At 38.2% G+C, this 58,380-nt stretch overlaps 1 protein-coding gene and 1 long non-coding RNA gene across 3 annotated transcripts; both read right to left on the bottom strand.

Annotated features, from left to right (window-relative positions):
• Positions 1-18,344: 18,344 nt before the first annotated feature.
• Positions 18,345-23,687, bottom strand: LOC130462121 (uncharacterized). Its single transcript, XR_008922263.1, has 4 exons — positions 23,420-23,687; positions 20,745-20,929; positions 19,041-19,226; positions 18,345-18,828 (listed from the first exon to the last, which is right to left on the bottom strand). It is a non-coding gene; the product is annotated as an uncharacterized lncRNA (long non-coding RNA).
• A 24,277-nt stretch (positions 23,688-47,964) lies between these two features.
• LOC110776446 (uncharacterized) lies at positions 47,965-53,614 on the bottom strand. 2 transcript variants are annotated; one of them, XM_021981007.2, is made up of 6 exons: positions 53,402-53,614; positions 52,474-53,090; positions 51,689-52,039; positions 50,412-50,819; positions 49,278-49,489; positions 47,965-48,510 (listed from the first exon to the last, which is right to left on the bottom strand). In XM_021981007.2, exons 1-6 carry the CDS (start codon positions 53,527-53,529, stop codon positions 48,265-48,267), a joined length of 1,962 nt encoding a protein of 653 aa, XP_021836699.1. In that variant the 5' UTR covers positions 53,530-53,614; the 3' UTR covers positions 47,965-48,264. The 2 variants fall into 2 exon arrangements, with proteins under 2 accessions (XP_021836699.1, XP_021836698.1); XM_021981006.2 differs by having other exon boundaries at positions 52,474-53,093; positions 53,402-53,599.
• Between the last annotated feature and the right edge of the window lie 4,766 nt (positions 53,615-58,380).

The raw sequence follows: 58,380 nt of genomic DNA on the forward strand, positions 1-58,380 counted from the left end.
TTGTTTTTTCTTTTTGTTCTTCTTCCTTTAGGCATCCTACTCCTTACTGGCGCAGAGCTCATTCGGACTTTATGCAAATGTTGTTGTTGATTATCGTGCATGTCTTGTTGCACGAAAGATGTGCGAGTGCGCATGACAAGCTTCTACGCTCGTTGGTTGGTTATTTACTAACCAATCGCTTTGCGGGAGACACATAAGAGTTGGAGCCGGAGGGGTTCAATGAAGATTGGGACCCTCTATCTCCACTCCTTCAAGCACTGAGGACATTGTTGAGTTTGGCTTGGGGGAGGTATGTGTTATTGATTTCTAGAGTAGTTTATCGCTTTTGAAAAAAAAAACAAAAAAGAACAAAAATACGTTCCGATGAATACAAAATCATGCTTCCTTGTGCCCCTTGATTGAAATGTTTTGATTCTTGGTTTTTGATGACGAGCATTGTTGATATGTTGACCATGATTTAATATTCGACTATTTTGGTGCCTTTGCATGAGTCAACTTTGACCAACTATTTGTGAACTTGGTGCTTGGCTAGTTGACTTGGTTAGGAATGTGTGATAGTTTCCTGGTGTGTCGTTGATTTTGAGTATTGGTTTGCAACTATTAGTAATGTTTTATGACTCATATACATGCACATTGAGGAGGACGAAGGCATTTTTCTATTTAGGTAGCCTTCAGATGAAATTAGATACATTTGTTCCCTCTTTTTTGCCCATGTTGTTGCTTGTGCCCCTTTATTCGTTGACTAGCCATATTACAAGCCCATGAAAGCCCCATTGGTTACTAGTCCCAAGCCTAGTTTGGGGGAGCTAATAGTAGTGATGCGAGGGAGTTGTAGTGTGCTACATTTTGAGCACAAAGTGAGTATTATAAAAGGGAGTTCTTCTTATCATGTTTATTGTTTGAAAAGGAAAAAAATAATGAAGAGTGAAAGAGATGAGAAGAATAGAAAATATGAAGGCTTCCAAAAGAAAAAAAAAAAGGAGATCGAGCCAAAAAGAGAAAAAATTCATTACTCTCAGAAAAATTCAAAGCATTGTTTCACTCAAGTATTGTAATTTCTTATCTTTATGAGTGATTGATTTTAATTGTGAAAGAAAGGCAAGAAAGTATAGTGTGGTTTGTTTGTTGTTTCATCATGTGTTGAGTGGGAGAGTTGTGGTCCTCATTTGTGGTTGATCATGGTTTTGCTAGGATTTATGCTCCCAAAGCCAAGGCTTTAAGCTCACATTTTACCCAAATTTACCGCACCCCTACCTAAGCCTATCATTACAAGCTTTGAAGACCTTCTGACCTTTGTGCATAGAGTCATATTAATGTGAAAGTAGTTGTTTATCAATGCAAGTTATGACATGGCATATTCCGAGTCGACTATTAGGTTGAGTGCATGTTCTTTTAAACACACGAGTGTTGTGAGTTTGGGGGGGCATTGTTCACATACATATTGGGAGGAGAGCGAACATGTACATCTTTTACCCGCCACATAAATGAGTGAAGAGTGTGTGAGCACTAGTCTTGAATTCCATTGTGCACTTGTGGTTCGCTCTGCGTGACAATTGTTAGGGAGGATTTTTGGCTGAATGGATTTGATTGGTTGGCATTGATGCATGCTTGTTGAATTTTACCTTGAATCATATCCATTGTTTTAAGATGTGTTTGGGGTGAAGTTGATTTATGTATTCATCGATGATCTCTTTGCTTAGGGACAAGCAAAGATCTAGCTTGGGGGAGTTTGATATTTTCATATTTTATAGTGTTTTTACCCCCGTCCCTTAGTACTTTTTGATCTCAAATGAGCTCTTCGGACCGATTTTTAGTACTAATGTGCTCCTTGTAGTGTGTTTGTAGTTTCAGGTTCATCATTGTAGAAATTAGCATGTTTTTGTGAATTTCCTACTCATTTGGATCAATACAAGAGATTGTGTACTTTCGAGAGCACACACACTGAGTTGGAAGAGTTTTCGAGCAAAGCGGATAGTGAAAGAACTAGAAAACCGACACTCGTCTACTCTTTTGATCATAACTTACGTTCTACAACTCCAAATGAAGTGATTCCAATTGGGTTGGATTTTAGAATTCAATAGATTTCCAACGAGTGGTCACTCGCCTAATTCCGATGAATAACGAAGGAGATATGGAGTTTTAAAGATAGAGGATTGTGCAGTTTGTACGCGCGCCCGGCGGGCGAATGGCTGCCCGACGGGCGGGAGCTGCCCGACCGGGCGCGTGCCGATGATTTCCAGAATTTCTCCCTCCGCCCGGCGGGCAGACCTGCGCCCGACGGGCGGGTTACGAGCTGGTCGCCCGACGGGCGGAAGGCTGCCCGACCGGGCGACGACAACCCAGGAGCCTTTTAGCGCGCGGTTTACTTTAGTATTTCCGGTTTTTGTTGGCCTTTTTGGGCAAAACTATAAATATAGCCCTTAGTTAATTTAGTTGGAGATCTTATTATCTTATTTTCTAGTATTAGCCCCTTAGTTTATTTCTCTTACCTTTGTTTTCTCTCTAAATTAGTTCAAAACACTTAGTTTCAAATTCAATAAAAATTCAAGCTTTCTATTGCCATTGTTTTTCAATTAGGTATTGTTCTTTATTTCAATCCTTTGTTTTGCTATAATCATGTTTCCAATCATGTTAATTGCTTTGTTTATTGTTAATATGCTTGAGTAATTTAATTTCTAGGGTTTGGGGATCCATGAATAATATGAAAGGATATTGAATAATTGTGATTGTTGGCATTGTAATTAATTCCTATTGATTGGTTTATTTCACGATACAATTAGATTTGCGCAGGTTTAATTGTGGTAGTTATGCAATATCAAGTTAAGATTCGAGAGATGCAATTTGATGTTTAGGCTTGTGTCAATAGGTGGAATTAGAGTTAATACGTAGCGAGAGCCCGTTAATTCTAAGTCTATGATTAGTATCGATTCGAGAGAGCATGCTAGTCTAATTAATTACTTTGTTGATTATCGTGATTGTTTATTATCCTGGATTGTTATCTGTTGGTGAACCTATGCCCTAGATTCCTTAATATATTGATTCCTAGTTGTTTAATTATCGCCGTAGTTTTAGCAAACCATCAAACCAACTCTTGTTCCCAATAGTCTAGTCTAATTGATTAATAGTAGAAAGAACATTGTTTCCCTGTGGATTCGATCCTGACTTCCCTTGCTACCTAGATAGTGGACTTAGGTTATTTTTGATTAGGTGATACGACTTTAGCCTGTCAAATATGCAGCGATTGCTAACATTATCCGAATAGACTTTAGTATTGCAACTGGTGAAAAGGTTTCATCGTAATCCACACCGTGGACTTGCCTGTAACCTTTTGCAACCAATCTAGCTTTGAAAACTTCTAGTTTCCCATCCTTGTCCTTTTTCAGTTTGAAAACCCATTTGCTTCCAATTAATGGCTTGGTAGCCATCTGGCAAATCGACCAAATCCCAAACTTGGTTTTCAGACATGGAGTCTAACTCAGATTGCATGGCTTCTTGCCATTGCTTGGAGCTAGGACTCGTTATAGCTTGTTTGTAAGTCGCAGGTTCATCACTTTCAAGTAATAGAACATCATAGCTCTCGTTCGTCAAAATACCTAAGTACCTTTCCGGTTGAGATCTATATCTCTGCGGTCTACGCGGGGTTACATCTCTAGATTGTCCATGATTCTCACCAGAAACTTCTAAAGATCTCTGAGTTTCATCCTTAATGTCATCTTGAGCATTCTCTAGAGTTTGTTGTTCGACTCGAATTTCTTCGAGGTCTACTTTTCTCCCACTTGTCATTTTGGAAATGTGATTCTTTTCCAAAAAGATACCATCTCGAGCAACAAACACCTTGTTCTCAGATGTATTGTAGAAGTAATACCCCTTTGTTTCCTTTGGATAGCCCACAAGGATACATTTGTCAGATTTTGGATGAAGTTTGTCTGAAATTAATCGTTTGACGTATACTTCACATCCCCAAATCTTAAGAAAAGACACTTTTAGAGGCTTTCCAAACCATAACTCATATGGAGTCTTTTCAACAGCTTTAGACGGAGCTCTATTTATAGTGAGTGCGGTTGTATTTAGTGCATGTCCCCAAAATTCTATTGGAAGTTCGGCCTGACCCATCATTGATCTAACCATGTCTAGCAAGGTTCTGTTCCTCCGTTCCGACACACTGTTCCATTGTGGTGTTCCAGGAGGAGTCAATTCTGATAGAATTCCACATTCTTTCAGATGGTCATCAAATTCATAGCTCATATATTCACCGCCTCTATCAGACCGCAGTGCCTTAATCTTCTTGCCTAATTGATTCTCTACTTCACTCTGAAATTCCTTGAATTTGTCAAAGGATTCAGACTTATGCTTCATTAGGTAGACATAACCATATCTACTGAAGTCATCAGTGAAAGTGATAAAGTAGCTGAAACCACCCCTAGCATTTGTACTCATTGGTCCACATACATCTGTATGGATTAAATCCAATAGTTCAGTTGCTCTTTCTCCAACTTTAGAGAAAGGTTGCTTTGTCATTTTGCCAAGTAAACATGATTCGCACTTACCATAATGCTCTAAGTCAAATGGTTCTAGAATTCCTTTATTTTGAAGTCTTTCCATGCGTTTCAAGTTAATATGGCCTAATCGACAATGCCACAGGTAGGTGAGATCTGAATCATCCTTTTTGGCCTTTTTGGTATTTATGTTATAAACTTGTTTGTCGTGATCTAATAAATAAAGCCCATTGACTAATCTAGCAGATCCATAAAACATCTCTTTAAAATAAAACGAACAACTATTGTCTTTTAATAAAAAGGAAAATCCCTTAGCATCTAAGCAAGAAACAGAAATGATGTTTTTAGTAAGACTTGGAACATGGAAACACTTTTCCAGTTCCAAAACTAGCCCAGAGGGCAACGGCAAATAATAAGTTCCTACAGCTAATGCAGCAATCCGTGCTCCATTTCCCACTCGTAGGTCGACTTCACCCTTGCTTAACTTTCTACTTCTTCTTAGTCCCTGTGAATTGGAACATAAGTGCGAGCCACAACCTGTATCTAATACCCAAGAAGTTGAATTAGCAAGTATACAGTCTATAACGAAAATACCTGAAGATGGAACGATTGTTCCGTTCTTCTGATCTTCCTTTAGCTTCAAGCAATCTCTCTTCCAATGCCCCTTCATCTTGCAGTAGAAGCATTCGGATTCTGGAGTGGGTTGACTGACCTTCCTCTTTTCAGATTTGGCGCTAGTTTGCTTAGTTGGGCTAGCCTTGTTGCCACCTTTCTTAGCATTCCTCTTCTTTCCAGATTTCTTGAACTTGCCCCCACGCACCATAAGCACATCTTGCTTATCACTTTTGAGCGTCTTTTCAGCGGTCTTCAGCATACCGTGAAGCTCAGTGAGCGTTTTGTCCAGACTATTCATACTGTAGTTCAGCTTGAACTGATCATACCCGTTGTGAAGAGAATGGAGGATGGTGTCTACAGCATTTCCTGAGAGAACTGCTGATCCAGCCGACTCATATTCTCAATGAGTCCAATCATTTTGAGAACAAGTGGACTTACGGGCTCGCCTTTCTTAAGCTTGGTCTCAAGAATCTGCCTATGAGTCTCGAATCTTTCGACTCGAGCCAGATCTTGGAACATGTTCTTTAACTCACTGATGATCGTGAAAGCATCTGAGTTGATGAACATTTTCTGTAGATCTGCACTCATGGTTGCAAACATTAGACATTTCACATCCTTGTTGGCATCAATCCAACGATTGAGGGCTGCCTGAGTGACCCCTTCGCCTGCGGCTTCGGGCATCGCCTCTTCCAAGACATAATCCTTTTCTTCCTGCATAAAAACTATTTGCAAGTTCCTTTGCCAGTCAAGGAAGTTTTTCCCGCTCAACTTCTCCTTTTCGAGAATTGATCGAATGTTGAATGAATTGTTGTTTGCCATAATTAAAACTACAATTGAAAAAGAATAAACAAATAATAATCATTCACAGTTTCTCTGAATAAACTTAAATTCTAGCATACATGCATAATTCAATGTTCATTAAGCATTTTATTCAAGTTATGTGTTCCGGTAGGTGTGAATAAAATGATTCCAAGATCCTAAAACCCATTGAAGAATTAAGCACATTATGTATTTAGACTCAATTCTAAAATATTTTAGTTAAGCAAAAGCCTTTTGCTAATAGTCTAGAAACTACTCTTGGTTGATAGGTACGTCGAAGAACTTATTAGGTAAATCTATCGATTTTTCCACGACATAAAAGGACTCCTTACTTATATCGTTGAGTTTCACCAAAACTAACATGTACTCACAATTATTTGTGTACCTTACCCCTTTAGTATCGATAAGTAACACCTCGCTATGGCGGAAAACTATTACTAAGATCGATGTAAAGGATATCCAAGTAAGTGTTATTTTGGCATGGCACCTTTTAACTTAATTTTTAAGTTTGGAACTTAAGGCTCTTACTATGTTGGTTAGATTTTAAGTGAACTAAAATCCTTAATCATGCAACATAATCAAGCTTTGATCTCATGCATATTTAAGACATATTTAATAGCAATAAATAACTTAAAGCATGCATAAGATAAATGTGATCTAGTATGGCCCGACTTCATCTTGAAGCTTCAACTTCAAAGTCCGTCTTGAAAATGGATTGGAAACTCCGTCTTGAATTTCACCGTGGGATGCGCCATTTTCTTCAAGTAGGATAAGCTATAATTAAACTAATTACAACTATTTGATGGTACGCAGACCATATTTGAATTGAAAAACAAATTTGGTGCTTTAGACCAATTACATTCAAATTAATGGTACGCAGACCATATTTTTTTATCCTATTTGGGCCATACTAGTCACTTCATAACCTGCAAAACAGTACATATACAATATATATATATATATATATACCATTCATCCATTCATTATCATGAATGGCCCACATAATTGGTTAGTTAAAACACATTGTATGCATCAGATAAATATTTGCAGCAATTAATTAAGGGCACCAATAATCTACCAATTATCCAGTCCTTATTAATTTTAATCAAGTTGTTTAACCTTAAAGGATTTTTAGACCTAATCAAGAGTTTATGACTAAAATTGCTCCCACTTAAACCAATAAATTCATATGCTTTACTAATTTTAAACATAAAAATGTATTTCTAGTCTAACCGGAAACATACATATTTAATTAAAATTTAAAGCTCATATAAATTTATAATTGAATCCACTTATTTAATTTATTTCAGTTGAATATAACGAATTTAAATTAATTCAAGGTTTAATTTTAGTAAAATAATTAGTATAAATTAAAATTTATAATAATTATAATAATGAAAATTAAATCCCGAGAAAACAATTTAAATTATTAATTTTAAAATTAATTAAAATTACTCGAACTGAAAATCTCAAATTAAAATTTAAAACGCGACAATCGTAACACGACGAGCACTTGGGCTTGCGCCCAAGCCTCGTCGAGTGTTCGTGTAGCAATACGCAAGCAGGCCCACACGCAACGCAGCAGTGCAGGCCACGCTGCGCGCGCCCGCTCGCTCGTCGCGCCTGCTTGCCTCGCGTCTACTTGCTTGCTGGGCGTGGTAGCGGGCGCTGTGGCGCAGCACGTTTGCTGCCCACACGCGTCTGCCCGATGGCTTGCGCCTTGGCCCTTCGCCCTTGCCCACTCGCCCATATGCGCACATCACTCGACACAGGGCAGCATGCTGCCTTGTGCTCGTGTGCCATGGCTCTTGCTCGTTGCATCGTACCGCATGGGCGACGAGCTCCCTTGCTCGTCGTCGCATGCCCGCACTATACAACACCCCTTAAGGGTAACACGTAGCGTCCATTGCTTTGTGCGTGCAAATTTTATGAGCGAATTGCATAAAAATTAAAACTTTTATTTCCAAAATTAATGACAAATTAATAAATCATATTAATTTCATAATTTTAGGGCGAAAAATCGAAAATTTATTAATCAATTAATTTCCGATTAACATGGATTCAAATCTAGGTCATAAAAATTAAAAAATTTAACATAAATTAACAGTTTTTATGGTGGATTTTAATCATTGGTACCTAATTAAATTATTAATTAATCATGAAAATCAAATCAATTCTAAATTATTCGAATTTCAACAAATTAATCATAATTACAAATTAGGTTGTATAATTAACAAGTCTAGGCATTCATAATTGTTAAACATATACAGTAGGTCAATCAAAAACTCAAGATTTATCAACAAGAATCGCAAATACTTAATTTAACATCTTAAATTTACAAACTTTTGCGTTCGAAAAACTAAAACCTCCGAAAAGTCATAGTTAGGCTTCGAATTTGGGAATTCTGGGTTCGGCCGAAAAACACTTTTTTGTCAAAATTTTAGAATGCCTTTTACATGCGGAATTGATACAAAAATCACTCGATTTGGATGAGTAACGAAGAAACTGCCGAAAAACTGCGTACATATAATTAAATAAACGCAATTTGCAATTAATTACGAAAATTAATCACCCCTTTAATTCTTTGCAAATTTGTAAAATTTAACCATGTTCATGCAATTTAGATTATGAAAATAATAAGAGGCTTGTGATACCATTGTTAGGTTATGATACATATGAATAAACATAAATCATGCAGAAAAACCATAAAGCCATGAAACATATTATTTACACATAATCATTTAGCATAATTCAGATGCATACACTTTGTAGCGTGCCCTCCCTAGCTGCGCCCGAACCGAACAAGAACAAGTCTTTAGGACTCCAAGAGTCGTCCCTCCGTAGATAGTCCACAGCACGTCCGAATCCGCCTTAAGTTTGATCAACTAGAATCGCCCTTAAGGTTAATAGGATTTTCGGCTATGTGGGTTGCAAGTGTTTGGCTGATTTTTGCTTGAAAATCTTACCTTTTGAATACTTCAAATCTCGATGTAAATATGTGACCCTAGGCACCTATTTATAGAGTTTATGGAAAGGAATTATAATCCTACTAGGATATGGATTTATTAATTAGAATCCTATTAGAACTCTAAATAATAAATTTAATCTTTTAGGATTAGGATTTAATCAATGCACAAATTCCGATAGGATTGGGATTCGTTACGAACACGAGCACACGCACACGCATGCACACCCGCACGCAGGCCTTGCGGCCCACGCCGAGCGCACAACGCATGCGGCCTCGCAGCCCATGGGCTTCGTGCGCGCCCGCCATTGCTTGGCTGGGCCTGGCCTTGCGCTGGGCCTGGTCGAGCACTTGGCGTGCGGCTTGCTGGGCGTTGGCCTGGCCTCGTGCTGGGCCTTCGTCTAACAAGCCTCGTCCGATGCTAATTCGTACGATACGCTTTCCGATTAAATTCTCGATTCCGGAATTCATTTCCGATACGAACTATATTTAATATTTCCGATTCCGGAATTAATTTCCGTTTCGAACAAATATTTAATATTTCCGTTTCCGGAATTATTTTCCGATTCCAATAATATTTCCGATTCTGACAATATTTCCGTTTCCGGCAATATTTCCGATTCCGGCAATATTTCCATTTCCGATAATATTTTCCGATACGTACCATGTTTCCGTTACGGCAACATCTACGACTTGGATAATATTTATATTTCCGATACGATCCATATTTCCGTTTCCGGCAATATCATCGTTTCCGGAGTATTCATTTCTTGCTTGTGACGATCTCAGCTCCCACTGAAACCAAGATCCGTCGATTCCGAATATCCATAGATGGAGTATTTAATGCCATTAAATACTTGATCCGTTTACGTACTATTTGTGTGACCCTACGGGTTCAGTCAAGAGTAAGTTGTGGATTAATATAATTAATTCCACTTGAACTGAAGCAGCCTCTAGCTAGGCATTCAGCTCACTTGATCTCACTGAACTATTAACTTGTTAATTAATACTGAACCGCATTTATTAGACTTAATATTATATGCATACTTGGACCAAGGGCATTATTTCCTTCAAAAGGTAACTATAGTGGTTAAAAAATGCCAAGACCTTGAGTTAGGAAATATAATAATAACAACTTTTTTTTTTTTGCAAAAGTACAAAACTAATTAATTATTTGTTATTCTTACTCCTTCAATTTCCCCCTGTCCAACCTACTACGGCCCAACCATGACACGCTCACCCATTCCAAAAAATCATAAACTAGCATTAACTGACCGTAATTGGAATACGACGATGTATGATGATTATTGTGCTCTAATTAATACTGGGACATGGGATTTGGTGTTATACCCGAACTTTCAGGTATTTCTCCAATAAAAAGTTTTGGTAATTTAAATTGATTTGCTAAATTTAAGTAAATGTTTTATAGTTTTAATTACATAAACTAATAAAGTTATTTTCAAAAATTAAATTATTTTAATTAACCCTAATCATACATAGGTATAAATAGTCCCTTAAAACTATTGTTGTCGTTTTACCACATTGTATCCCCAAGAAAACCACATTGGCTCCTCTTCATCGGTCATCATTCTCATTCATCACCAAAACTCCAATCCCATCTACCTTAGTAAGACTACTTCTAAATATTATTCGTTTATTATTGCTTTTGTAAACATTAATATAAATTTGTGACTAAACTTTGTTAACTTTGGACTTTAATACCATCGGAACTAACTTGTTTTGTAAAAACCTTTTGGATGATTTAGCTTGTTGTAAAATAGAATAAAAAGCTAACCTTGATTTCTAAGTAGTGGAATTTTGTCAAGGGTTTTGAATCATGACGAACCTTGTTACTACTTATTTCGATGAGTTAGAATTAGTCAGAGGACTTAGTTAATTACTATCCTATTACAGTTATTGTAGACGGAGGATTTCGTATGTCAACGGATTTGAGAAGTGTTACTTGTTCAAATTTACTTAGGTTTAAGGTAATTTTTAATGTCTATCGTCTTTAGGTCCCGCTAGGTAAAATATTTTGGTTAAATTAATGTGTTATTATGCGCTAGGGAGATTAAGTGTTTTCGATATGAGTTATATAATTGTGTATAAGGTATGTATAATATTGGTATCATATTTAATTGTTATACGGAGTAGTTGTTTTAAGAAAAAAACTGATTGAGGAGATTAATGTTTTGGATTCTTTATTAATGCTGGACGCAAGCTTAGAATATTTTAATGGAGATTGTTAATTGGGTGACCATATTATTGACCCCCCTTAAGAACATATTGTTAGTGCGTCGAAACTCATGAACATACTATATGTTGGTAGGGGTAACAAGAGAGAGAATGACTGAAAATACTCTGAAGGAAAACTCCATCCCTCAAGTCCAAGATCAAATTGTGAGATCCAACAAGAAGCCAAAGCGCAAAAATTACAGATTGGATTTCCTCTAGAGAAAACCATGATGGAGAGAAGGCACTAATGGAGGTTGACAACCAAACTACAATACCAATTCAGGGTACGGTTGTACCGGAGACCCAAAATCCCTCTGCTATTAATAGAGGGCCAAACCAGAATATGAATAATGGAGTAGCTACTTCATTTCGGGATATTCTCAGGAGAGATCCATCCCAAGATTATACACAGAATGGGTTCCCTGAAGACGAAGATGAGGAAATATCGGACGATGATGAACCACCTACGGACTTGGAAGAAAGTGAACGGTGCCCGATAATTCTGCTAAGCAAGGAGGACAAACAACGTATGCGTAAACCATGGAAGAACACTCTCATTATTAGAATGTTTGATGGTAAATTGGGATACATGGGTTTGATGAAGAGATTAAAGAAGGTCTGGCAATTGAGAGGAGAAGTGGCCTTAACAGATATTGGAAACAAATACTTCATTGCTAGGTTTATTTGCCCAGATGATTACAACTTCGTGCTAGCACATGGTCCATGGCTAATTGATGATAGTTACCTTACTATTAGGAAATGGATACCAAATTTTATCCCGGACGATGCTCCCATTAGAGTCATTATAGCTTGGATCCGTATTCCAAATCTCTCAGTCGAGTATTTTGATAGAGACTTCCTGTTAAAAATAGGCTCAAAGATTGGTAAGGTAGTACGTGTAGACAAAACTACAGCCTATGCTGAAAGAGGTCAGTTCACAAGAATAGTCGTGGAGATAAACCGCTACTATCAAAGTTCAGTCAGTCCAACTGTTATTTTCCAAGCCTCAAAAGTTTCAGAAAAGCAGAGAGAAGCACTAAAAGACATAACTAATATACCTAGTAGCCATGGAGAATCAAGGGTGGAACGACAGTATGTTCCCCCCATCAATGAACGTGATCAAGTTGCTGATCCCAACCGAGAAAACAATATTTGTGGGCCAGGAGATGGAGGTCCCCTACCTATGCACGGCAGACCCCCTGACTCATATACTGGAGGTGAGGTTCGAGACGTGGCGAGCCGCAGCCGGAACCACCGGAGTTGGTGGTGAATGTGTTACTTCCCAATGAAGTCAACAGACTGTATCGAATTATTTCAGACGCTTTTGTTTCGTCACTACCCTCTAGACCTGTTTTAATGATAGATAGATCTCCTAATCTAGCTCCGAACTTACTACCTGTTTCATTCCTGGTATGGAATGTAAGAGGTGCTGGAAGCCAAGCATTTATAGCTGCGCTAAAAGAGGTTATCCGAACAAATAATCCAAGTGTCTTTGCCTTAGTAGAGACTCACATGAGTGGAACTCAAGCCACGAGAATAGCTAATATACTGAATTACACAGGACATACAAGAATGGATGCCCAAGGGTTTAGTGGAGGCATATGGGTGTATTGGAAGCCGGACTTGGTCTCGGTAGACCCTATTATCAAACACAACCAATACATCACATTGAACATCAAGAGAGTGGGAGAGGAACCATGGTACTTCACTGCTGTTTACGCAAGTCCATACCCAACTAAGAGACAAGATTTATGGAGATCGAGAACTAAAAGACTTTGCTTCATCCAATAACAAACCTTGGATGCTTGCGGGGGACTTTAATGAGACTCGCTATAATTGGGAACGTAGTAGTAGCTGCTCGGAAACTACAAGAAGGAGTCGCAGATTCAATGAGTGGGTTGAAGAAATTGGGCTGCTTGAAGTGGAGTTCTCAGGAGCCTCGCACACATGGTCTAGAGGTAATTCAGTTTCAACTTGGAACAGTGCTAGGCTCGACAGAACTCTATGCAACGGAGAATGGAGCCTGAAATGTCCCAAGGCTAGTGTTAAGCACCTACCGGCTATTCAATCAGACCATTGCCCCCTATTGATTGCACCAAATGGATTTGTACCTACGAATTCAATAAATAAACCTTTCAAATTTCAGGCTGCTTGGATGACTCATGAGAAGTTCCAAGACTTTATTGAAGCGAAATGGTGTAAAACTGCTCCTTAATTTAGTTCCACACCTTAACTACATGGCGAATGAGTTACAAGAGTGGAACAAAAGGGAGTTTCATAATATATTCAAGGAAAAAAGGACACTCATGGCCCGTATAGTTGGTGTCCAACGTTGCCTTGCTGAAAATCGTACCAGAAAACACATTATTCTTGAAGCAAAATTGCGTAAGGAGTTGGATGAGGTACTTCACCAGGAGGAATTACTTTGGTATCAAAAGTCGAGAGTTGATTGGATAAGGGATGGGGACCGAAATACCACGTTCTTCCACCTTAGTACAATAGCAAGAAGATGGAGGAACAAAATCAGTGCAATCAAGAATAATGCAGGAGTATGGGTAACGGACAAAAATGAGGTAAAGGCTTCCATTGTTAGCTTTTTCTCATCATTGTTTACAGAAGAACACATTGAAGATAATGATGGGAATAATGACCTCCCTAGGGACATTTTTCCAGAATTCTCTTTACCTGATTGGGAGGCTCTTATGAGGCCTTATTCTCGTACTGAAATTGAGACAGTAGTGAAAAATATGGGAGCTCTAAAAGCTCCTGGACCTGATGGTTTTCAAGCACTCTTTTTTCAGAAAAATTGGGACATGGTGTCAGATAATGTTTATCAGTTAGCCTCTAATGTCCTAGAAGGGAAAGGGATGCCCGAAAGTCTTAACGTTACTCACATTGTCCTTATTCCTAAGGTAGACAATCCAGAATTTGCTAATCAATTTAGGCCAATAAGCCTATGCAATGTGGCATATAAAATTGTGACAAAAACTATTGTGAACCGGATCAAGCCTATGATGCCTAATTTAACAGCTTGTACACAATCGAGCTTTGTTCCAGGAAGGCAAATTACTGACAATATTGTTATTGTACAAGAAGTGATCCATACCATGAGAAACAAACAAGGGTCGAAAGGTTTTATGGCTATTAAAATTGACTTTGAAAAGGCCTACGATAGACTAAGATGGAGCTTTATACAAGATACTCTACTGGAAATTTAATTGATTTCCGACTAGACTCATCCAAGTCATCATGGAGTGCGTCACTACCTCATCCATGAAGATACTATGGAATGGAGAACCCACAGAGACTTTTAAACCTTCGAGAGGTATACGTCAAGGTGATCGACTTTCTCCGTACCTATTTGTGTTGTGTATGGAACGACTTAACCAGGTAATCGAAGAGTCTATCATTGAAGGTGCTTGGGCCCCGATTCGTACGAGTCATAATGGTCCTAACCTTTCTAATTTATTTTTTGCTGATGACATTATGTTATTTTCGGAGGCCAATCTTGAGCAAGCAAAGAATATGCAGCGGTGCCTTCAAAAATTTTGTAAAGCATCTGGACAAAAAGTAAGTCTTGAAAAATCAAGAGTTTACTTCTTCCAAAATGTCCCTCTTGAGCAGCAGCAAGCCATTTGCTACGAATTGGACATTGAAGCAACTAGTGACCTTGGGTTATATCTTGGTATGCCTACCGGCCTTAACGAGTAGAGTTACCAGAGAGACTTTTGGTTACTTATGTGAGAAGATAGACAGGAAACTAGCAGGATGGAAGTCCAAGTACTTGTCTCTAGCCGGAAGAATTACCTTAGCAAAGTCTACTGTCTCAACAATGACAACTTATGCGATGCAAACGGCCAAGATTCCCAAAACGATTTGTGACAGTCTTAGCAAACAGACCAGAAATTTCATATGGGGTAGTACAGATGAACAACGTAAGGTTCATCTGTTGTCCAGGGAAAAGCTACAAAGGCCACGAGACCAAGGAGGGTTGGGTATACGATCAGCTAGACAGTCTAATTCAGCATTCCTTACGAAATTGGGTTGGAGAGTTCTAACCGAGCCAAATGCCTTATGGTCTAGGGTCCTTCGAGCTAAATATTGCAAAGGGAGATGCGACATAGATATGTTTGAACCAAAGCAGAATATGTCTAATGTCTGGAGAGGGATCACGGAAAATGCGAATATCATTTGTAGTGGCTCGAGAATGGCAGTTGGAAACGGTACAAAAACTTTATTTTGGGATCATCGTTGGGAAACTGAGAAACCTCTCCGTGAATATGCAACATGTGTAATTCCATCAGACATTGACGGTGCTACGGTTGAGGAAATGTGGACCAAAGAGAGTTGTTCATGGAAGTGGACAAGAATAGCAGAGATATTACCACCAGTAGTATTAAAGGAGATTGATTAATACGAGCTCAAAGATGACCCTTCAATGGGTGACTTAATCTTCTGGGGTGGATCATCCAAGGGTGTGTTTACGATCAAGTCAGCAATGCAGTTGATAAGAAGGGATGATATTTAACCCATTGACAGAATATGGGAAGCAGTTTGGAAGGTTAGAGTCCAACAGAGAATCAGAGTTTTCATGTGGCTAGCAATGCATGATCGGTTAATGGGGAATGCAAATCGTGTTAAACGACAACTTACACTTGATCCTACATGCCCACAATGTGGGAAGGAAGAAGAAACATCATTGCACATCCTTCGCGACTGTACAACAGCAACTGAAGTTTGGAGTACGGTAGGAGGACCTGCTAATGCCCCTAGCTTTCGTACGGCATCGACTATCAAACAATGGCTCTTTAATAATCTCAACTATTCACCTCAACAACATTATGACAAGCAAATATGGCCTACATATTTTGCAATTACAATATGGTGGATATGGAATTGGAGGAATTATGTAGTATTTGATAGGAGTAATGATATACCAATTAATGTTGGTAGATTCCTACTTACCAGGTTTGAGGAAGCATGGAAGGCCCGTAATAATGATACACTGAGAATTGGAGTAAGCTCACTTCCACGACATCAGGTAATGATTAAATGGAGATTTCCCCCACAAGGTTGGTTAGCATTGAATACAGACGGATCGGCTCGTGGCAGTCCTGGCCCTGCGGGTGGAGGTGGTATAATCAGAGACCATATGGGAGCTTTACAATATGCATTTTCGGCGAATTTTGGGTCATGTGTTGCTTTCCGGGCTGAAGTCAAAGCACTAGAAATTGGGCTTGACATTGCTATTCGTATGGGAACAAAGAAGCTTATGATACAAGTTGATAATCAAGCTATTGTTGCTGCAATAAGTAGCACAGACCCGTATGGAGGAGACTGTGTGCACCTAATTCAGAGTTGCAGGAGCATGATCAAAGACACAAATTGGGAGGTTTATTTCTTTCATGTGTATCGGGAAGGGAACAAAGCAGCTGATTGGTTAGCAAAAGTTGGAGTCACACAAGCAACGAAGATACAAATAATTCAAGTTCCACCGTTGGAGCTTGGGAAGATACTTCATGACGATCTAGTTGGAGTGGCTTGGCCACGTTTAATTTCTAGTACTTAGTTTTTTGTTTTGTTGGGGCTTGCCCCTCATTTGCATCAAAAAAAAAACATACTATATGTTGGTAACTAAGCTAGAGCTGGTCGAATAAGAGTTAATGTTGGGCCATAATATTGAAAATGCTTCCTATGACTACTTGAACTATATGTTTGAACTCTATAAATATTAATGACGTAAAGTGTAATTTTCGAGGGAAAAGCCCGTAAGGGTTTGGAAAATGTTGCTCTTCTAAATGTTGTTCTATTGGTGCACTTTAGTGGAGACCCGGTAGGCTTCTAGTAGGTTTCTATTATTCTGTTAAACTTTATGCTTAGTCTTCCTCCTTATTCTATTCGTACGAGGTCGCGGATACCCATAGTCAATTAGTGAGGGGTGTGCACACTAGGGACATTCTGTGCTCATCTTACTTTGGCCATTTTCAAGGGTTACGCGTGACCTTTAGCGTTCTATTTCCCTCGCTTAATTAATATTGATCTTATGTGATAAGTTTAATAATAGAATTATTAAATTGACACTTGTTGTTCATTTACTTATTTTATATACTTAAAACATTTTCAAACTAAAATTATTTATTTTACGGGATGGAGTTGGAATTACTCAATGTTTCTGATTTTTGGAATTTCGTCTCTCTTGTCTGAGGAGACGGTTAGAATAACCACCTACTCAAGAGATATTTCTATATCAGTTTAAGTTGGATTTCGTTATTTATTTTATGGGAATTGGTTGTAATATTTTATGGGCCACCTTTCAGACCACTTAGTTAATTTGACTTTAATGGTTTTAATTTTTTTATTGCTTTGTATTTATTTTCTATGGAGAATAAATGTAGCAGTGACACTCCCAAGGTTTGGACGATGGTTTTATGAAATAAAAACAGGGTTTTTTATTATATAAAAGGGAAAAATTTGGAGTGTTACATTTGGTGCCTAAGCCTACGAGGGTTAATATTGTTAAGGATTTTTTCAAAATTACCACCTTATACAAGAAAAGAGGCATTTAGTGACGGAAAAATCAGTCGCTAAACATCAAAATTCAGTCGCAAAACGTCTTTAGCGACTGATTTGTGACTGATTTGATCCGCCGCTAAAGACCTGGTCGCAAAATTTTAACTGTCTCAATTTTGCGACCGAAAATATTATCAGTCACCATATGGTAACCACTAAATCTGTGTTTATTTGATGACTGATTAGTAATCATCGCTATTTTGTGACCGAATTTTCTAGTTACTACGTAGCGACCGACACTTTATTAGTGCCTAACTTGTGATGGTTATTTCGCGACAATGTAGTGACCGTATTAAGCAGTCACAAATTAACGACCACCAATTTCGCGGCAATTTAGTGACCGTATCATGTGGTCATAAATTAACAACCAACAGTATCGTGACAATTTAGTAACTGTATCATATAGTGACAAATTAACAACAAACGTTTAAGCAGTCGCTAAACTGGTACTAATTGGTACTGGCTAATTCCGTCGTAGTTTAGTGACTAAGTGATTTTAGTCGCTAAATTGATACTAAATGTATTAGTTCCTATGTGGCAACTAAAAAAGTCAGTTGCAAATTAGCCACTTTCTTAATTTATTGGTGACGAAGAATTTTTAAGATAATAATATTTGCAATATATATTACTCTATATATACCCAACGAGTTATTTTTTGTTGTAAAAAAATCATTGTATTAAACTCAAAGAAAATGCCTTTTGTACAAGCGGAAACAAACAAACACCTAGCGAACAACACTTTGAAAGCCATAAAGGTAATACAACTATTAGCAAAGTTAACCATAGTCAACTATGGTAAAAAAAAAATGCCTGAGCTCAAACAGAACAGATAAGGTCTTCAACTAAGGTCTTTAACTAAGGTCTTCAACTGCTGTGAAAACATATAAAGTCTTCAACAGCTACTATGAATTCCCCACTTCCCTGCAACTTTAATTTGGCTTACAGTCTCTATGGAGTTGCATCTCGGCTCTTGGCTAACTGAGTAAATTAAAAGCTGTTAGCATAGAGCTTCACATTCTCCTTAACAGGGCAGCTACTGTACTTGTGCTTAGATTGAATCAATTTAGGAAAGTAAATTGCCCACTCTTGGAGTTGTTTCTTCCGCCACCAGTTGCCTTCTTTTTTTAGCTGCAAAGTGCAAGAGTGGTTTCAGATTTCCTTGATAGAAAGAAATGCGAAAGTAAAAGAGGATCATCCGTATAAAAATATAAAATACATATATGACCTAGTTATCACTATGTAGTTACTAGAACTCTAACAAAAACATGCATCCCAATGAACATAACTTTCAATTCCAGGAACATCAGATATAAATGGCTTAGCAAGCAGAAAGAAAATACCTATAGCCTATGGCTGATGAAGCAGACAACAGGTCTCAGATCACATTTTTATAAATGTGAGTTCTTTTTGTAAATTTTCAAGGTCTAAGGTGAATCAAGTCAGCTACTGAGTGGATCATATATTGATGATGGCGCCAGAACTTAATAAACAAGCTGGAAATACAGATATGCCGCAATGCTCCACAACTGAAACCATGGAATATGCAAAGTTAATCCTATCTTAAACTGGCAGATATGCCGCAATGCTCCTACTTCTGAAACCTTTTAAATCTGTTTCCTTCAACTTTGATTATATATAAACTATCCTCTAAAGCCATATACAATATTTCGCCAGTCGCCACAACCTCTAGAACATTATCCCCCCCCCCCCCCCCCTCCGGATGTGGAAAATAACAAAAAATAAACCCTTTCCAAACATGGCTTGTAACCAAGGAAATACAGAACAAGGAATTTAAGCATCAGAAAGATTCACCAAGACAGCCCCTTATTGTTTTTTAAGGATAATGTTCCCAAAAACTTCATGTTTGTTAATAATGTCAGAATAGAACATAATCTGATTGGCATAAGGAAACTCAATTCATGGTTAGATTGAACATAATCTTGTCTAACAAGATGAGAAACAATCTACCTCATAAACAACATCATATTAAGAGAGAGCTAAATGAAATTAAGAAGCAAGAAGACTCTTCACCAACAGCAGCAGCAAAAAGAACAGACAATAGTTCAACAATTCACCAACCAAACAATAAAATGAAACGAACCCACTTCATTAGGGGAGTGTACGTGCCTAACACATGTGCTAAGCTAGTCACGGCATAGCACACCAGTGTAATGTTAATCAACAAAGCTCCGATTATTCGCTTAGCCAATTCGACATACATAACAACATTAATGTCTTGTAAGTTCCCTTATGAGCACAATACAGTTAAAATAAATGTTTGTAGGATTCTTTATGAGCGAGACACGACTCATTCATAGCTCACCTAAATATGTGTTCAAATAAACAATGAAGGACGCGTGATTTTATCATACATTTTGTTTTTCTTATAAAGCAGGCTTGCAACAATATTTTTAGAATTTAGAAGAAAGGCGCTTCTTAATTAGATTTAATTTTGATAGCAAGTTTACATTTTGAAGAGAGGATTATAACTGGAAAGAAGAACAGGGAACCTTTTCTGTCTCCTTCAGAAAACAATCAGGAATCGGAAAAATCAAGAATTGAGTTGTTCATTCCAATTTCCATGGTTGCTAGTGCTACGTTGAATTTATTAAATCTGCAAGCAGGTGTGAGTTTGAGGAAGCAAACCCAGGTTGGAATTGGATTCCCTTTATCATGTATCTCTCCATTACCAAAATTAACCAAGTTCAGAATTCCATTATCAAAATACAAGTTACAACCAAGAAAATCCAGCTCAATACACTACACCAACCTTATTAAACGAAATTTTTTAATTCTTCCCTACACGAACACACTATGACATTAACATGAAAATAAAAGGCATAAAAATCCACCATTCAAAACACAAAAAGTTCAAAACTTTACCAACAAAAAGCACAATAAAACAAAACCAGATCAATAACAACAAACCCAGATCCAAAAAACCAATACCCACTTAACAAAAGTGAAGAACAAATAAATCCCATATCATAAAAACAGCTAAATCAATTAAAATCAACAGATCTAGACCTAAAAAGTTTACAGACCTTGACCGAGGCGGCGCCATGAGGACGAAGATTGTCAGAGGCAGCAACAGCATAAGTCGATGAACAAGAAGAATCGAATCGGGGTTCGAGAAATCGAGGGCCTAGATTGCTTCCACCACCACCAGGTCTTAAGCTAATTGCGGTCTGGTCAGCCGGCCTAACAGCTAGCTACTCGAAACGCGAAACTGGGAGATAAAATTAAGGTTGGAAGAACGTCGGAAAATAAAAATCCAGACCATTATCATAAGACATGAATCACAATGTTTGCATCCAATAAACTTGATTAAGAAAACCGCACTTCAAATCTGAAAGAGAAAGGGAGAAGTTTCTTCTGGTTATGAAGAGAGAAAACAAAGGAGGAGAGAGAAACCTAAGAATGGTTTTGATTTTTGCTGAAACTATTTGGTTATGGCGCTCAAATTTACTGATTTGGTTATGGCGCTCAAGTTTTTGGTGTTTTGGTTGATGGCGCAAAATGAAAATTTCAGTCTCTCTCTAACTTTTTGTTTGGCGCTCACAGGAATAAGGTTTTTCCTTTTCTTTTTTCACTGTTTTTGCCCAACTATAACAGATAATATTATTTTAATGCTAGTATACCATTTTAATGGTATACCCAGTATAGATTTAGAAAACCTCCCATTTTGGTAAGAATATATTGGAGTATGCAGTTTTTAAGGGGTTTGACTTGTAAATTTAGTATTTAATTATTTGCTATTGTTACTTTATACTTTATAGTAATATTTTGTGTTAGCTATAGTCTTGATTTGACTCACAATACAAAACTTTGTTCAAACGAAATAAAGAACTTATATTGTTAGGAAAACTTAGTTAAAATGGAGAATGTGCAGTATAATTTGCAAGCAGTTATAGGGCGGCTACGAAAATGAAATCACAAATCAACAGAAGGATAACACACTTGTAGCCAAACCATCCTTGTTCCCAAAAGATGAAACATAAAATATAGACAACATGCCATCTAATGAAATTCTTAATGCAAATGTCCCTGTCATGAGTACGAAGAGCTTTGCAAAAATTCTGAAACCTTGTGAATTTGTGGCTGCTTTTTTATTCTTCTACATTCATAACTATTTCAAAAAACAAATCATGAATTAAAGGAATGATAATTAGCTTATGATTTACTTTATGTAGAATGCGCAATGTGAATGACCATGTTAATGCATATCAAGCACCAAGTAGACCTTTTCCTTCTAATTTTCACTACCACTTACTGCCAACTAGTAAACAGTAACAAAGGTTAAGATACATAAAATCAACAGCCAAAAATTAATACGGTTGATTGCCAATGGAAAAATATAAGTAAAGCCTAGAGCCCAAGGTAGAAAAGTACTCGAAATCCCCGGTCAGGTCTAATAGGACCAAAAAATTTAAAAATTCAAAAACTAATACAAAATTAAGAATTTGATGTTCTGACTCAATCTTAAACAAATGAAATATCTATCAGCAACCTGGTAAAGCTAAAAAAAAGTTTTAACAAAGAAAATACTGGGAGGAGGTGAAGTAGGTTCAGTTGGAAAGGAACACCATTAGTGTCTTTCTCTTCGCAATGTTTTTGTATAGTCACCTATGATGATCATTAAGACAGTGTTATGAATTGGAACTTAGTCTATATTTCCACGAGTTTCTCTTTATAAACCCAACTTGGAATATGATTACATTCCTTAAATCATGACCTATCAGTATCACTAGAGCTAACATATACTAAGAACAATATAATTTACCATAAAATTGACTACTAATCCATTACTCCAAATCCTCAAATATACCAAACTGTGACCACCATAAAAACCTGTAGGAAAACAATAAACGGAAAAATAAATGGAAAATTTATGGCATTGGTTGGATTTTCTTACTAGTCCTTTCTTATTACTCCATACAAGAGATTACATGATCGAACAGGTTACGAGACAAACAGTTTGTATGGCTTGAATAAACATCAGAGCATATTAGTTGGCGAAACTATTGACATATACCAAGACCAATCAACCTCCCAGTAATCATCTGGTATTCTGGTTGTATTACATGTAAAAGGTATTGTTCTTTTCAATTAGCCCCCTTATTATTCTTTCAGTTCTAATGTGATTGTCCACAAATTATCAATTTTTTCTAATAACTGAGAAATAAGATAAATGTTCTTAAACGTGTTTCACTTATCAAAAGAAAAGGCAATCAATAATAATCACTATTCCTTACTCGGATCCTTATGCAACCAATTGACCCAAATTCTCTAGAAGCAATACAATCTACAACTAAATCTAAAACCTATATAATTAAAGCATAATTATCTAATGAACACCTAAATAGTAAAACAGATGGATTTTTTTTTATTATACTAACATCAATTTGTGGAATAACAATGCCACGAATTAGGATTTCATTCAAATAACTAAAAAAATGGACAAAGAGAGAATACAAATTAGAAACAAATTGAACCTGTTGAGCAAGAGTAATTACAAATTTACAATCAACTACATAAACTCACAAAAAAGCGTCCCCTTCCTTAAATCGTTCTATCTTCACTTTAGAATTCTCCCCTTCCTTTAAAACTAGCATACAACAACTATCATTAAAACCCCAATAGCAAAAATTAAGAGCACTGAAATTTTACAATTCACTCTAATTAACATGCGTTGCAGGAAGGACATTCAAAAACTTACATTTAGTAGCGATAATCAGTCGAGATGTATTATTCGGCTCCGGAGTTGATGGAGCTCCGATTTGGTTTGAAATACTCATTAAACAAATTACCAATTAAACTTCAATTTCATATTTACATCAAGCTTTGCGAAACGCAAATTCAAAGAAGCATAAACGGATGAAATCAAAGGCGAGGAGAGAGAATTATGTATTTCTCCATGAGATTGAGCTGAGAATCAATTTGTTGACGAATAGATCAGAGCTCAATTACACGGCGGCATAAGTCGGTTAAGGGAAGAGGTTGAGGGTTTCGTGGGTCTAAAGCGGGATTATGAATTTGTTTAGTCTTTGAATATTTCAAAGTAGTGGGGATTGAAAGACACGTAATGTGAAACGTGTTATTTTTCGCAAATTTCGATCATTTTGGCAGCCGATATATATTTATATGTTTAAAAACGTCTATATTTGCATTAACATTAGTTACCGACCCTCTTTAAAAGCGCAAATTTGATGGTGCAGGCGTGTGCACCGTGCTCTAGGTGCACCGGAAACAAAAAGACATAAAAAACACATAAAACGCGCGTGTTTAATTCATTAAATTTCGGGAACAAAAGAACAATACCCTTGAACAAAAGAACATTAAAGGCTATGTTCTTTTCAGCTATGTTTTTCGCGTTTTTTATTCGATTTGTTTTCTTCTTGCGATATATATTCTTCTAGATTTTATGTTTTGAACTCAAAATGTGAAGAGGAGAGAGAAAGTATGAACTAGGTTTTCTAAAATGGTTCTTAGAGAGAGAAAGTATTGAAAATTCCCAAAAATTTGTTGATTTTTCTGCTTCAACATCAAATTAAATCGATTCTTCTTCTTCAAATCTGAATTTTGCAGCTGATAATCATACTTTGGGAGGTAATTTTTCAATTTTGAAATAATAAATTTTATGTTTTGATGATTTTGATTTTGTAATAATCGTGTGTTTGATGATTTTGATTATTTTGATGATTTTGTTTTTGTAATAATCGAGTTTTGATGGTTTTGATGATTTTAATGAATCAAATTATGTAACAACACGCTGATTTCGTTGAAATCGCTGATTTTGAAGATTTTGATTATGTAATTACGATCTTTTCCAGAAAAGAACAGTTTTACGTATTAAAAGAACATATTCTCGTATTAAAATAACAGTTTCTTTATGCTCGTATTAAAAGAACAGTTTCATTATAGTAGAAAAATAGACCATTTGCGTTTCATAATTTGTTCTTTCATTCTATTGTGTTCATCTTTTTTATTACTTTCAATTTCATTTGCGTTTCATAACTTGTTCTTTTTATTTTATTGTGTTATTTTTCTTCTTACTTTTTATTAATTTATCCTTTGTTCTTTTGATTGCGTTCTTTTTTTTGGTTTTATACATGTTAACCTATTATTTTTTCAGATATTATGAATAATGTGCTTGATAATTCATAACAGGATGATGAAAATGATGATTCCGAATCATATATTATTGTTGGACAAGGTACTTGACTTGTTCTTTTAGTCTCTCTATTTGTTCTTTTAGTCTTATAGTGTATCAGGAGAGAGAATATGTTATTTTCAATTTTGTACATTTTCTTTAGTTTTTTAACATTAGTGTTCTTTTCAGCTTTTGGTTAATGTTCTTTTCGTTTACTCTATTATGTTCTTTCTGTTTAGTTTCTTATGTTCTTTTTGTATTTTGTTTTTGTTTTTTGCGTTTTGGTGCAGGTGCACGTAGATCTACGTGCAGGCCCCTGCACCATCCGCGCGTTGCTTTAAAAGCGTCGAAGTACTTGGGTCCATATATGCCACATTTTTTTGTAGTGTATGTCAGTTATTGCCTCCTAAACTCCTCATAGTCTCGTAATCCTTCAAGTGTTATTTCACCGCAACCTGTTTCACCGCAACCTGATGGAATTTGTATATGGTCGAATGCACACCCAAAGGTCACAACTCCGGTAAATTCGGCCACAAATGGATCATATCCGTGGTTGATCTTATGCCGGCCTCCATCGGTAGCCCAATCTGATCCATCCCATATAGTAGCAATCAACGAACATGCATGGGCTTAGACGGGTAATCCCCAAACAACAAAATTTCATCTAAAATAAAAAAAGAAATTCGATTGATAGAGAACATATATGGTTCTGAACCTTCTGAAATCAAAACCCTAGAAACTGCATGCAGCTTGCCCCCTCTGGAAATTTCGAATGTGCACTCTTCGTGTGTTGCCGTGAACCATGGTACAAAAGGGCAAATAAAGCTTTTACAAATTGAGGAGTTTTTACAAATTGAGGAGAGAGAGAGAGAGAGAGAGAGAGAGAGAGAGAGAGAGAGAGAGAGAGAGAGAGAGTGTACCATAAATTTAGGTGGTTTTTGTTTTTACGTAAGTTCTGTTTGGGAAGTTATTAAATGGGAGTTTGTTTCTTCAATTTTTAAATTTTGTGATGGTTGTTTGGGAGTGTATAGAATTGATTCATTGGAGATTTGGAGGCCTCACATAAGCCAATGACTTTTTTATTATTATATAGAATAGGATATGTAAGAAAAAATGTAATCATGTGGGTATTGTTTATTTTGACTCGGCCAATATTTTAAAAATATCAAAAATGTATATTTTTTCCTAACATGTAACTAGATATGTTAACGCGACAAAATGTGCATTGGAAATTATACGAGCCCAAGGAAATGGAAAACTTTCAGGAACGTAACAAATGAAGTACAAGATTACATATATTTAACTTGTCGTGTCGTACGTGAATATATAGTTTGGTTAAATTCGTGTTTGTATTGATTTTATACGTACGTACAAGCACACTCATGTCTTATTTCAATCGAAAATGTATAGTCAATATTATCTTCGTAGTGGAATAGGGACCATAAGTTATTCAGTGTTTAATTAGTGACTGAAATTTAGTTGGTAATAAAATTGCGACTGGAATTTGTGACAGAACATTAACTGTAACTAATAAGTGACAGAAAATTAGCTAGTCCTTGTTTTGTGACTAACGCATTGCGACTGAAATCGTGTATGTCGCTATATGGGGATTGAAATTGTTTTATATCAAAATAGTGACTAAAAAGTATTTCTGTAACTATTTAGTGACTGAAATTTGTGACTGAAATTTTATTGGTAATTAAATAGTGACTAAAATTATTTCAGTAAATAATTAGTGACCAACGTGTGCTTGGTAGGTAATTTGTTACAGATTATTGTGACTGAATGATAATCCGAAGCTAAATAGGGACCGGAAATACTTCCGTACCAAAGTGGCGACTGACACTTGACCAGTAGTAATTTAGCAACCGATATTTGTACGGTTACAAAAATCCGTCGCTAAATGGTCATTTTCTTGTAGTTATAAAGTCCACTTTTTCAAACCCACCTTATAAAATTTTAATTAAAATTACCATCTTATAAAATAACAAATCTTCAAAGTTACCACCTGTTAACGGATTCTGTCAATTTTTTCGTTAACAAGTGGTAACTTTGAACAAGTACCCATTAACTCAAATCTAAAGATGAACAAAATAAACCCAATAAAACTACAAAAAAATTGACAAATAATACTAAATATTAACTCATAACTTTTATAATTTTATTTTTGATTTATTTTAGGAAAATTTAACAATATTAATCCCAACTATGGGTGGCCTTCCAAAAATAATCCCAATTAATGATAATCCCAGAATAATCCTAAGTATTTACTACCCCTTCTTTAAACAATCTACGTTAGCCGATTACCTTTAAAACAGGTTACCTAAAATCTTCCCTCCATCTTCCTTCATTAATTGCAAAACCTATCTCCTTTACTTCAATTTTCCAACTTACGTTCAATTGCCCTCCATGAAAATCTCTCGCCGGGTAATTTTTGTTTTCGTTCTCTGACACTTTGTTGATCGTCATCGTCCTTTTCGTGTAAGTTATTGAAGCTTGAGTCTCTCTCTCTCCTCAGTTTCCAATGTCTAGTCAATTTTGTATCTTCTCTTTGTGCATAAAGATTTGACGCAGAAGTAAAGGAACTGCTGCCTACTGGGTAATTGCGACCATCTGCTCTATATGTCCTGCAATGATGGTAAGTTTGTTAATGATAATTGTGGTTGATTAAGCATAATTGAAGAAATTAAGAAATTTATTGGAAATTTATTTGAGTTTAATTCGTTCATGTAAGTAAAGTTAGAATCTTTGTGATTGAAATGTTGAGGAATGTGAATTGTGATTAGGAATGTTGAATGACATGATTCATACGTAATTGTTTCGAAATATAAACATTAAAATCTGCCCTAATTTTTTATAATTTTCAATTAATCGTAGTTAATTTGTAATAAGTTTTTCATTGTTGTGGGTGATAAGTTTTCCTAATATTTTAGTCAGTGTTGTTAATTAACACTCTAATCTATTAACTCCGTATACAGGCGGCGGAAAAATTGGTCAGTTTGAAAATTTGGCATTCGGGTTCTTTTAGGAAGAAGAGTTCTGTGTTGGAATTTGTAGGAGGGGAGTATAAGACATTTGAAGTTGATACTGATGAAATGTGTTGGTGGTACTTGGCCGAGATAGTGGGAAAATGTGGTAAGGTATTGAAGGAGGCTGATCACGTATATTACATGAAACCTCGTTCCACGAGCTATGAAGAGGGATTGAAGAGGGTGTTCAAAGATGTTGATTGTAGGGTATTGATGGAGTATGCAAAGGAAATGAGGTGTGTAGATTGTTATGTGGTTCCTAGTGTTGAAGTACCTAGGTTTTTACAATTACTTGTAGTTGTGGTCCAACCAACTCCTCCTCCTGAAAAGAAACTGACTCCTAAAAGAGCCCCACAAAATAAAACAAATATAAAATCTTTTCCCTCCAAAAGTGCTCAACTTTCACAAAGTTTTACCCAAAACACTAAAACAACAACCTATTCTCATCCTCAGTCACACAAACTCTTTCACTATCTTTATCCCATTGTACAAGACATTTACAGCAGCTCCGGTGCCACACCTTTGGATGAGTTTTCTGCATTTGAAACCTTTGATGATTATGCAGCCTTGAATCATGATGAAGAAGGGGAAGCCTTGAATTTTGATGAGTTGAATCAGGTTTTTACAGAGCAAGAAGAAGAAACAAATACAACTTATGAACCTGACAATGAATATGATTCTGATGAGGAGTATGATGGAGATGAATACAGAGATGATGATATTGGTGATGAGTGGACAGGTGAGTTAGAAGGAAGTGGTGATTCATTGGCTGCTCAAGAAATTGAAGAGGTGTTGGTTGAAGATGTAATACATTCAGAAGGGGACACGGATGATGATGAGTATAAGGAATCACGGAAGAATATTCAATCTTGGAACGCCAATGTTTTGAAGATAGTTAGGCAACTTCAGAATGATGCTGATGATGGGAAGCTTTCAGGTCAGGCTGCACATCCACATCCACATCCACATCCACAACCACAACAAGGTACAATTCACCAATATGATGATTTCTGTAGTGAGTACGAGGAAAGTGATGATGAAATTCATACACCGGGGGAGAGTGAGGATGATGATTTCTTTGGTAAAAAGAGGAGATCTAAGACAATTGTAGTTAATGCTAGCACTGATTTCACTAAATTGAGGTGGACGGTTGGTATTAGATTTCGTAATAGAGTTGAATTTAGGGATTGTGTAGCTAGATATGCTATAGCACAAGGTAGGAATCTGACTTTTTCTGTTAGTGATAAAAATAGACAACAACGGTTAGGTGTGAGGTGCATCCCTGGTTGTCCATTTAGAATGTATGCAAGTTGGGAAAGTTCAAGGGCATGTTTTGTGGTGAAATATGTTGATCACCAACACACTTGCACTAGAAACATGAAGGCAAATCGACAGTTAAAAACTACTTGGCTAGCTAAACAATTTCTGGAAATCTTCAAATCTCGACCTCACTGGCCTGCTATTGAGATTTGTGAAACAGTGCGTAGAGCATACAAAGTTCTTGTGACTAGTGGGTGTGCTTACAAGGTTAAGTATCATGCTCATAGGTTGCTTCATGGCTCAATGAAGGAGCATTACGCTAAGGTGGGGAGGTACTTAGAAGCTCTTAAACAGTCGAATCCTAATAGTTACTTCAAACTTGAAACCGATCCTAAAACAAACCCCCCTATATTCCAGAGGTTGTTCTGTTGTTTTGATGGTGTGAAACGAGGGTGGACTAGTTGTAGGAAGGTTTTGTGTGTTGATGGTTGCTTTTTGAAGACATTTCTAGGTGGAATGCTTCTGTCTGCAGTTGGTCGGGATGCGAATGACCAAATGTACCCATTGGCTTGGGCTGTTGTAGAAGGTGAAAATAATGACTCTTGGCAATGGTTTGTTAGTCATTTGAAGATAGCATTAGGAGAAAATGATGGGGCAGGATGGACAATCATCTCAGATGAACATCAGGTACGAGATATATTTATTTTACTTTCCCCTTCAACTTTCTGTTCTACTTTCTGTTTTACTTTCTGTTTTTCTTTTCTTTTAATTTAAATTGTATGTTTTTATGTATAATAGCATATGTATTTATTTAATTAGTGGCTTTAAAAGGGAAGAGAAGTTGTCACTGTATGTTTGGTGTAAATATTTGCTTAGTCCTAATCTGTCCTCTCCTAAATTTGCTAAGTACTAAATCATGAAAGTGAACCTAAATGTGCAAAAGTACTTATGTGTATATATTTGTTAGGGGATTTTGAATGCAGTTGCACAAGAGTTGCCCGAATCAGAGCACCGACATTGTGCGAGACATATCTTTGCAAATTGGCATAAGAACATCAAGGGAGATGAAATGAAGTTGTTGTTCTGGAAATGTGCAAAGGCATATAATGAAGCTGACTACGATGATGCAATTGAAGAAATGGAGCAAGTTGATCCTGGGGCAGTCGTGTCGTTCAACTCGTACCAGCCCAAACTATTCTGCAGGGCCTTTGTCAAGTCTGACACCAAGTGCGATGTTATAGTCAGCAACATGGCTGAAACTTGGAATGGATACATCATTAAGGCTAGAAACAAGCATCTGATATACATGCTTGAAGACATTAGATCAGCTATAATGCAACGAATGGTTTTGAAGAAGCAAGAAGGTGAAAAGAGAGCATCAGCCATATGTCCAAGGGTTCAACAAAAATTAGAGAAGGAAAAAGAACATGCAGCAAATTGTATGGTTCTTCCCGCGGGGCCGAATTTATTCCAAGTGAGCTACTATATGGATACATTGTCTGTTGACTTGGATGCCAAAAGTTGTACCTGTAAGAAGTGGGATTTGAGTGGTGTACCATGTCGTCATGCGGTGGCAGCCATATTTTATTTGCGTAATAATGCTGAAGACTATGTTCATGATTGGTATAAGAGGAACACATATCTGAACATATATAGTGGAACAATTAATCCATGTATCGGAGAAAGGCATTGGCCAAAGGTTGAGTTGCCTCTTGATCCACCACCGATCAAAATTGGGCCTGGGAGACCGAGGAGGAATAGAAGAAGGGGGCCTCATGAAGATCCTAAAAAATCAGGAAAGTTGACAAAACATGGAGTGCAAATGAGTTGTAGTGTCTGCAAGTCTCTGAACCACAACAAGAGGAGGTGTCCTGATAAGGACAAGGTTGTTGAACCCTCTGCAAAAAGACCGAGAGGCAGACCTAGGAAAAATGGGGAAGCAAGCGACGGTGCAACAACAACAGTAGCAACAACTGCAACAGCAACAGTAGCAACAACTACAACAGCAACAAACACAACAGCAGCAGTGGCAACTACAACAGCAGCAACTTGTAGTAGAGCATCTGCAAATACTGCTCATCATGATGCGACAGCAGAACCAACAAGAACATGTAGAGGAGGGAGGGTAATTAGAGGTGGAAGAGGAAGTAGAGGAGGAGGTGGAAGAGGAAGTAGAGGAGGAAGAGGAGGGGGAGGAGGAAGAGGCAGTAGAGGAGGGGGAGGAGGGAAAGGAAGTAGAGGAGGAAACTCGGGGAGAGGAAGAACCATCGGTGTCGGAGTCATAGTTGACAATGATGGAAATTCCTTAATTGACGGCTGCTCCCAAACTTCTTGGTTTGCAACAACACCACCATTGTGAACTCAGCTCTCATGTTCACTTAATCTATTAGTATCTTGACTTTTGTAAGCTAGTCGCATATTTGATCGTATCTTTTGTAAGTCGTACCTTGACTTAATTAACTATGAGGTGATATTTTGGTATCAACACAAAAAATTCACAATTTCGTACAAAGTATTCTGTATTAGTTATGATACATAGGGGGCCTCTACTCTAGCTCCAGTACCCTTCTTATCACAATTAGGCCTATTGGGGTGCGCGTATTTTGCACTGTGAGCAACTCGTGTCTCGCTATGTCATCCAGAAAACGGCCTTGAATGTGCCTGTTTGGTAGAATAGTAGTTATAGGTAATTTGAGAATATACTATCTGTTTATTTTTATTTTTATTTTTTTTTTTTGATAAGGAAAGAAAACCAGGTAATGCCTACTTAAGAAGCACAACCTAAATCATCACAACGGATGATATACAAGCTTCGGAGGATCAATTATAAAGAAATGAGAGCATCATGAAACACCTAGATCTAGTTCCGCCGCGACACCAAACGCCTCTCCCTAGACCCGACCGAAGACATCTTCACGTAGTCCTTCACAGGGGGCAAGACAAACTAAACTGCACCAAAAGAAATTACTCCCACATCTGTCCTAAAACAAAGCTCCGAGGCCAAGACCAGCACAATTAACACTATTGAACTACACCTAAAAGGAACCCAATCTAACTAAAACTAAATATAAACATATACAAGTATAATTACAAGGAAAAAGAAAGAAAAATTGAATCCCAAACTACAACTCAAAGACAAAGAGAGATCAAATTCGATTCTCAAGAAAAGGAACTCAATAACCAAATATGAACATGGACTGTGAAGGAGTCCATTGGGGGGCAGAGCTTGATGCAACGAGGATGGTGGGCGTGGATAGCGGACCACCTTGTATGACGCCTTTCGAGGACTAACAACTTGCTAAAACGGATTCGAAATATCGGGCTCCAAGATCTTAGGCTCAAGCCGGCTGAGGCACCTAAGATCACCGGGCTGAAAGAGTGACATGGTTTGCTAACCAAAGAGAAAGGAGATATGGACCATTAATGGTTGTACTTGAGAATTCCGACAAAAGACTGAATTCATGAGAAAAATCTCATGAATCAAGCTAATTTGCGGAAGAAAGTCTAGGTTGGGGTTTGATTTGATTTGGGTTTGCTATTGGGGATGGCGGCTGGCTTAAAACTTTTGATTAGGGTTTGTGTTTGCTAAAAGAAAATGGGCTAAAGTTTTCTCTCTCTCTTGACTTCTGATAGTCCACAAGGCTGAATATACTATATGTTTGAATATGTGGTGTTCCGGTGTTGTAAAGATGGAAACAATGGGCTTCGAATGAAGGCCCTTTTGTATGTGTTGAAGATCTTGCTTGTTTGAATGAGTGGAGTCCGAATTCACCTGCACAAGAGCAAAGTCACTAGCCTCGGGGGTGTTTCCGAGGAAAGCCCCTCCGATGCCTAAGTAAGAATGATGCTCGGATTCTAGAGAGAAGTTCTCTAGAAGAGTAGTCTTAAGGCGGTAAATTGGACGTACCTTGAGGTGTGAGCCTTGGCGGCCTATTTATAGTGTTTGCATAATAAATGCCCATAGGTCATTTATTGCTTTTGGGCCTTGGGCCTTGATGGATGGCTGACTAGCCATTGGTGGGTTTGATGCTGTTTGTTTAGAGCCATTGGGCTTTGGACTTAGTGGCCCAATTGAGAGTCAATTGGGAGCCCAAACAACATGCCCCCCAGACCCGGTCCATTTAGAATTAGATGGGTGGGTTTCCAGCTGTCAGAAGTCCGAAAGTTCCCTCTCTTTTTTGAAAAGGGATGATTTGCATTGATGACAAGTGTTGGGAGTTGTACTGTGTCGTGGAGATCGTGGGTTGAGGAAGTTGATGCGCCCTTTTCTTTTCTATAAATACTGGGTGCTTTGCTCTTTTTGAACTTTGTATTCCTTCTTTCAAACCCATTCTCTCTCTAAATTCCGGCGATCGCAGTGCAATTTGCTTCTTCAGATCTACGAAATTCGGCCAACTTTAGACTTCGGGAACTTGTGTTGTTCGCTTTATCGGCGAATTCCGCTTCGGAAAAAGGTAATTTGTTTCTGAGTTCTCCTTTTTTCTTCGTTCTTCCTTCTACCCCTCAATCTAAACCCTAGATCGAGATTTCGCGACCATGGCAAAGAATAGGGGCAAAAGCAAGTTCGTCGTTGGCTCCTCTAGTGAGAGAGAGAACGTGCCTTCGGGGAGGTTACCGAAAACTTCGAGGAGTCGGCCTTCGGCGAGGCCGTTGGAGAAGAGTTTGATTGGTTGGGATGCTTCCGAAGATGAACGCGCAACCTCTGGTGAGAGAGCTGGCTTTTCGGGTGCTCGTCGTCGTTACCCCGAGTTTCCAGTTCATTGGACGGAAGCTGATCCGAAGGGCAAGTATGCCTCAATTTTGCACGAGACCACGCAGATCGACGGTCCGTTGGAGAAATCGGTCAGCGGTGACTGGTTGGTGGAAGCGAAGTTAGGGAATTATCATCGGAAGGCCGAGGAGCTATACGGAATTCAGCATGCCTTGGGGTACTGGTGCGAGCTTCCTGAACAAGAGCGTCCTCGGGTGACTCATCCACCGAGGGGGTTCATTTCCGTGTATACTCACCATTTGGAGAATGGTCTCCGCTTTCCTTTGGATCCGTTCGTATCCGAGCTTTTGGTGTCGTACAACATTAGTTTGGCCCAGCTCACACCCAAATCTATGAGGCACATAATCGGATTTAGATGGGTGTGTGACTTCGTCAATTTCCCTTGCTCTGTCGCTATTTTTCGGGATCTTCACGATCTGGTTCTCAACCATGCTTCCAAGGGTGATGGGTATGGTTGGTGGACCATTGTCAACAAGAAGTCCCGAAAGAGGGGGGATCCGAACTACATCACGGCGTACCCCTACCTTAGCTCTGACCACAATTGGAAGACGGAGTGGTTGCTCGTCCGTGTGCCGACGGATCCGAAGCATCCCAACTTTTATCGTCCTCCGAAGTGGTTCGTGGCTCCTGATCCTGATATGAGGGGTGTGGCAGCTCCAGATCGGAACCATCGCCACTATGTGGACCTCCTCCGGTGGTTCTTGGCTCAAGAGGATAACCATCGACTGCCGTCTAGCTGGCTCCCGAATCTCAATTACATTTTGAGGGAGGACATTCTTGCTGTTGCCGGTCTCAGCAGGATTTTTGACAGGGGTAGGTGTCTTTCGGCTGAGACCGTTTTTTCAGTGAGTTTGTCCTCTTTCCTGCTTCGTTTTGCTGACATGTTTTGTGCTTTGTTTTTGCAGAGTACGGCTTTAGCTGCATTGATCCTAAGAAGTTGGGCATTTCTTTGGATTTGAAGACTATTCACGACCCGGCTCCCGAGTACAAGTTCGGAAAAGATAACCCTCGTAATCCTCGTCTGAAGGATTACGTGTTGTCTCCTTCGGGGGTTGCTCGGATATCCGAAGTTCGAGCTGATCCGTGGGATTCCGCCTCCTCTGTTGAAGCTGTTCCTGTGAAGGTTGTGCTTCCTGAGTTGAAGACAACTTCGGACCCGGTGAGTGTTCATTTATAGGCTCGATTTTCTGTTTGTCTTCTTCTTTTCGGTTGGCCGTCGGCTAATCGTCTTGGTCCTGGACCATCTTTTTAGGGTCCTGGGACTGACGCTGTGCCGCGTGCCGTTCCTTCGGTTTCATCTCCGGCTCGGATAGATATCTCTTTATCTAGGAACCGGGTATTTCCCGCTTTTTTCTCTATTTCTTCCTTTTTCTTCTTTTATATTCGTTGACCCTTGGTCTCCCCTTTTTAGGATCAACGCAAAAGGAAGGGTAGCACTCTTTTGAGGCCTTCCACGCATCCGAAGAAAGCGAAGGCTTCTCAGTCCTCGGAGAGGGTATTTGTTCTGACTTGGAGTTTTTTGTAGTTCATTTCTCCCTTTTTCGGAAACTAATCTTTGAACGCTTGCTATGTAGGAAGCGGTTTCGGAAGTCATGCCTCCTCCTAAGAATCTTCTTCACTTCATGCCCTTGCCAGGGCAGAAGTTAAAGAGTGTGGTGGTTGCTGAACCGCCGCCCGTGGATCAGCCGCTGATCGAGGAAGATATCATCCCCTCTCCACTGAAACCATCTGCTGCTTTGGGGATCGAAATCCAGGATATCACCGAGGTGATGGAGGCGATTGAAGCCGATTTTGTTCCTGGTTCGGATGTCCCTGAGGTAGCTGGGGAGAAGAAGGAGTCTGCTGATCTTCCCTTCAAGAGAGAGAAGAGTCCAGACAAGGAGATGATAGATCTCTCGGGCCCCAAAGCTGCGGTCCCCGAGGTTCAGAAGGAGGTTCCCTCTGCTGGAGAGGAGGAGCAGCCCGAGCAAGGTTTGACGAGGAAGAGGCGCCACTCAACTTTGGGTTCTACTTCTACCTCGGCCCTGGATAGGCTGATCCATGCTGATCCCTGTTCGGATGTTCCGCTAAAACGGATCCCCGAAGAAGTAAGGGAGGCGATGGCTCGATATGCCAGGGCTCCGATTTTGGGAGAGGACCCCTTGGCTCACGTGGGATCCTTGGTGGGCCCCGAGGCTGCTCGGGAGAATCTGCTTCGTGCTAACCCGCAGTGGAGGGTTCCTGGGGCCGAAGAGAGGAATCCGGCTATGATGGCCCAGTACTATCTGAACGAGGTAATTTGCTAGATTTTTCTCTTTGAGTTGTGTTTTTGTTTTATGTTTTTCCTATTTTGCTCATCTTTCTCTCGTTCCCAGGCTGTTTTCTGGTCCTCGTTCGCTTCCGAGTGTAGCTCGGTTGAGGAGAAACAATTGAGGAAATATCGTGAGGCTTATGCTCGTGATATTCCCATTTTGGACCAGAAGGCTGGGCAACTCCTCTCCGAGCTTACGGAAGTCAAGCAGCTATACCTTCTGTATAGTCGCGAGGCTAGAGAGTCTGCTGAGAAGATTGGGGCCGAGGTTGGCCAGCTCATCTTCCGAGTTGAAGAGGATGCTGAGAAGATCGCTTCCTTTGCTGAGGAAAAGAAGGATATGGCCGCTAAGTTCGCTAGCGAACTTGAGGAAAAAGATAGACTCTTCCAGGAGATGAAGTCTAAATTTGAAGCGGCCGACAAGGAGCATAAAGAGGCGGAGTTAAGGCTCCACCATTTTGTCCAGCATCGGGAGCTGATCCAGCAGCAAGCTGATAAGGTGCCTGTCCTTCGGCTGAAGCTTCGGGAAAAGGATGACTATATTCGGAAGCTGGAGCAGGAGCGAGTCGACCTCTACACTGCTGATCAGTGTAGAGAGCAGTACTGGAACGGCATCCTGGGTGCTCGGCGCATGTTTGCGAAGCACATGCCTCACTTCCCTTGGAACGAGAAAGTTCCCCTATGGATGCAGGCCGAGGACCACTTGGTGGAATGCCAAGCTGATCGAGATGAAGCTGAAGCTGAACGCCAAGCTGCTCTTGCAGAGGCTCGGGCCCAGAAGGCAACTTCCGAGGGTGATACTACTGCTGGGGGTTCTTCGAAGGATGCTCCCCTAGGGGCCGCTCCTGAGACTCCCAAGAGTTAGGGATTCGGGCAGTCGTCTTCTTCAGAGTCGGTCGGTTCCAGTTGAGGACTTCCGAATATGTGCTTGCTTTTCCCCCTTTTGCCTCGGCGCTGCGTTGTACTCATTTCTTTTTGTTTTCTTTAGTACTTCGGTAGGCCGGTATTGTCTGTTGATGGCTGCCGATTTTAACTGTTTCATTTTGTTTTCAATTTTTGAGGTTTTCAATGTATTTGTACTCTCCCCAAATATTGAATAAAAAATGAATGTTTGTTACTTGGCTGCTTCTTTTCAACTTGTTCTTTCGCAATTTTAGGTCTTTAAATCCGTAGATTTCTCGAGCTCCTCTTTCTGTAGACTTGCTAAAAACCTTTTGATCTTGCGAGCTCTTTAAATCCGTAGATCTGTTAAGAGACTTTTTAACTTTTGCGAGTTCTTCAAATCCGTAGATCTGCTAAGAGACTCTTTGACTTTGTGAGTTCTTCAAATCCTTAGATCTGCTAAGAGACTCTTTAGTTTTGCGAGTTCTTCAAATCCGTAGATCTGCTAAGAGACTCTTTAGTTTTGCGAGTTCTTCAAATCCGTAGATCTGCTAAGAGACTCTTTAGTTTTGAGAGTTCTTCAAATCCGTAGATCTGCTAAGAGACTCTTTAGTTTTGCGAGTTCTTCAAATCCGTAGATCTGCTAAGAGACTCTTTAGTTTCCAGACTCTTCAAATCCGTCGATCTGCTCAGAGGTTTGGATTGTTCTTCCGATCTCTTGTGGTTCGGAAACCTGGGCAAGAGATCGCTAGTCTGCCTCTTTAGTTATGCCTTCGGCGATCCGTGGATCTGAGCCGGAGTTTTATAACTTGATTCGAGCGACTGTTTGTTGCGAACAAATTTTATTAGGGTACCGCGAATCCGAGGATTCTGGACGATTCCCTGAAGTGTATGATTTGGTCATTTCTTGCATTTTATCAAGGAATGGGCAAAGTCAATCCTGTTTTTAGTCTCGGATTGATCAGATCCGAGGCTGCATGTATATATAAAGGGACAATAAATATAGAGATAAGTTTAATGAAACTCATGGTGCCAATGGCTTTCCTCTTCTCATTAAACAACTTACTTGGTTTTCAGACAGAGATCATACAAAATATTTCTTGAGAACATCGGTATTCCAATGGTTCTTCAAAATTGTTCCATCTAACTGTTTCAGCATATACGTGCCTGGCCTTTTTTCGGAATGGATGATGTATGGTCCTTCCCAAGTGGCTGAGAGTTTGCCATGGATCCGTCCTTTCTGAACCGAGGCGGCGTTTCTGAGTACTAGATCACCGACTTTTAGGGGTCTGGCGTTGACTCTTCGGTTGTAATGCTTGTTGACCCTCTGCAAATAGGCTGCGTTGAGTGTCCTTGCGTCGTTCCGAGCTTCGTCCAGTAGATCGAGAGCTTCGGATAGAAGTTGGTTGTTGCTTTCTCCTTGGAGCCCATCATACCTGTTGTATGCCTGGATCCTCAGGCTTTCTGTTCCGATTTCCACAGGGATTACAGCTTCGGATCCGTATACAAGGTGGAACGGTGTTTGTCCGGTAGCTTCTTTCTCAGTGGTCCGAAGGGACCATAGCGTTCCGGGTAGCTCTTCTAACCATTTGTTTTTGTCATCCTCGACTCTTTTCTTGAGTGCGTTGAGGATGAGTTTGTTAGCAGCTTCGGCTTGCCCGTTGCTTTGTGGGTGACAGACTGCCGAGTACGCTAGGTGTATGCCGAACTGTTTGCACCACTTTTGCAACGGGGTGTTGTCGAACTGTTTCCCGTGGTCGAAGACCATCAGTCTTGGTATGCCGAACCTTGTGATGATGTTCTGCCATATGAACTTGCGGACCTGAGGTTCGGTGATGGAGGAGACAGCTTCGGCTTCGATCCATTTGCTAAAATAGTCGACTCCCACAATCAACCACTTCTTCTGGTTCGTCGCTGAGGGGAAGGGACCAATGATGTCTAACCCCCACTGTGCGAATGGTAAGGGATACAGTGTTGATTGTAGGGTTTGAGCTGGTTGATGGATGGCTGGTGCGAACTTTTGGCATTTCTCGCATTTCCTTGCCATCTGCTTTGCCTCGGAAACCATAGTGGGCCACCAGTACCCAGCCCGAAGGGCTTTATGTGCCAATGTCCTACCTCCAATGTGGTTTCCGCATATCCCGAGGTGGATTTCCCTTAGGATGTAGTCAGCGTCTGTTGGACCCACACATTTTAGCAGCGGAGCAGAGAATGATTTCCTCATGAGCTCTCCTTCGGCGCTGATGATGAACCATTTGTTGAATCTTTTCAGTTTTCTCGCTTGCAGCTTATCTTCGGGAAGTTCTCCCCTTTCTTTGTATGCAACTACTGCGTCCATCCAGCTAGGTTCGGTACGTAAGCTGCATACTGTGGTGGGTAGCAAGTCGATGCTTCTCTCTTGGTGAACTTCCACGTGGACCGACCTGTTTAGGTCGATGAGTGTTGAGCTTGCGAGTTTTGACAGTGCGTCTGCTTGCGTGTTCTGTCCTCGGGGGATGAGGATGACTTCAAAGGATCTTAACTTTGACGTTAAGGATTTAATTTTTGCTAAATAGGCTGTCATGCTGGGCCATTTGGCCTCATACTCCCCTCGGATCTGGTTGGCTACAAGCTGGGAATCAGTTTTGAGGCAAACATGTTCGGCCTCCAGGGATAAACAAAGCTCTATCCCTGCGATTGCGGCCTCGTATTCGGCCTCGTTGTTGGTTGCTTTGAAGCCGAACTTCAATGCATACTCTATGCTTTTCCCCGTCGGGGGGATCAGTACAACTCCTGCTCCTGAGCCGTTTATTGTGGAAGATCCGTCAGTGAAGACCTCCCAAGTGCTTTTCGTATCATCCAACATTTCCTGGTATGAGCACTCGGCCAAGAAGTCTGCCAATGCTTGTGCTTTGATTGCTGTCCTCGGCTGATATTTGATGCCGAACTCTGATAGTTCGAAGGCCCAGGCAGCCAATCTTCCTGACCTCTCTATTTTGTCGAGTACTTTTTCGAGCGGTTGGTCAGTTAGCACTGTGATCTGGTGGGAGTCGAAGTATGGCCTCAGTTTTCGTGCAGCTACCACTACTGCATATGCGACTTTCTCGATGAGTGGGTACCGGGTTTCGGCCCCTGTGAGTGTTCGGCTGGTGAAGTAGATTGGCTGTTGCTTCTTTTCTTCTTCCCGAAGAAGCACTGCGCTGACGGTTCCAGGGCTAACTGCGACATATAGGTACAGGGTTTCCCCCTCCTTTGGTCTGGCCAGTGTCGGCAGTTGAGCTAGGTGGGCTCTGAGTTGCTGAAAAGCTTCTTTTTGCTCCTGTTCCCATATCAGTTCGGGATCCACTTTCCTCGGGACCCCTTTTTTCTTGACTGGTTCTGCTTCTCCTCCGGGGAGGTTCTTTGGTTTCAGTGCTTTGAAGAAGGGGGCTCCCTTGTCCGAGGCTTTTGATATGAACCTTGTTAGTGCGGCTAACCTGCCGGTTAGCCTCTGCACATCTCTCTTGGTCTTCGGCTCGGGTAAATCCAATGCCGCTTGGACTTTGTCTGGGTTCGCATCAATTCCTCTTTCGCTCACCATGAATCCGAGGAATTTCCCTGACTTCACCCCGAAGACGCATTTTTTTGGGTTCAGCTTCATGCTGTATTTCCTCAGATTTCCGAAGGTCTCTGCCAAGTCTTTGACGTGGTCTTCCTCCTTGATGCTTTTTACGATGGAGTCATCCACATAGACCTCCACATTCCTCCCTTTCTGGTCGGCGAAGACGTGATCAACTAGCCTCTGGTAGGTGGCTCCGGCATTTTTCAAGTCGAAAGGCATCATTTTGTAGTTGAACACTCCTGCGCTTGTGATGAACGCTGTCTTTGCTCTGTCATCGGGGTGCATGAATACTTGGTGGTAGCCTGAAAAGGCATCCATGAAGCTGAGCAGTGCATGGCCGCTGGTGGAGTCAACCAATTGATCTATCCTTGGCAGGGGATAGCAGTCTTTGGGGCAGGCTCGGTTCAGGTCTGTGAAATCCACGCACATTCGCCAGGAGCCATTCGCTTTTTTGACCATCACCACGTTGGCCAGCCATTTCGGATACATGCATGGCTCAATGAATCCGGCCTCCTGCAACTTTTTCACCTCCTCGGCGATGGCTTTGTTTTTCTCCGAGGAGTAGTTCCTCTTTTTTTGCTTGACTGGCCGAGCTTCAGCGTTGACGTCCAGCTTGTGACAAATCAGCTTCGGATTTATCCCTGGCATATCTGCTGCTGACCATGCAAAGATGTCTTTATGATCCCTGAGTAATCGGATCAAATCGATTCGGAGCCCCGAGCTTAGGCCCTTGCCTATTCGGACGCTCCTGTCTGAATCCTCTTCGAGGAAGATATCCTCCATTTCTTGATCTGGTTCGGGAGATAGGGTTTCGGGGCGGGCATCAACTTCTGCGGGAGACAAGCTGCTCGTGCTTGCTCTTCTCCTTTTTGCCTCGCTTTCCTCTCCCGTAGCTCCTTTTTCTTCCTCGGGGCCGTCCCCTAGTTTGGGCTTTCGGACAGCAGTGTGGCAGGTTCTTCTCGCCACTTCTTGATCACCTCTGATTCGTTCGGCGAATCCTGCATCCGAGACGTATATCATCAGCTGGTGGTATGTGGAGGGGACTGCTTGCATCTTGTGAATCATGGTTCTCCCCATGATTACGTTGTATACGGAGTCGCAGTCCATCACCAAAAATTCGTCCCGAAGGGTTTTTGCTGCCTGGCCTTCGCCCACTGTGACTGGCAGGGTGATCTTTCCTCGAGGGATAGCTGCGGATCCGTTGAATCCGATCAGAGGATAACTGACTTTCGTCAGTGCTTCCTCTGGCTCTTCGAGGATCAGCTGCTCGAAGCAGTTTCTGAAGATGATATTGACGGCACTTCCTCCGTCGACTAACACTCGATGTACGTTGTGGTTGTTGAGGTCCATGGAAATGACCAGAGGATCGTCATGTTTGTACTGGACTCCGAAGCAATCATCAGCAGTGAAGGTCATGTTCGGGGGGTGTGGCTGGTTGTCTCCAACCGCGCTGAAGTTGACCCGATGGGAGAGGGCTCTTAGGTGTTTCTTGCTGGCCTGGCCAGACTTCTGCCCCCCGAACACCACCAGGATGTCGTTTTTCTTATGTCCTGTTGCTTCGTAGACCCTCTTCTGGGGTTGCTCATGCTGTTTGCCACTGGCGGCCTTTTCTTTTTCCTCCCTTCGGTCTAACAAGTACTGTTTCAGGTAGCCTCGGCGAACGAGGTCCTCAATGTTGTCTCTCAGTGAGTTGCACTCTTCGGTGTGGTGACCGAAGTCATCATGGAACTCGCACCACTTGTTCTTGTTTCTCCGAGCTGGGTTGGACTTGAGCTTCCCCGGTAGTTTCCACTTTTCATCATTTCTGTTGAGGCTAAATATCTCTTTTCGGGGCAGAGCTAGTGGAGTGTAGTTGGTGTATTTGGGTTGAAGTTCACCCCTTCTCCCGTCTTTCTTCGGGCTCATCTCTCTAGCTCCTACTTTCTCTTTCCCCTTCCTTGAGCCGCCCTCGGGCTTGCTCTGGGTATTCTTTGTGTCTCTCGGATCCGACGATCCCTTCAATCTTGCAGCGGCCTTGTTGAACTCTTCGGTTCTGATGAACGCATCAGCCATTTGGAGCACGTCAGCTATTCTGGAGGGGTTCTTCATTGAGAGTTCGTCACGGAACTTCCCTTCCTGGAGCGCGTGCTTCAAGGCGAAGATGGCCACGTCTGGCTGCAAGTTTGGTATGTTTGTTGATTCCTTCATGAATCTGGCCATGAATTCTCTCAGACTTTCGTCTCTTTCTTGTTGGATTGAGGTCAGTTCTGCTGTGGTTCGCTCGGGGCGATTGTTGCTCACGAACTGTGTGCAGAATCTCTTTTTCAGCTTTTTCCAGCTCTTGATCGATCCCTTCGGCAGCGATCTAAACCACTCTCCCGCCACTCCGGTTAGCGTGGTTGGGAAGTATTTACACCAACATGCTTCGGAGTAGGGACTCAAGAACATTTGCTGCTCGTAGGAGATGACATGATCCCTCGGATCTGTGATTCCGCTGTAGGTTAGGTGCGCTGGCAGTCTTACCTTCGGTATTTCTTCCATGATCAGCTCGTCCGAGAAAGGGGATGACGTAGGAGTCATGATTCTTTTCCCGAGTCTAGCCCTGATGCCTTCGTTTGCCGAGGTTCTGTGATTAGAACGTTCGGGCGTACGACGGGGGCTAGGGGTTCGATCATGCCTCCTGTCTCTTCTTCTTTCTCGGCTACTGACCTCGGGTCGTTCGCCAGATCTGCTCGACTCACCTACCCCGAGTCTCGTATGGATCGAAGGTCTTAACCTTGAGTGGACCGAGGGCCTCAACCTGCTGAGCACCGAGTTTCGGATCCGAGTGTTACGAGTAGTTGATTCGCTTTGGAGAGCTGTTGGAGTAGGCGATGGTCTCGCAAACCAATCTGGTTGCTGTTGTGCCCTTTTTTGGGTGTCCCACGTGCTTTCCATCCACCTCGACGTCAAGTGTGTACCTGTCAAGGGAAGGAGTTCTCGTTCGGGTCTGGACACTTCCGCACTGGGTGGCTCGTTCAGCCTTCGCCTGGTCCTCCTCTCTTCTCTGCGGTCATTTGCCAGTCCTTGCTGCTTCTCATTGAAGAGGAAGTTTTGCATGATGGTCATGGCCGCAGTGAGCTCTTCCCTAGTTGGAATCGGAGGTCCTGCATTTGTGGCGGTCGTAGCTCTGCTTGGCTGTGACCTCGCCATCGATTGAGGGTGCCCCTCTTGGTCAGATTCTGAATCTGACCGCACCATCATATCGTCGTCATTGTTGTTAACAACATCATTCACCATTTTCGCGGAAAGAGGTGATTGATGTCTTTCAAAGGCTTTGAAGTGTTCTTCCCCACAGACGGCGCCAAATTGTTCCGGTGTTGTAAAGATGGAAACAATGGGCTTCGAATGAAGGCCCCTTTGTATGTGTTGAAGATCTTGCTTGTTTGAATGAGTGGAGTCCGAATTCACCTGCACAAGAGCAAAGTCACTAGCCTCGGGGGTGTTTCCGAGGAAAGCCCCTCCGATGCCTAAGTAAGAATGATGCTCGGATTCTAGAGAGAAGTTCTCTAGAAGAGTAGTCTTAAGGCGGTAAATTGGACGTACCTTGAGGTGTGAGCCTTGGCGGCCTATTTATAGTGTTTGCATAATAAATGCCCATAGGTCATTTATTGCTTTTGGGCCTTGGGCCTTGATGGATGGCTGACTAGCCATTGGTGGGTTTGATGCTGTTTGTTTAGAGCCATTGGGCTTTGGACTTAGTGGCCCAATTGAGAGTCAATTGGGAGCCCAAACATGTGGTATTGTTGTTTGTTGAGGAGCAAATTCTACTGCTATGATTATATGTTTTCGAATATTGCTAATACGTACATCATAGCAGTTTGAATTGTTCTTAAGGAAACTAACAATTCGTACCGTGTGAAATCGTATCAGTGAAAGTTGTCTTAACTAGCACCCACGTACGATGAATCCGTTACGCGCCAACTACATTTGCTTGGAACTGATTATCAGTCTGCAAGACAAACTGTATTTAGCCCACAAATTTAGTGATACACCTTCATCATTTATCATTGATTTTTATCGTTCTTGCTTAATCGAACATTTTCAATTATTTATCTAGTCATTGCTTAATCGAACATTTTTAAGTATGTTGTGGCATGAATGGCAAGTGAAGGTAGCGGTATTGTTAAGCATGTTGCTGCAGTGGCTGCTTATTGAGGATAAGGCAGTTATCCTATATGATAGAATATCGAATGTAGTAGAGTTATGTTATAACTAGGCTATATGATATAAGATAGAAGTCTATATGAATTAGGAAACCTATGAAGTCTATATGATATAAGATAGAAGTCATAGGTTTCCTAATTCATATAGACTTCTGTCTTATATCATATAGCCTAGTTATAACATAACTCTACTATATTCGATATTCTATCATATAGGATAACTGCCTTATCCTCAATATATTGGCAATTTGAAACAAAAAAGAAGTGGGGCCCATAATTAATGAAATAACCGGTTTCAAGGGTTTTAATTTTCTCTAAGATTGTTCAAAGAATGAGAAGTGAATACTTAGGATTATTGTGGGATTATCATTAATTGGGATTATTTTTGGAAGATCACCAATAGTTGGGATTAATATTGTTAAATTTTCATTTATTTTATTAGTTTGAATAGTCAACCTTTAGTTAAAATTGAGTTAAACTACAAAAAATCTAACCTCGTCCCAATTATTGACCAAAGAATAAGGCCCCAGTTGATAATTTTTTTTGTAAAACTTATATCCTATTAATGAGCTTAACTCGTTAAATAATGAACAACTTGGAGTTTTTTTTTTTAATTAGTCGGACTTACAAAGTAGTGGGGATACTTAACTATTTGATGATCTTTTCATCATTATATTCTCTAATTCTCTTATAAATTGGAAAGATTAACATGATTTTATTAATTTTCGGAAGAAAAAAATACTCCACCTTGATTTTATAAGAATAGTTAGAGCAAGATTCCCCTAGATAATTAAATATAATTGGTTGATCTCAAGTTGTCAACCAACGTGCAAACTATTGTCCCGGAATGACATACATTTAAAAAAAAAAAAAAAAAAGGTAAGACTAGTCTCTATTGTATAAGGGAACTCCTTAGTTCATTTTAGTACTTGGTTTTTTGTGTCCCCCTATAGAAAAGACATAATATCCTTGATAAGTTCAATAATTAAACTAGATTTAAAGCATTGAGACAGTTCTAACAATGATTGTTAAATTGGTTTTTTGAACGGGTTAAATTCATTTTTTTATGAGATTTTTTTTCAACTTTAAGCGATAGTTCTAACTGTGATTGTTTTTATAATCAATGAGTATGACATTTTTTAACAGGTATTTATTTATCTATTAAATTTTTTAAAAATTTATCTCTTATTATCTTTTATCGGGTCTTTATTTATCTCTTATTATCTTTTACTGAGTTTTATTTATTTTATAAAAAATTTCAAAATTTATCTTACTATCTTTTACCGGGTCTTTATTTATCTATTTTTATTTTCTCTTATTATCTTTTACCGGATCCTTATTTATCTATTTATCTATTTTTCTCTTATTATCTTTTACTAAGTTTTATTTATCTTTATCTCTTATTATCTTTACCGGGTCTTTATTTATCTATTTTTATTTTTTAATAAATCTAAAATAATATTATTGTTTGATGACATGAAAATCCTACGTGGCGCTCCGAATGCTCTCCAAAAAACTTCCCTTTATATATAGTATATATTAGATTAATTAAAAAACTGAATTGTAATTATTCTAAAGATTGATTATTAAATGTCATATTGCAAATAAGGAATTCCAATGCAACTAATGCATATAATCTTTCATATTTTAGTATATGAAACACATTTGCAAATTGCGATGTGACATCCAAAAGTCAACAACAAATTTGAAATAAGTACAACCATCCCAAAATATGGTTTATGCACCCGGGTGCACAATGCTCACTGTGCACCCTATTTTTAAATGAACATGTAGTTCAAATACAAAGAACATATAGTTCATACTCAAAGAACATATAGTCATTGAACATATAGTTCAAATAAGTATAATTTAAATATTTCACTAGTACATGTACATTGACATCATTCTCTATGTTCATTAGGTTTTCAATAAATGTTCAACAGGGTGCACAATGAGCACTGTACACCCGGGTGTATAATCCAAATTACGCAACCATCCTAAATTTGAAATCCTTAAAATTCTCTTTCGTAATTTATGAAAATTTCTAGTCTCTCAATTCTTTCTCCCTTATATTTGTGATCTCTTTATTGTCTCCTTAATTCTTACGGAGCACAGTTTTTATTTGCTATATATCAAACCCCCTTTTGTAACCACCTTTTCCGTAATAAGCTCTCTTCTCACAAAGTCACTACCTCTCAGACTGCCTTATTTACGCTTTTTATCGTGATCTCTTGCCGCCGCCATAGTCTTTTCACCAGCTTTATAAACTTTATAGAGCGCCAATAAGGAGAATGGCCATAAGACATTCTATAAAGAATCATGATATTTTAGATTAAGATATAATAATGCAAATAATTGTTTCTTATATTCAAATGGATCGTCGTGCATATAAGACTAGTATTTATGTAAAGAAATACCTACTGCTACTCTAGCTGCTATGTACACACGAGTGTGTAATAGATATTCAACTCAAAATGAGGTGCAAGAAGATGTTCCACTCCGACCCATGAAGAAATTTACTCACAACTCTCTTAATACATCTAATTGTGTTAAATACGGGCCTGGGCCGCATCCGTCACCAAGAGAGAGAGCCCACTTAACAAGTCTAAAGGAGGTTCCACTTTAAAATCATATGGCAATAAGGGGAGTAGCCCCTTGGCCTTATTAAGTGATTAACTCTCTCATCACTTTTCAATGTGGGACACTCACATGTGTTCTTTGGGAAGACTTTCTTCAACAAATTGCTCTATTGATACATATCTGGAACCAACTCTCGTCTGCAAAGTAAGTAGGACAAGAGTTTGTTAATCTTTGAGTGTAACAAGAGCAACCTTTTTATTCCCACTACATGCATGCAACAACCTTTACATATTTTACCATAATTAATTCCTCTCTAAATCCTTGTCTAACAAACAACCCCTTATTAAAAAAAAGTAAAAGTAAAAGCAATACTTGTAGTTGTTGCCACTATCCTTGATCTTGTTCCTTGCTTTGCATGTTGCTCTTTCACTTTCCACGTTAAGGCAGCACATCAAGTAAGGGGAGCCCAAAACAAAGTTATACTCCCTCACTCTCTTTTTCTAAGATTCCTCCATATCTTTGTATTCCAAAGTCATCCACATGAATATTTTGCCTTTGATTTGTTGGACAATTTACAAAAAGGGTTTGAGACTTTGAGTGATCGAGGATATTCATGAAAATTCCCCCATGCACTTAGCTTAGCTTATTGGGTGTTACATGCAAGATCTATGATAAGATATCTATTTCTAACTATTTTCTCTTTGGTAATATCTATCTAATTCATTTATTGTTTTCATGAGAAAAAAAAGGGATGGATCGGATATTCATGGTGATACAAATAGATGCATAATCTAGTCACCATTACCAAAGCAAAAGTATGTTATTTAAAAGTGGGTCAATGTGCAGGAAAGAAAAGAGGAGAAGAATCTCTGTGTAATTTGCCCTCCAAAATTGTTGGTTTGGCCATCTTTTGTTCACACCAATGCAATTGTTCTTGTGTTATTTCAGTCATTCTTAAAACCCTTGACACCACTTTTAAGTCTATTAAACTCATCAATATCTCCATTTCTTCCTCCCTTGTTAACCTCCTCTTCTTGAAGCATTTTCGTGTTCGTTCTACTTCTTTTAGCTTCAACTTCTTCTGCATATACGTATATTACTCGTATTAGATAAGACAAGATCATAATATATAGTGCCGGACCTTGAACGGTTTTACGAGGGGACCGGTAGAAAAAGTTAAACGTACAATATACTATGTAATTATACAATTATACACAAATTTTAGGACCGATCCATTATAATAAGACTGTCCTCGCTCCGTCTCTTTTTTTTTAGTGGGCCGTTAAGGAGGAAAACATGATATATAATCAAAATTACTAATTAAATTAGATGGAAGTAAAACAAAAAGTAGCTAGTGAGAATACATGATACTTAAGGACTTTTATCACTTTTAGGTATTGTGAACAAGAATTAGTGTGAACAAATGATAAAGTTTATAAAATACTCGTACAGAACAAAAGATTAAAAAAGTAAGACAATAACAAAATGCTCAATAAAGATGGACGGAGTAGCATTTTGCATTTTTTTTTTTTTTTAATAAGAATCTATTTGGTTTAACTGAATAAAACTGAAATAAATTATCAAAATATAACTGAACTTATTTTTGTTAAAAGTAACTTACTTTGCGTTAAATTATCTGGATACTCTGGAAAGCACTTATTTTTGCTAAATTTATCTAAATTTAAGTTTACTGAAATAAGTCAAAAAAAAGTAATTTAAAAAAAAGTTTAAATATACAGGCCTTAAGTGGATGTAGATAGCTTGCATAAAAAAAAAGTAGATGTAGATAATTAACATTCCCCATCTAAATTAAGTTATCACTGTTCAAACACAGATTTAATTAATTACCTTTTTGTTGCATTTCTTGAAGACATTGAGAACAGTAGGATCAATTGATCCTCTTGGACGTAATTTAAAAAGAGCAGTGATAACTTGGCAATGATTTTCCCTATCTGCTTTCAGAAAATTCATAAAAGTTTGAATTGAATCTTCAAGTATCTGAAGGAATAATGCTGATGCTATTCTTCCCCCAACAAGTTCCTTCTCTTCTCCTTCATAATCTGTTCAATTCATTTATGTCAAAAGATTCATATGAATTTTCATACATCAAATTAAAATTAGACAAGTAAGGCTATGTTTGGTTCAATTAAATTTGATTGAAATTAACTTATACTTCGTATGAACTTGTATTGTTGAAAAAAACTTACTTACTACTTACTGCGTAGTATATGTTAAATTGTCTGTGAAAAAAACTTAAATTTTATCGTATCTGAACTTATTTTTGATGAAATAAGTAAAAATAAGTTAAAGTAAGTTGAAACAAACCGATCCTAAGACACTTTATCCTTGAAATATTGATATATGGGCCATGGGTTCATGATTTTGCAACTAATGTACTTTAGGATACAAGTATTTTTGAATCAATGATTAGTCATGATTAGGCCAGTTCTTAATCTTCATATGCATCAATATTTTAATTAGGACAATTGCATTAATACCGTAATAATAATTTTATTCAAGATTCCAATTCCCTTTTTACTCGCTTTTACATAGAAAAAACACAAGCAGATTACCTTACAATAAGGACACAATTAAATGACACGAGTTCGGATCCTCTAGAGTTTTAATAAAACTCTACAAGGTAGAGTTGTATCTAAACTGTATATTTTAAAATCAATGGCTCATATTGATGAGAAAAATTAGGGGGAATTTTGGAAAGATAATATATGAACCATTGATTTTTCATTCAATGGTTGAGATGTTCAAACTCTATTTTGTAGATTTATTTTAGAACTGTAGAGGATCCAAAACCATTAGACACACAATTAAGTATACGCTTTTTGTAATGTCAAAATGAAACAAATGAAAACTTACTAGGATATGACACATGACGTGTGTGTGTTATTTTTTATGTATATATAGTTATTGATTTATTGACAGATTTCTAGGTGATGAAGAAATAAACATGAGTTAATCACTTACCATGATATTCAGGAACTTGAAGCAAATTAGGGGCGGCACTTCTCAATCGCGCGTAAATTTCAGGGCGTTTACCACGTTGGTAAGGCTCATTTTCAATGTACCTTTGAACAAGTACCTGAAATTGCTGGAATTGTTGTGCTATATTTGCAGGGCAACCATGGTCGTCGTCTTGTAATTCTGTTTTTGACTTTTGCTTTGTCTTCCGCCGGAAGGTTTCGTAGTTCCAGTTAAGCGCCTCCCATGTTAAACATATTTGGGCCACATATGCAACCTCTAGTTCATTGTATGGGTTAGTCTTATTCTTGTAGATATCATCCCCTGAGCTTTTCTTCTTCTTGTTATTACCCAGTTTATGCACTATCCTTTGGGATATTGATCTTGGCTCCACTTGGATTGACCTCAACGATTCTATACACAATTTTGTAACATCAGTTAGTCATAGCATGCAAAAGGCTAGGAGATTATATATAGCAACATTTAGGCAATCAATGTAATGCTGCTAATTAGCGTTGAGGGTAAAATGGTCATTTCACATCAACAATGTTTTTACTAATATTGTAGAAAACCAATGTTATTGTCTAAGAATTGGTTGAATTTGTGTCAAATGCTAGTAAAATAAGATGTTGGCTCAATTGATTAACAGACTTGTGGAAAAAGTTCGAGATACCCACTTTCTAGGTTTGAAGTACTTCGTATGTAATTAGGATAGGCAATTCTGACCATGCTGGAGTAAAGCATAAGGTGCAGCGACGGACCCAAAATTGTATGTCAGGACATGTTTCTCATTTTGAGAAATGTGGCAAGCCCATAGTCGTAATTCCACACAGGGAATACTACATATTGGAGTACTCCGTAGACCGTAGTATATTACCATCATTCATTCCCTATACCATTAGTTGGAAAAGCAAGTGTCATGGTATCTATTTGAAAAAGATGGATGATTAAAGTGTATATATTACACACACTACTAGTATCTATCAGATTTGGACTAAGACATCTATTGACATGCCTTAGCTTCTTGGGTTAGGGGAAAAGTTATACTCCATCTGTTCTAAATAAATACAATATTTTTACTTTGTCACTATTGATATATTCACTAGTACTAATTTTGACTAGATTTTTTTTACTAATATATAAAACGAAACTGTTTTGTTATAATATGTTGTTAGATTAGTTACCATGAATTTTATACAATTAATTAATATAAACGGTTAAAAATATTAAGGGTCAAAGTTGTGCAACTTATTCGAAAACTGTAGGATTAATGTATAACGTACCTGTTTCATGGAGCTTTTGTGCACTAATTCTATCAAGAAATGTCATCTCCTCGTCATACTTTTGATACACTGCATAGGACTCCCATTTGGGGCAACTCCTCCTTGACGAAGAAGAAAATGGATCATCTGTACCTGAATCCCTTATTGAACTCCTCCATTCAGATGAACTCTTTGAAGTTGATCCAACAGTGTACGTGTCTTCGAAAATCCCTTCGTTCTCCATTTCTAAACCTGTCAATTTCTTGGCTTCGGATTTTGGTGGGGCGAATATCAGAAATTTCTCATCCCTTGTGAAATTCGAGTCTTGTTTTACCACATCAGTTTTGCTTTCATCAAATTCTCCTGCAACATCTTAACAGAAGAAGAAGAAGAAGAAGAAGAGCGCACTAGAAGTCAGTCATATAGTTATAATATGAGTACAGAGTACACTTACTAGAAAGATGAAATTATTTTCCGGCAAAAATCAACGGAAGATGATGTCATAATGTTATTAAAAAATAGTTACATATTTTCTATAAAAAAAATTAAATTGATAAATAACAATTAAAACAAAAAAAATAAAATAATGGGTTTTTTTTTTTTTTTTACAGGTATTAAGTGCTTCATGATTTTTTTTTTTTTAATAACGTTATGACATCGTTTTCCGGTGATTTTTGCCGAAAAATGGTATCGGGTAGTAATTTAAAATAATGTACAAGTTTAAATTGTAATTGGCAAAATTAGAAATTTGAGGCTGTAATTTTATTAGGTTGTAGTTGGCAAATTTGTTATCAAAATATACGTACCATGATTACCACTTGGAGCGACTTTCACCTTTACCTCAATATAGCTTGGAGAATTTTGAGGCATGTCATGATAGACTGCTTCACATTCTTGATGAGGATTTTCATGGTCGTTTTTGTCGTGGATTTCTTCCTCTTCTAACTCAAAGGAATGATCATATAGATGATTAGATTCAAATCTTGATGCATAATCTTCATTAATGACGTCATAATTATCACCACCAACATCGCCGCCGTGATGAGTGTAGTCGCCGCCGCGGTCGAATAATTCTGATGAGCTAGTAAGAGCAGGGGAGTTCTCAAAACAGCCAGCCTCTGCCTCATCATTAAAATCTTCAACAGGGTCTTGAAATAAGGTCTCATACGAGTTACTATGAACAATTGAGTGATCATTATTACGTTCATAATCATCATCACCATAATTGGCAACAAAAATCAACCCCTCGCCGTCGTTTACAATATCAGCAACAAGATGATCTCCTTCTTCTTCTTCCTCTTCCTCCATATGTGAATACCTATACTCTTCTTCTTCTTCTTCTTCCGATTCTGCTGCTTCTTCTTCTTCATCTTCATCTTCATCTTCGTATGATATGTCATCCTCGTATTCCTCTTCTTCGGTTCTGCTAGATTCACATCAAGAACCGTTAGTATTAGCAACACTAGTATTTTTTGAAATTGGCCCTGTTCGGTGCCGTTTTTTGTTTCCAGTTTTCTGTTTTTTACAGAACAAAAAACCAAGTTATGAAAACCACAAAATAGTTTTCAGTTTTTTGTTGCCAGTTTTCAAAATCAACCTGTTTACTATAAGTATGACTATTTTTAGTTCACGATTCAATCAAAAGCATATAACTTTTAAAACAAAAAACCAAAAACATGAAACAGATAGTGATACCGAACAAGTTGGACTCGGGTATTCGTTTCGGAATTATACCTGAAAAAGTAAGTGAAGAGTTTGGCAATAAAGAGAGAGAAGAGATAGAAGAAGAGGAAGAAGAACTTGAAAGTGGCGGTGACATTGTAGAGGAGCTTAAGAAGGGGTTGTTTTCTTGAACATGGCATTTCTCTTTTTTTTTTTTCCCCTTTGCAATTCACTAATGAAACTCCTAGCTTTATTATCTTACTCTTAACACTTTTAAATTATACCTACCCAAATTATAAAGAAAGCTACTTGCTTTTTATTTGCTTGCTTGCTTTCAACACGTTTCAATTTTATCTTTTTTAGTCAATAACACTTCAACTTGTTTGTGGTTTTCCCTTCCTTTTTATTTTAAACTTTCAAAAGGAGCACCTTATGATATCTGCATTTTAAAAAAAATCTATTTATTAGAATTTAAATGAATTAAAGACCTTTGTTTTCACCTTATTCCTACTTATTATTGGAAAAATAAGGGCTATCCAAGTCTAATTTATAACTAATACCAAATATAAATTTGATGAGTTCTAACAAATTCATTTAAATTTATATAAATTTAGATAAAATAAGTTAAAAAATGAGTGAAAATTATTCAAATAAAATCCATCCTAAGTCCTAATATTACCTTCATTTCTTTCTTCTACTTATTAGTATAAGATAAAGTAGGAAACAGGTATAAAAAAAGGTATGTGTAATAAAAAAATAAAAAATTAAGATGAGTGTGTAAAGAAAAAAATAGAAAAAGGGTGTAGACAAGTGTAATATTGTAGGATAAGAAAGTGACGAATTTTGAACCATTTAACTAATTAAAGGGACCAAAAATTAAGCAATATGTATTACGGAGTATGAGATTTACACAATTATACTCAAACTAGGTGGGGGGCTCAAAACAAAGGTACTCCATTGATAAGAGCATGTACATTGATGAGGTTCTTGGAGTAGCTCTCCAAGTAGCTCTCCAACAAGCTAGAACTATCTTTTGGCCAACATTAAAGCCCTTGGGTGGTTCTTGAGAGGCTCTTGAGTATCTTTTTAAAGTAACTCTTGCCCAAGAGCCCTTCAAGAATTTAGAGTTGAAAAGTATAGGAATAACTTGAAAATTAGATAGTAAATGTGATAAAAAGACAATTAATTATGGACTACCAAATAGTAAAAAAGATATTGGAGAGCTCACTTTAGGAACCAATCAATGTTGGATGTTTTAGTGTGTCTTGTAGAGAGATAGTGGTAGAGAAAGAGTGAAGAGCCACCCAAAATCTCTTTTAAAGAGTCAACCAATGTACATCCAAAAGTGGTAAGATGGTAAAAGGGATATGTCAAATTGTCAATTGTGAATTAAAGTAAAATGAGTAGAAAAAGAAAAAACATAAACGTAAACACAGAGGGAGCTAGAATTTTTAGGTAGTATAATGTGACACATTTTTATTTGAATGCAACCATATACATATATAATTGTCGCTAATTAAATAAACCTAGTCTTTTGACCCGTTCTACAAACGGGTTTTGTATTAAGTTTGCTTCTTGGTTAGTGTTTATATGTTTTGGTTTTTTTTTTGTTAAGACACACTAGCATTTTGACTTGTACAATATACAAGAATATTGCGTAAAGTGTTATAAGAACTTACATTGCTAGATAAACAAGAACTTTAGGTATCGTGAAAATTTAAACCATTTATGCACATTCGTAAAAAAAATTATTAGTGTAAGATATAAATATATAAATAAATAGAACCACATTATGTATCTGGTAAGGATATTACTAAATTAATCTAACACCATTTAGAGAGAACATTCAACGATGGTGATGGATAATGTCAATAGAAAACAAACAGTTATTCTGACAAAAAAATAAAACTTAGCCATATCATAGAAAAAGATAATAAAGTAAAACTTACACATATTACCTCTGAAAATGTATGATGATATAGAGTTGATTATGTAAGTGGTATAACAAAAATGGGTATTAGTCAAGTCAATTTCTTTCTATATATATTTTTTTGGTGCGAATGAGCCACAATGGCAATTTCTTTATAATGAGTGTATGGAAGATCGATGAGAAGTTGATGCCTTATTTTGAGATTTTTAGCTTCTTGTGCATTCTTTATAGTTAAGAATTTAAAAAGAATATTACTCCACCCGTTTCTTTTTGTTCTTTACGTTTTTCTTTTGCACAAATTATTTTTTACCACCTATAAAAATCAAAAAATTATTTTTTACCACCTAAAAAACTAAAACTTGTATTTTACCACCTAAAAAAGAATTAAAACTTGTGTTTTTCCACCTAAAAACAAAAAAGTAGGTGCAACCTTTATGTGTGGCTACCTAATTCAATTTCTCTCCAATTTTTTACACTCGATCCCTTTATGAATTTCTTTAACTCTTTCACCCTTCTCGATCTCTTTATTTTCATTAAATTTTGTTAATTTTATGAATTAATAATGGTGAAATTTTATTTGAATTCATGGAAAATAAGAAAGTTGGGGAAGAGAAGAGAGTTAATTACATGAAATAGTGGAAGAAAAGAACATATATGAAATATTACCGTTATTGTGCCCCCCACATAACATTTTCATCTTTTTTCCCATATTTCAGGTGGTAAAAAACAATTTTTTAAAAAAAATTAGGTGGTAAAATACAAGTTTTAGTTTTTTAGGTGGTAAAAAACAAATTTTCGATTTTTTTAGGTGGTAAAAAACAATTTATCCTTTCCTTTTCGGGTGTCTCAAAATGTTTTTTACATTTCCTTTTATGTTATCACATAAATGCTTTAATATTCTACCAAAAATTGTGTCAAATGATTATTTTAACCAATTAAATTCATTGGGTCATTTAATATCTCACACTTTTCTATTGGGACATTAAAATTTTCTCATTTCCCCAATATCAGAATTTTGATAAGAGTGAAAACAGTATAAATAAACGTATTTTTTTTTTTAAATGAAAAAAATAGAGGAATCTCAATGCACATTACTTAGTCGTTAATAAACGTGCAAAAGGTCAAACATAAAGAACAAAAAGAAATGGATGGAGTAACTCATAAGAACTAATGTCTATTGTTATTGTTATGAATATTATTTATAATATAAGTTAGCTCATTGATTCATGATTATTTATTTGTATGGGTATTAGGGTCTTTTTATGGCTTAAAAAAACACACTTTAATATGGGTGTTTTGAATTTTCTCTATTTTAATTATTTTTTTAAAAAAGAGAAAAAGGGTGCCCCATTGTCAACTATGATTTCAGTTTTCAAATACTAGGTATAAAGGTATAGATTGTAGAGTTAAGATAAAATGCTCAGTTTATAAATTATACTATGATTTGAGCTCAGTTGAAAGCTCGTGCTCGGGATCGAGCAACTCAAGCTCGTTTAGATTAAATGAACATAACATGAATGTGATATGATGATACTCGGCTCAGCTCGTTTGCACCCCTAGTGAGAAAATGAACAAAATTTCGTATATTGATTTTCAGTTATAGAATTTAGAGAGATTGATTAATATTGTATAATATTGGAGTATTAATTGATTAATCACCAATCCTGGTCATTAATTCATTGTTCATCATTAATCAAAGTTTTTAAAAAAATCACTCAAATTTTTGAAGGGTTGGCCACGTGGCATCTAGAAAGTTAATTTTATATGGGAGAACCACGTGGCAATAAGGGCGTAGATGTATGACTTTTTTTTTAGTCTTGTTTTTTAAATGCCAGGTGTTGATTTTCCATAATACATAATTAATTAAGTTATGTTATTTGGGCTCTTCTTTACCTCAAGAACTGTTGTTAGATCCTCGACACTCCAATATAGGTTGTCAACTATGAAAATTTGTGTCAAGTAACAGAGCTAGAGTCTTGGACACATAACGTATCAGACAAGAGAACCGAGTCCATAACGCTTTATAATACTTAACTTTAGTAGCCTAGAATAACTTAGGTTAATATTTTACACTTTCACATTAAATCAAACTAACTTGTAATATATCCGAATTGATTGTAAAAGAACTTGCGATGACTCGATCTTAACATTTATGATCATAACTTGACCTAAAACGATAACAAATTTGATCTGACTAAAATTTCACCTAAACCCAAAAATAATTCGAGTTGAACTTTATTTATTTAAACTCAAACCGTAACTAACCACTACAATCCCATCTTAAATCCGATTCAACAAAATCTTAACCAAAAGTGAAACAACAGTGTTGTACATCAGCTTTTGCTGCTATATACTGTATTGTTTTTCATATTTAGTTGGTCAGGAACAACGCTTATCAGAAAAATATATATAGTTTACTTCCTGATGTAACAACTAAGATGATTAAGAATGATGTAATTAGTAGGCAGTGGCGGTGCCATGATTTTCTCCTTAAGGGTTCGGAATCCTCGGACGCATATAATAAAATCATAATCCAAAATCCAACATCTTGTATTAGAGGTTCACTTTGAGGAGTGGGAGGTTCATTTTGAGGTGGTTCAAGTGGCCTTGAACTTTGGGATGAACAAGTGGATGATTTTTGTGACTTTGAAATACGGTTTTTTCAAAAAATGTTCTATAACCTTCATCACATATCAACGAAATCAACCTATTGAAAATCATATATTCCAATTTAGCCATTACAACAAAATATTTAAATTTCAAACCCTAACTTCCTCAATTGTAAAGCAACAAATAAATTATATATACCCTAAACTAAATATAAGTTATCTAAGAGAGTAACATTGAAGTTGAACATTCTATTCACGAATTCATCTTGCTCAAACAGTTTTATTTCAATATTTCAATTAAATAAATTTGCAAAAGCAAGGAAATTGCTGGGTAGAGTTTACACCTTTGAGAGAACCAAAAAGAAGAGGAGAAGCCGAAAAAAGGGGAGATAGAGAATCGATCTGCTGACCTTTGGTTTGTTAAGCAAAGCAAAAACCACCCCAGCATCCTTTTGTTTGTGTCATATTGTGTGTTTATTATTACTTGACCTGTTTGTGTTTTATTTAAGTCT

This window comes from Spinacia oleracea, chromosome 5 (genome assembly GCF_020520425.1).
Source record: "Spinacia oleracea cultivar Varoflay chromosome 5, BTI_SOV_V1, whole genome shotgun sequence".
Classification (NCBI taxonomy): Eukaryota; Viridiplantae; Streptophyta; class Magnoliopsida; order Caryophyllales; family Amaranthaceae; genus Spinacia; species Spinacia oleracea.

Coding starts and splice junctions, on each gene's coding strand:
- LOC110776446 (XM_021981006.2), bottom strand. CDS start 53,529: ATGCCATGTTCAAGAAAACAACCCCTTCTTAAGCTCCTCTACAATGTC. Junction 49,490..50,411: donor TCAAGTTCCTGAATATCATG/GTAAGTGATTAA, acceptor TGAATTGAACAG/ATTATGAAGGAGAAGAGAAG. Junction 48,511..49,277: donor TCAAGAAATGCAACAAAAAG/GTAATTAATTAA, acceptor ACGTATATGCAG/AAGAAGTTGAAGCTAAAAGA.